Source organism: Microtus oregoni, unplaced genomic scaffold, assembly GCF_018167655.1.
Source record: "Microtus oregoni isolate MIOR12 unplaced genomic scaffold, Mior012 000019F_ref0000042, whole genome shotgun sequence".
NCBI lineage: Eukaryota > Metazoa > Chordata > Mammalia > Rodentia > Cricetidae > Microtus > Microtus oregoni.
The window spans coordinates 6,097,406-6,169,494 of record NW_024543078.1 but is presented as its reverse complement, the minus strand read 5'-3'; positions in this window follow the sequence as shown (position 1 = coordinate 6,169,494).

The window sequence follows — 72,089 nt, the reverse complement described above, 5'->3', positions numbered from 1 at the left end:
AATCACCTGGTTGTTCCATCATTACCATACCCAACTCTAATACAGCAGAGTAAAACGAATTTTCATCCCTGAGACATACAATTTTCTGTACTAATTTTGCTGGTGTGTGCAGATGACCAATAATACAATATTTTCCTACATGAAAGCTTAAAGTATGATCTTCATTAAAATATGATCATCATTTATATTATTTATAACTACTTAACTATACCCTCATGACTGTTTAAATGAGGAGTGTTTGGCTGCTTCTCACTGCCCGGCCTGGCTAGCTTATACCCCAAAATAACAACACACAAATTGTATTCATTTAAACACTGCCTGGCCCATTATATCTAGCCTCTTCTTGGCTAACTCTCACATCTTAATTAACCCATTTCTAATAATCTTTGTAGAACCATGTGACTGTGGCTTACCGGGATGAGCCTAACCTACATCCGTCTCGGAGAGGAGAGCCATGGCAGCTGCCTGACTCTACTTACTTTCTCCCAGACTTCTGTTGGGTCTACTCCACCTATTTAAGCTGCTGTGCTATCAAAAGGCCAAGGCAGTCTCTTTATTTAACCAATGAAAGCAACACATAGAAAGAAGAACCTCCTACAGCACATGACATGTATGCAATTGCTCTTTCATTTTTACATCAGTTATATGATCTATAAAATCTTTAGTGAGTTATTAAGTAGTTAATTCTTTTTGCATTTTATATTCTTATATTAGAAAGAGGCTTACAAATATAATGCTACCACATATTAGCGCAGTTATGTCCCACTCATCTTATTTACAAATAGTTGTATTTGGCTAGTTTGTGTTATGCATATAAAACTATATTTTCATTTTATTTTGCTTTAATTTAATTTTTAATTGTTTTATTATAGTGAAAGGCTATAACAATTAGGTATTCATAACTTGTTGTGCTTAAAGCATATCTCTTCTTCTAGAACAGTTTGCATAACTGAAAATCAAATAATTAGTGCTAAGGGAATAACAATATTTAATGAGTAATTTCTTCAAATGAGAAGATAATTATGTAGGAATACTTTTGCACTAATTCTACCTTTGGTTAGTATAAATTTTAATGCATCTGTGGGTTGGAAAGACCAATAGCATATCCAGCACTGAGGAGAACAAGTAATGGAGAAAGCAAAACTATTGGTTCTTGATAATGCTAGTTTACATAGCATGTAAGAACTCAAACTCTAAGTTGTATTTGTAGATTTTTAGACAATATTAATTAATAGGTGATCAATAAGAAATGTACAGGAAAACTCATTCTTTTTGTTCCAGTGGAACAAGGTACCATCCACTCAGCCACATTCTGCAGGTGGTAATGTCTTTAGTCAGATGTTGCTCAAGTTAAGGTCACATTGATAAAGAGTCTTGATTCAAACAGTCACCCTGGAAATGATGCCATCGTCCTCTAGTCATGTCATTTCATCCTACATCATTAATTTGCTCATGTTTCACCTGCCTGCCCATTGTGGGGTTGGTTCATGTGTAATTGCAGAGATTGTAATGCACAGTCTACACACATATTCAAAGCCACAAATACCCGTGCATGTACATAAATACCCATAAAGTCATACACACAAATACATCAGCACATACACACACATGCATACATAAAGATATGTGTGAAAATTCATGCATATACTCACATAAGCATGGACATACAGAAGCATACAAATGTATGTATATGATTCAGAAAAGAGGCATACTATTATTCATATGCATAAAGACGGGTACCTTCACTGGGTTACATGCCAAAATGAAATCATGTAAACATCATTGTCTTCATTTGTGCCCAGCAATGCTTAAGCATGCAGGGTCAGCTGTTTATGGTGGCTATCCAGTTGTTCCTATCCTGGGAAGTCCTAGATACTTGTGTTATTGACATACCCATATTCCATTGTCTTCTTTTATGCTGTCTATCCTATGTTTATTTGAGCCTTCCTCTTCACCTTATCCCATGCATTTCTCCACGGAGTGTTATTTTCTGGTATATGCTATCGTTCATTATTATAATATGGTCAAAGTATCTCAAGCACCCTTGCTGTATCCTGTGGTTTACTTTCTTCTGTAGCTGGAGATGTTTCTTAATGTCATCATTGCACAGCCTATCTCTTCGTGTGATGCCTAGAATTCTCCTGAGACACGCCATCTCAAACACATTCAGCTGCTGTTCTGAGGAGCATTTTATTTTCCAGGTTTTAGAGAGCAGCTCAAGACAGTGTCTCATATACTTGTAATTTGTTGTTGTCGTTATGTCTCTTGCTGACCAAATCTTTCCTAGTGCCTCTTGATGTCTTATATGTCTTTTACATCAAAGTCAGGAAGGCATTCAATAGCATTTAGAAGAAAGAACTTTGAGGTTATACAGGTACCCAGAGAAAATCATAACAATACCAGAAAATACCTATAAAGATACTTTTACATCAGTCAAAGTCTGTGAAAAACTAAGTGACCAGTTAAAGATCATCGTAGGAGTGTTGCAGAGATGCATCCTTTAACTGCAACCCTTTAATATATTTCTGGAACTAATAATAACACCCGCCCTAGAGGATGAGTAGACATGCAGATAGGTGGTATGCGAATCAATAACTTGTGTTTTGCTGGCGATGTAGCACTACTTGCTGAAAGTCCAAATGAGCTGTAGGTCATGGTAAATAAAGTGATAGAATTAAGTGAAAACCTTGGTATTAAAGTAAACATCAAGAAAATTGAGATACCTCACAGGGGAAGGGCACACAATGATTTTAACATTTTAATAAAGAAGCAGAGCCTCAAACAAACAATTAACTTTGTTTATCTGGGAAGAAACATCAGTTCAAAGGAGGGGGGGACCTAGCTAATTATATACATTATATACATATGCATACAGACAAATACATATATGCATACACAAAAGACAATGCATACATACACGGTCTACACTGTCCACACACATTTATGCATATATAAATATATACAAATACATGCACAAATACAAATACACACAAACACAAAAACACACATGCATACACATATACACAAATATATAGAACAAACACAAGTATGCAATTAAACATACATATACACGCACACACACACAAATGCACTTCTAAACACACATACACATGGTCACACATATAGATATAAATATATAAATGCGCACTTATATACAATACACACATACACATTCAAATACACAAAGACACTCCTAAACATACATACACATGTACACACATAGATATAAATATACACACAAATAAACGTTCTTAAACTATGCATGTATACAAATGCACAACTAAAGACATATACAAGTAAACAGACACATATAAACACATGTATACAAAGGCACACACATATCCACATATTTGCATGCACACATGCAAATGTACATCTACATTTGTTAGAATGAACTAGCTGATGAAGCTAGGCTGATAATCATGCCCTTATCCTATCTGACTTTGGAGCTTTATCTTTGTGATAGCTTATTTTCCTCCTCACTTAACTTTGAGTCTTTTCAATATTGTTTTCAGGGATGATATCTTCATATGATTTCAGAAGATGGGTTCTTGGCCACCAGTACATTCCTTGCTTTTTGGAGCCACAAAAATGCTTCTCAAGGCTAGCAGAATGATCAGTTTTTAGGGCTTCTTCTATATGAATACTATGTATTTATGTCCTTCAATCTTTGAGAGGGACTTACAGTCTAGTAACAGTAGGATTAATTCCTTATTCACTCTCTATATGACAGAACTATTGAAATGAGCTTTCTTTACTTTCTGTTTGTTAGAATGTGTGTAAGTGCTCATGAGAGATTATTAATACTGATACGCCTGGATGTTTTGCAGAGCAGGTTTAGCCCACAGACTGTTAAGAGTATAAAAGCTCTCTAAGAGTAGAGAGAACAGATGTTGGGGCTCATTTGCATGAGATGAGAGGATTCTGAGTAAAGAGAAGTGGTAATTAGGTCTGTGGAAAGGAATCAGCACAGTCATGGTGCCTCACAGCTTATGCTTGAACTTGCTGAGCACCTGGGCCCTTGTGGGTGCATCTTTTCCCTTTTTGTGGAAACTCCAAGTCTTCACAGCCTTTGGCTATCTGATGAAAATAAACAATATTTTCAGCTTTTGGGGACACAGGCTGTTCTCTGAAGAACAGACAGATATATTGATTAAGTCGTTGTTCTTTGCAAATAGTTATTTAAAGGCTTAAGGGGATATGAAAAATTAAACCTTTCTAATTGAAGTGAGCTTTGCTACCTATGCTAAAGTCTATGCTTTTTTTCTTCTCTCATTTTTTAATGAACATTCTTTCCTTTATTTTGCATACTGACCTCCCTTAAATTGTCCAATTATAATATGATGTTTTTTTGTTTTATCTTATTATATTTTATTCTGCTACATTTTGCTTTGCCAGTTCTTTTCAAAAGAGAGACAGGATGGCAGTGATCTGGGTAAGGGAGAAAGTGGGAAGGAATTAGAACAAGAAGAGGGAGGGGAAATTGTATTCAGATTATATTCTATGAGATAAAAACTATGTGTAATAAAGGGTAAACATAAATTTTAAAAAGAATATAAAGAAAATGTGGTATGAATCTGAGTAGGAGCAGGGTGTATGAACATTGGATAAATTTGAGTAAGGAGAGGAAGAGGGATAAAATTCTCGAAATAGCAAACCTATACAATAGATAATAATAATAATAATAATAATAATAATAATAATAATAAAAGAATGTATTTTAAATCTTCTCATTACCTCTGAAGGGATCGATTTTGTTTATGGAAGTTTGTACATAGTTGGTGTTGTGAGCTGTGAGTTCTGCCTTTCAGACATAGCAGATATCTCTCAGAATTTTACAATTTATAGCTAATACAATATACTTTGAAGGAGATCTGACCACTGAAGAGCTGTGATTCACTTTAGATGATCAATAATCACACAAGGAGGATCAGAGTCTTTTCCTTGAGGCATATCAAAACGAGTACTTTCTGGGTCACTCAGGTGGATGCAAGGGCATGGAGGCAGTGACTCTCTGTACGTCTGGATTTCCCAGGGCAGACTATATAGGCCAGGCTGGCCTCAGACTACTGGGCTCCTCCTGGATCTTCATCAGACTGATGGTTCTGAGACTGCATAATGTCTGGCTTTAAGACTGCACAATCTCTAGTTTAATGTTCAGTCTCTATCCTGATGTAAGCCATGAAAACATGGTTGAAGAAGCATGAAATGAGCAGCTTTAGTGATACAAGTGTGGTTTGCTTTTGGAAAGAGTTCAGAATCACTGACTTAGAGAGTTTGCTCCTATGGACACTTTCCTAAACAACACTGCAGTTTGTTTAGACCACTCTAGACAAAGCATGTCTGATTCCACTTTTTAGTTAATCATTCTTATAGCACTATTTTCTGTCTCAGGTCAATACCATATAAGGCAAAAATCTTCTGAAAAAGACAATAAGATACATACATGGTCATTCCACAACAGCTCTGCTGTCATGCTGTTCATCTGAGAGGGAATAAACACTCCCAACTGTAAATGAATTATTCAAGGGGGAAGGAACTGATCAGTGAAATGGGAACTGTCATATTGATAGCAGGAAAAATCATTAAGAAAACAAAAGCAGCTTAGACAAGAAAAATTGTATTTGGTCTATCAAACACAAAAACCTCCACGAAGTCTGTGGGTTTTTAGATTGATTGCTTTCCAATAGGATTAATTTACTGTAAACCTGCAGAGTAAAAGACTGAATTGAGTGGGGAAAGGTAGAACTTCAATTAGCCCAGCTCACCCCTTTGACTCAACTGACAATTACTGAAAGACAACAGCACCTCAATATACAGTTTGGTAAAAATTGCAGTAGGCTCTGTGAACTTTCTCTTGACTCACCAGACAGCTATTGGAAGTTTTAAAAAATAAGGAAAGGCAAAGAATAAAGAAGAGATGCATATATGTATTCAAAATTAGAATATCAATTTATGCTTTAATGAGAAAATTTTCATATACTAATAGAAAATGATAAAAATTCATATATAACTTGTCATAAGTAGAAGCTATTTATAAATGTACCACAAACTGAGAATATAAAAATGAACTAAAATAATCAATTAAGCATCAAAAAAATTGCCAAACTAAGGATTATTAAACATTTAGAAACAAAACAAATATTTAAATGTATAAGTATGAGAAATATATCCAAGAGCACATGCATTACATAATCTTTCTAAGTTTTTATAGATTGTAAGTTGGAAATGATTAAACAAAGAGCAGATGATAATAATTACAAGATGAAAGGAAAAAAAAAACTAGAAGAAACAAACTCAATAAGATGGAAAGCCTGCAGGCTACATCACTTCAGAATATTAAATGAACTTGAAGGCCAGAAAGGGCACAAGTGCACACAGGGTTCTAGTTGATGAGTGTTGCCCATAAGTAGGGTCTGATTTGTATCCCTGTCTTTGATGCTGCTTTAGTTTTGCCTGGTGCCCTCAGTAGTGTGCACCTCTACTGTGTAGCATGCACAGGTGGTGGTAAGAAAATCCTGTACACTGGGTGACTTGAGAGCAAACAATTATTGCTCCAGGATCTGGGGTTTTTTTCAGTCTAAGATCAAGGTACTTGCGAATATAGTGCCTGGTAGGTTCTGTTTTCTGCTATGAAGATTTCTTAAGTCTCTCAAACAGAGGTTGGGGGATCATGCTGTTTTCTTATTAGGGTATGATCTTCTCATGAAGACTCCAGACTCATGACCACAATAACTCCACAAAGGCCTGGACTTCGGTGGTGTCCTGTGAGTGAGCCCAGTTGTTGTGATTTCAAGATTCTAATAAGCATGGCAAGCCTGAAAGAAAGGGCTCCACAATAAACTATTTCAGCATATGATTTTGAGAGAATATAGTTCCATATCATAACAGTACAGTATCAAGGGCTACGAAAAAACTATTAAAAATAACCTCTATCTCTATAGTAAATGCCATGTTTTTAGTATGTATTTTAAAGTAAGTCTTGTGTGTCTGAGTACTGATGAGGTTAAAATATGAATTTTGTTATCCACTATGGAACACAGATATGAGAACTAATAGATGGATCAATATTAGCCTACAAGAAGGACACAGTTGGAAAGGGTTTCTCTAAGAAAGACAAAGGCCATGTTTAGCCCCTCAGCTTTCCTTTTTCCTCAGCAGCTTAAACAAAGACACAGGAGGAGAGCTCAGGGCTGCTACAGAGAGCCAAGGTCAAAGATTGCCTTGAAGGAGGCTATGAGAAAGAAAAGCTTCTACAAATGGGTTGAGGACATTCTAAGTTCTACAAACAGTATAGATGGATTGAAGATGTCCAAGAGTTGCTTGTTTTTTATGAGAAATGCTGGGTTTTAAGGTCAATAAGAATGTGAATTATCATGTCGAACAACTAATCAAAATGAAATAAAACTAACTTAAGAGGTTAATGACAGATAACTTCTAAACACTTTTGGTGCTTGGATGCCAGGAGACAGTGCCCAGTCCTTAAAAGGAAAGTATTTTTGGCACAGGATAACATGAATGAAACCTTGGGTCCTTAAGAATCAGCCAGTCATAAAAATAGAACGCTTAAAGGAAGAAGTGAAAAGAGCCTCATTTATTTCAACAGAAAATAGACTATTACTCATCCAGGTATAACAGATAGGGAAGAGAGAAGAGGTAATATAATCCGTAGGGAAATTCATATATTCTTTACCATATACAGAGTTTTGAAGGTAATGACGATGGTTACTCCTGATATGACCATTTTACTGCCATTGAATTGCACTTATAAAATTAGTAAAGTGTGAAATACGGCCATGCTCTGGAACAGTACTAGGCTAACAACTGGAGAGAGAACATGAATTACCTGAAGGCAGCAATGCCTTTGCACGACAGTGAGGTCTTCTGCCATGCCAACTGCATAGTTGCCTGCCTCATCACTGTGAATAAATAACCAACTAAAAGCAAATTAAGGAGAATAGAGACTATTCTGGTTCACAGAGGAAGGTTCCTACATGAAAGTAATGGTGACAGATAAGGTTGAAGTAGAAGTTGCCTCCACAATCAGGAAGCAGAAAGAGATGCATTGCATTGGTCAGCTTAGTATCCATGTTCTCTATGAGCAAGCACTCATGAATTGTGCTGCCCAAGGCCACCAGCCCATGATTGGTGCTGCTCAAATTACAGGCAGGTCTTCCCACCTCTGTTAACTCCTCCCAAGCATGCTGGAGACTGACCTACTTTAGATAACTCCTCCCAAGCATGTTAGAGACATACATATGCATTACATGTATGTCTAGTGCTTTCAAAGGCCAGATGAGGACATCATAGCTCTTGGGATTAGAGTTATGTGTCACTCACAGGGAGTGCTAGGAGCCAAGACTAAGTACTCTAAAAGAGTAGTAAATGGTCGTGATGACTGAGCCACTGTTGCATTTTATTTTATATAAATATGAACATTCTTTGCTGTGATTAAATATATTTTAAATGGAACTTAATGAATGTAACCACCTATGTTAACTTACTGGGCCAAGTTCACCTCATATTGCCTTAAGGAATGAAATCAGGCCAGGTTGGAGGGGTCACAGCTGTGCCAATTTTACTGAAAGAAATCAGACTTTTTATACAGTTATCAGAAACAGAATACAATGCCAATGGCCAGGATCAATACGATTGTTGTTGCAAAAATATAGAGAAGTTTGAAAGTCATACAGAGTAGTAAAGACTATTGTCAAGCCTCATGCTTCCTTGAGCACTAAGGAAACACAGAGAAACACAAAGTGGCCTGAATGCTTCACTGTCTGAGGGAGTGCATCTGTCTTTCAGGAACTGGATGGCACATAGTACCTCAGGAGTCATAGACTCTATGGTTAGCTGATGTGCGGGTGAGTTTTTTGGAGGCATCTGGTAAAGGACCAGAGAGAAACAAGTTGTAGAATCAGAAATCACTATCTTTTCAGAAAATATCTTCATTATATCTACATTATGCGCCTGAATATTATAACGAGTAAATCTTCTGTTTGTCAGCAGTAGGAGGCCATTTTAGGATTTCTGAGGTTGTAGTGAGGCAGGTGTGAACTACAAATCACAGATGCTTAGAAACACCAGGCAAAGCCTAGAAGCTCTAATGAAGATAAATACAAAAATCCAGGGATCATGACTGGAGATGGCTATGGTATATTTCCTTCCTGTATAATTTTACAAGACATCACTTGCCTATACTGTTGGGATTACACTGTTCAGCTTATTTCAGTATTTGGCCTTTCTTACATTTCTAGTGTAACCGTCCTTCTATTACTTTGTAGATTGACAGTTATTGATCTCTACATATTAATTGTAATTAAATCAATGGAATACTTGATGACGGAGATAACATTGCATATTATCTCATTGAAAGAAAACCATAATACCCTGAATTCCCTTCTGAATTTTCCCAGCAGCTGTCAAGACCTATCCTTCCTTAATTACTTTTACTAAACATCTGGAGTTTCCCAAATGAAAGCTGGGGTCAAGGTATCATATCTTTGGGACTAGTGGGCCATGTGAAAGAATCAATTGTTTATCCTACTTTCCAAGCATAGTGACCCCAGAACTGATTAAATGATTCCCAAATGTCTCCCACCCCTCTTCCTGTTTTATTAGTATTACTGTGATCCTGTGGGCATGGTAGCATATGCCAGTATTCTAGCCCTAAGGAGATTGAGGCAGGATAATTATGAGTTTAAGCTATCATGGCCTACAAAACAAGATACTGTCAAAACAAGTAAACAAAATTGAATAGGACCAGTATACAGAATATTTCCAAGAAAAGGATCTAATATATGATGGATATGCTTAGAAGAAATTAGGATCCTCCAATCATGTGTTTCAAACTTTCTATTTTTGTTTCTTGATTATTTTAAGTTAAGTTTGTGACTACTCTAGACCTGATAGACTCTATCCTACTCTGAGATTTCAATTTCTCTCTATTGCTCGTCAGTGAAGGCAGTGTCAGTTAAATCTAATTGAATGTGCTCTTATTCCTTGCTTTCCCAAACTAGTAATGCTCATCAGTCCTTCAATTATGTGTCCTTTCTAGACACAGCTAAGGCACCATCTGGTACCCAGATCACTGTCTACTGTCTGATCACTGTCTTTTGTCTGATCACTGTCTTCCTATCTGATCACTGTCTACCTGTCTGATCACTGTCTCCCTGTCTGATCACTGTCTACTGTCTGATCACTGTCTCCCTGTCTGATCACTGTCTTTTGTATGATCACTGTCGTCTACTGTCTGATCACTGTCTGTCTGTCTGTTCACTATCTATCTGTCTGATCACTGTCTCCCTGTATGATCACTGTGTACTGTCTGATCACTGTCTCCCTGTATGATCACTGTGTACTGTCTGATCACTGTCTCCCTGTCTGATCACTGTCTCCCTGTCTGATCACTGTGTACTATCTGATCACTGTGTACTGTCTGATCACTGTCTCCCTGTCTGATCACTGTGTACTGTCTGATCACTGTCGTCTACTGTCTGATCACTGTCTTTTGTATGATCACTGTGTACTGTCTGATCACTGTCGTCTACTGTCTGATCACTGTCTGTCTGTCTGATCACTATCTATCTGTTTGATCACTGTCTACCTGTCTTTCTGAGCACTCCCTTTCAGCAATCACCTGAGATTCCATATTCCCTGTTTCTCAGATTGAGGTAGTTTGGCAATCTCTGGTGTCTCATCTTCTGCCTTGAACTCACTCTTTTAATACTGAGTGTGTCTCTCCAGTGCTTGCACTACTGTTCAGTATGGCTCCAGTTATATGAATGGGAACATGTGATGGGAATCAAATCCAAGATACACACACACACACGTACATATAGAAGCAGAGTCTCACTGAGCTACATCCTTTATTTGTTTGTATGTTAATGCTTTACACAGGCAGTTTTGTTTTCTTGCCCAGGCTGAACTTGTGGTTGTGATACGTTTTTTGTAGCTTGGCTAGTGACTGGTAATACAGATGTGGGCTATTGCACACACCTCACTCAGGAAGGTTGTAATCAAAGATATTCATTATTCTCTCTTAAGCAACGTTTGTTTTACATGTTATTTTGGTCTATTGCTAATATATCAAGTATTATTATCAATAACTGTCCATACTTTGCTAATTGATATATCAATTTTAATACCAGAAATGCATGGCGATTAAAATGAAATGTGTTCCAGCCTTTTAGAATCAATAGCCCATTAAGTAGCAGTAATTATGTCTCCATAGAATAAGATTGATCCAAAGTTATTTAGAGGTGCATGATAATAGACTTGGGATCAACATAATAACTTCCCATGAACAATCTACTCACTAAGAACAGCTACTGAAACTTGAAAAGAAGTAAAAATTATGTTTAAGGACATAAGAGGATAAAAATATTTATTTGGCTGTTATTTCCAGGCAGACTTGAAGTCTCAAAATGCTCAGGTGTGGAAACACTTTTCCTACTTAAGTATTTTTCCAAATATATAAAAAAAGAAGTGGCTCCTGAGAGACTGAGAAGCTAAGCAGAAATCTTAAGTTAGAGAAAAAGCCTGTTCTTTCATTGCTCTCTGGAGACAGAATAAAACTTGGAGTTTCATTTCTGATATTTTAAATAGGATTGGTAATAAATGGTCAAGGTTTTCTATGAGAGTCTAAAATATTCCATCCAAGAAGGAAAAGTGGGAATATACAACTACCATTAAAGCTAACATGAAATTAAATGAATAGAAAATTCTCCTAACCTGTTTCTTGACAGAAAAGGAATCGCAATTAGCAGGCGTCTATAGAGGCATGAAGATGAAAGATCTAGTTTTTAAATCTACAACTTACTACAAACCGTAAGTAGTAACATGAAATGCTGTGTAGTGGGAGAGGGCATCCATGAACAACTTGTAAAGTAGCATCAGTTCTGAAGCCCTTTCTGAAAGCAAGCAAAGTATTAAGCCACAGAGCTAAGATGAGTCAATACAGAAGAAAAACTTCTTTGAGGTGTATTGAGGGTAGAAAATAGTGCCTGCTCACCTTCTGACTGCCATTGATTCTGTGTGAAAAAAAAACGAGCTTCTCCAAACAGTCCTCTGAGGAGAGAGAGAAAACTCAGCAATGTGCTTAGAACATAGGAAGGCAGAGACATGTGCATTTCTCAGACTCTATATTAGTTTGAACTTGATTTGTTCATTAACACTGATAAATTACCTACAGCTGATTAATAAAAGAGTTAATTATCATTCTCTAATGGGGGAAGTGGAGAAACACAGCTTGATCTTTCAGCCTCAGTCATGAATAAAGACTACATTTTTGAAAACTGGCCAACTAATTTTTAAGCCTTGGAATGAGAAATACCTGTCATTTTAGGACTAGGAAGAAGGCAAAATAAACAAACATACAAAGCTACACAGCACACTGGGACGATAAAGATTTTGTGATGAATTAGATAAAAACTAGATGCAGACTAATCTTTTGAGAAATTACAAAGAAGTTAAAGATTACTAATATTAGAAAGACAGTGGCCAGTATAATCTGGCAGATGTAGGAAGATGTATTTCAGAATGCAATATTCTAAGAGACATTTGAGTTATTGCAACATGCTAATACACGTGCAATCTAAGTTTCATGGAAAAAAAGAAAAGTAAACAAGAAAAGCTAAGTACAATTTTGAATCTTCAAATTTTCTAAAACCAATAGAAGGCTTTAATACAGAGAGTCAAGATGGTAAACAACCGACATACAAACAAAATTCTCCATGTAATAGTACAAGAGTGAAAACAGAGACAAAATGAAAACCTTCAGAGTATACACAGCAGAATAACACTACACACAAACAAGGAGCTGCCAGCTAATAAGTATATTTCAGCAATAACAGAGGCCAGAATAATATAGAATCATGAAAAGAAAAAAAATAAGTTAGTAAATAAGTGGACATTTAAAAAATCTGTCTGTTAAATTAAATACAATTCCATAGATAGAGAAATTTTCAAGCTTGTGTCAGATAAAATAGAAAATATGAGTCTTTATATATTATTTAAAATAAAATTGCATAAAATCTACCAACAAAAAACATCCCAGAATGATGTAATAGAATGATTCTAAATCATTCAAATAAAATTAATGTAAATATTTCACAAACTTTAAGTTATGGAAAATTTCCAAAATTTTCTCATTGTATCATAAGACCCTTTACTCCATTACTTGGAGAAGTCAGAATTACAAATAAGACTTCTCTTAAATATGTATATAAATGAATTTTTTTTAAAATGTCAAAAGTGGAACATGCTGGTTAAAAGAATAAACTAACGTTATGAGAAAAATTTCATTCCAAGTACAGAAACACAGCTTGTCCTCACATTAACTAATGCAAGTTAGACTGTCGATTTAAAGAAACATGATCACTTGAGCAGTCATGTGCAGAGCTAGTGAACAAACTAATCTTTTCTATACACTCTCAGCAGACTTGAACTTGAGGGAAACATTCCTCTGACAAGCACATTCATACACAAAGACCCCCCGGATCAGACTGAATCAAGAGATCCCAACATGTCTGACTGAAGCCGCAGATGCTGAGTGGCCCATTGCAAGCAAAGTGCTCATAGTTAAAAAACAGTGTGAATTTGAAGTACAAATGCCATCAGCACCATGTCTTCTCAGGAAGCAAAGAAAAGCAGAGAAAGGGGAAAGAAACCTGGAGAATTAAAGTTATGGATGGTGAAGCTGCTTCAGCAACAAAAGCAATAAAAAATTTAACAAGACGGCTTATAATAAGATCTCTTCAGAAAATTTTTTATCTGGTATGAGCAAAACAATAGCTATGCAAAGTATACAATATCACAGATTGGTTCATTTATTTTCATATACTTGAAAAACAAGTAGAAAAATAAAGTGGCTACAATGAACAAAAATGAGAAAAAGAATACAGAACAGATCAATGAGTGGAGCAACGAACCACGTGTAGAACAGAAAACTTAATTTTAAAATCAGGCCAGTAGACCTCAGTTGACTTTTATATAACTTATAGTCTCAGATAAGATCCTAAGAGATCAGATTTCAAGGTAATTAGAAGGTAGAGTCATTTGTACATAAAATCAAAGAGCAGCCTGTAAATAACATATCAAAGCTAAACGGTGTGTTGGTCCCTGACAATCAGTTGTGAAAATCACTGTAAGTGTAGTATATCCATGCCCTTGACCCAGTAATATTCCTGACAGATTGAGAAATTTAAAATACTAGAAATAAAATCGCTCACAAGGGAGAGAGAGGTACATCTTAAGCAGAAATAAATCTTCCACAGAGAAAGGCGGCATGGACTGGCTCTGCTAGGGAAGGGATTTGTGTTTTTCATAGAAGACTGAATAGTTTCTGATTTCAGAGCCTCGAGAACCCCTTTCTCTTGTCTCCAGTGGAGGGTGTGCTGTCACCTCTGTTGCCATGGTAACCACTCAGCTCTCCCACTGTTAGTTCACCTGGGAAAAAGAAACATTTTAACCTTTTCTGACACAAATTGGAGCTCCTGGTTGTTCTGTCTCAGTAGGAAGTCTGGTAAACCAGTAGGAACCATGTTGTAGGGCAATTAAAATCATATATGCTTACTGAACGTTCCTCCTATAATATTCTGCCTTCAGGGATGTGTGCTGACAGCTCCCAGTGTGGAATGTGAGCATCGCTGCAGTTCACTAGCATGGTCCTAATCAATAAGCACTTGTGTGGATATGGAAAAGTGATATACTGAAGTGTACAAATCATATCCAAATGAACTGACCTGAACACTCACCCAAGGAACATGTATGGCAATGGTGCCAGGGAATGTATGTATCCGCACAGCCAAACCAGTTGAGTTGGCAGTAAGGGCATCATCAGAAACAAACATGAGTTCCTAGTGAAAGTACAATTGAGGTGACCACTCCCATTATGACTACACTAAAATTCTGAACGTGCTGGACAGAGAAGTTGTAGGATATGGTCAAAACACCCTCTGACTTTCAGAGTAGCTGTGGACACGGTTAGTTGAAGTATAAACAGGAAAGACAGACAGAATTCCTTTAACTTTATTTCATATCCATACTACAGTGATATAATAATAATAATAATAATAATAATAATAATAATAATAATAATAATAATAATGGGTTAGGGCCAGTTGGGATGGCAGATAGATGTAATCCAGCACTTGAGATGAACATGCTCGTGCTGGTCTAAAAGCTATCTCAGATGATAGCACCAATCAATGTGGGCATGATTGATACATGGTGTTTGTTTTTCAGTTTTGTTGTTTTTGTTTTGTTTTTTTGTTTTGTTTTGTTTTTGCTTTGAGACAGAGTTTCTATGTGTTGCCTTGGAGGCTGTCCTGAAACTTGCTCTGCTGACAAAGCTGGCTTCAAACTCACAGATATCTGCTTGCTTCTGCCTCCTGAATGCAAGAATTAAAGGCATGCCATACCAACAAGTGTGAGTGTTTTAAAAGTCAACTTGTGTGTACTGAGAAATTATCTCAATCAGACTAGCCTGTGGGCCTGTCGAAGGGATTCCCTTGATCACTAGTTGACCTAGTTTATTCTTTATGGTATCATCCAACACAATGGGACCTAAACCATCTGAGAGTGAAGAAAACAACCGAGATCAAGCAAGCAGGCAGCATGGGAGCATGTGTTTCTCTCTGTCTTGATGGTGGGTGTGCTGACACTGGCTGCTTGCTTTCCTGCTGTGACTTACCTGAGGTGGTAGACTTGAGCCTGCACAGCTGATCCTGTTCAGTGTTTTATCACAGCAGCAGCACTGAAACTACGACAATGAGTCATGTTCCTTGCATAGTGTCGATGATGAGAAACTAGATGTGAGAGCAATAACTCTTGCTGATACTGATACTGGATTCTTTCTTTTCACTTTTTAATTATTTTTTAAAGAAAACACTATCTGTTTCCATTTTGCATGCCAATATCAGCTCCCACTTCCTCTCATTATCTCATCCTCTCCACCTAATGTTCCCTACCTCACCTGCCTCCCATCAACTCCTCAGAGAGGGCAAGGCACATTGCTTTGGGGAAGGTCCAAGACCCTTCCTACTATATCCAGGTTGAGCAAGGCATCCATCCAAAAAAGAATAGGCTCCCCAAAAGGCAGTACATGCAGTAGGGATAAATCCTGGTCCTGTTTCCAGTGGCCCTGTAGTCTGCCCTTGCCACACAAATGTCACCCCATTCAGAGGGGCTAGCTTGGACCTATGCTGTTTCCTTCCAGCAGCTAGAGTTGGTGAGCTCCCATTAGCTCAGGTAGATTGCTTCAGTGGGTGTCTCCATCATGGTCTGACCCATCGGCTCATATTCTCACTCCTCCCACTCTTCAGCTGGTCTCTGGGAGCTCAGTCCAGTGCTCTGATACAGGTCTCTGACTCTGTTTCCATCAGTTGCTGGATGGAGGTTCTATGGAGATTTAAGATATTCATCAGTCTGACTACAGGGCAAGGCCAGTTCAGGCACCCTCTCCTCTATTGCTTAGGGTCTTAGCTGTGGTCATCCTTGTGGACTCCTGAGAATCTCCCTAGTGCCAGGATTCTTGCTAGCCCTAAAATGGTTCCCTGAATCAAAATATCTCTTTATTTGCTTTCATGTCTGTCCTTCCTCCATCTCAACTATCCCATTCCCTCAGGTTCTCCTCCCTCCTCCCTTCTCCCTTTGTCTTCCCCTTCTGCCCTCCCTACTCTCCCTACCCCCATGCTCCCAATTTTGTCAGGCAATCTTGTCCATTTCCTTTTTCCAGGTGGATTTATGTATTTTTTTTTAGGGTTCACCTGTTACTTAGCTTCTCTAGGATCATGAACTATAGGCTCAATATCCTTTGCTTTATAGATAGTATCCACTTGTGAGAGAGTACATACATACATTGATATCTCTTAATATCAATGAACTTAATTCACCTATAAAAAGTCACAGACTAAGAGAATGGATACAAAAGCAGGATCCAGCTATCTGCTGTCTATATGAAACACATCTCAGCCTCAAAGACAGACATTACCACAGAATAAAGGGAAAAGATTTGCCAATCAAATGAACCTAAGAAACAAACAGGTGTAACTACCCTAATATCTAACAAAATAGACTTCAATAAAGTCAACCAAAAGAGATAGAGGACAGTTTATACTCATAACAATAACAATTCATCAAGATGAAGTCTCAATCCTGAACATCTACATCCTAATACTTAACAGAGAAATAAGAGAACTAACAGATATCATGATTCAAATGTTAAGATTCTTATACATATCCCCTCATGTATATACGTGTATACATTATAAAAATACATAAATGCATTACATTTTACAAGCTGTGCAGCCCGTACTTCATCTTTCACTGCTTCCTCCTCTAAGTATTGTGCTGATACACTGCCTTCAGCACTGTTTTCATGGGCATTTAGTCCAGCATTTCTTATATTTAGTTTGTGTGTTCTGATGTTTATCCCATTTCCCTTTCTTTGGTGAGCCCCACTTACCATCACCTCCTGCACTTCATGTCTGGATGGGATTATCCTGACTGTGGGAACTGGTTTATCTGGTAGTTATGTAACCTACCTGTGATCAATCTTTCACAAGGTTATGTGGGTATTTTACTAAAACTCACATAGTGTTGCACCATGGATCTGTTTGAAATCCCAAGCTCCTTAGTCTCTATTTATATAGACTAAGCTCTGAAGACTCCTATTTAAATGAAACCATACCTAAAAATAGTAAGATGTATAACAAAATGAAAATCTGGGTGAATTTGAAGTGAGGCTGGAAGTTCCTACCTCAGAGTGCTGTGCTGTGCCCCACGTCCCTGTTTCTGTCCTGAAATGTGAAGTGTCTCTGTGATTTCTAAGGACCTATGCAGCTGAGTTGGAAAATCTCACATTTGTAACAAAGATAGAATGTTCTGGGTTCTGTACTTTACATCATGAGAGAATGTTATTACTGTGTAACTGATTCCTTCTTTATGAGGCTCAAGGGGCTTGTGGGAGACTCAGGAAATGCACAAGGCCTGCGAGGAGCCTGCTTTATTAAGGGTTTATTAAGGGTTAAACTGCTGCTGAAGATAGAAGACTCTTCAGTGGAGCCACCTGCAAGCTGAAAAGGGTGGTGCACTTGAATGAAATGAGGACATGACTGCTCCTGGGTGTTTGAGAAGGTTTTTTAATTGTAGATATGAGGGAGAGTACAGCCAGAGGCATCTGTAAGAGTTCAGATCAGGGAGAGAGCAGTAGACTGAAATAGCCAGCAGACTGAACCAGGCCATGAGAGGAGAGGGAGATTGGAAAAATGAGAGAGGAAGAGAAGAGAGAGGGAGTAAAGAGAGGGACCAGGAGCCAAGAGCAGAGGAGCAAGAGAGAAAGAGAAGCAATAGGAGAAAGAGAATGCGTGGCTGAAATGGCAGGTTTTTACAGGAATCAGAACGGGGACATGAAGTTACAAAGCTCGAGAGATTTAAAGTAGGGGATAGGGCAGGGGACGGGGTGAGAAATGCTTAGATGAGTCAGGACTCTGTAACAGACACTTGTGATGCTTGGAGAGCCTGCCTGATAGTGTGCATTTTGGTATCTTTAATAGGCACCACATTTAGTCATTTTTGCTGAATTTGTTTGGGACATGACAGCAGTAATGCAGATTCTGTGAGTTACAAACATACTGTGGTAGCCTTTTCCGGATGCTGCTATCAAGGTCACCAAGCTCCCGCATATCTTCTGTAAATACATCAGTTTATGCTGTGGGATAAATCTTCTGTATGCTATGAATGAGTGTTGCTCTTCTTGGTTTATAATAAAAGCTGCTTTGGCCTATAGCAAGGCAGAATAAAGCCAGGCAGAAAAGCCAAACTGAGAGACAAAAAGAAGAAGGGCAAGTTGTGAGATGGATGCCAGTCAGACACGGGAGGACCAAGATGGAATAGTTAGAGCACATGGCAAAATTCAGATTAATAGAAGTGGGTCAATTTAAAAGAAAGAGCTAGTTAGTAATAAGCCTGAGCAGTTTGGCCAAATATTTTTTAATTAATATTAACTAATTGATATTAATTAAAATAAGTGATTATTTAGAAGAGGCTATGGGATGGGGTGGGAAAGAGACCCCTTCATTTACAGGTTCATCCAGCTTGACTCTGATAGAATGGTGTCTTTGGCCTGCCATTATCCCTTCATTCTGAGATGAATAGAATAGACTCCCTAGGAAAATAGTCATAGCACCTTTACTTTAAAGAAGGGGCATGAAGTAGTAGCATAGTTCTTTAAGCATGCCTTTGAACCCATATCCATCAGATCTTCCAAAGTCCCTGATAGTTAAGGATGCTGAAAAAGTCTTTGGGTGTTTCTCAGTCCTTGAGATTCTTCTGTGCAAATTTGTACCTCATTTTTTAATTGGATTCTTTGATATTTTGATGTCTAATTTCTTGATTTGTTTATATATTTTGAATATCAGCCCTCTGTTCGATGTGGGGTTGAAGATCTTTTCCCATCCTGTATGTTGCCTTTTCCCCTTATTTACAGTGTCCTTTGCCTTACAGAAGTTTTTTTTTTTTTAATTTCAGGAGGTCCCATTTATTAATTATCAAAATTAGTGTCTGTGCTACTGGTGTTATATTTAGCAAGTCGTCTTCTGTGCCAATGTATTCAAGGCTACTCTTCACTGTCTCCTCAACCAGGTTCAGTGTAACTGGATTTATGTTGAGGTCTTTGATCCTCCTGGACCTAAGTTTTGTGCAGGGCAATGAATATGGATCTATTTTCATTCTTCTACATGAGAACATCCAGTTATGGTAAAACCATTTGTTGGAGATGCTTTCTTTTATCCGTTGTATATTTTTGACGTCTTTGTTAAAAATCAGATATTCATAGGTGGGTGGATTTATACTAGGGTCTTTAATTTGATTGCATTGATCCACCTGTCTGTTTTTATGCCTGGTGCCAAGGAAGCTACCAGGAAACTACAAGGATGACTCCAGCTAAGACTCCTAGCAATAGTGGAGAAGGTGCCTGAACTGGTCTTATCCTGTATTCACATTGGTGAATACCCGGATTGTCATCAGAGATCAAGCTACTGATGGAAGCAGATGCAGAGATCAACAACCAAGCACTGGGCTAAGCTCCAGGAGTCCAATTGAAGAGAGGGAAAAGGGATTGTAAGAGCAAGGAGGTGAGTAAGATCATTAAGGGGGAATCCTCAGAAACAACTGACCTGAGCTGGTGGGAGCTCAAGGACTGTGGATGGACAGCTAGGAAGCCTGCATGGGACCGACCTACGTCCTCTGCTTGTCTATGACAGTTATATTAGCTTGGTCTGTTTGTGTGGTACCTAGCAATGGGATCAGGACCTATCCCTGGTACTGGAGATAGCTTTTTAGAATCATGCGAGGATGCTTGGCCCAGCCTTGGTAAAGTGGTAGGAGCCCAATCCTGCCTCTATTTGATATGCTAAGCTTTGTTGACTCCCATGGAAGTCCTGCCCCTTCTGAATGAAAGAGAATTGGATAGGGGAGGGGAAAATAGAAGGAAGGGGTAAGAAACTAGAAGAGAGGAGAAAGGGGAAAATGTGATTTGTATGTACAATAAATGAAAAAAATAATTAAAAATAAGAAAAATAATTTTAAAAACCAAACTAAACCAAAGCAGAAAACATTTTCCACAGGCAACTTGCAAAGATTTGAATTGAATTTTCAATAAATTAAAAGTGGATTAAAATTATACAACTTTTTGAAAATGTCATTTTCCTGTGAAATATTTTTTCATTCTTTTCTCTTCTCAAAAAATATTTTTGTGTTTAAATACAAGGAATTGAAATTTACATCCTAGAGACATGTGTGTTCAAAATCATCTGACTCTTTTGTGGCAGTTCTAGTTGCTAGAAACATCACTAGGAGTTCAACTTTTAATAAAATTGGAATTTTAATGTGTCATAAAAATATTTTAAAAACTTAGATTGGCATCTAAGAGGGAAGAAAGTCAGAGGAGAGCCTCCACTAGTCCTCACAACGGGGCAGCTATTTCCAGCTGTCAATCAAGGGTCAGTTCTCTGCTTCTCTGGGGAAGGGTTCAATCTCTATTGAAAGACTTCCCTGTCACTACAACTTCTCAGGAGAATATCCTTCCTCATTTATCCAAATCACCCGGTTTGTGACCCTGCTAAGGGTTTTTAGATACTTTGACTTTTGTCAAATAACATAAAACACCACAGCAACAAAGTCCCAATGATTTGATAGGTCCAGGTTGTCATCCAAAGGAGCAAATGCTGAAGGCCCTTATCAGCAGAGCAGGTGTCAGAGAAGACACCTAGAATTCTGTCTGCAACTGGGTGGGGAGGAGTTCCCATTGCTGCTGTGCTGACCGGTACCCGAGGAGGCTGAGGAACCCCAAGGTCAAGCAGCTTGGTCACATGCATTGGCTCATCTTTCATATCTTTTTTTGAGTGAAAGAAATAGATTTATCAATAAGAGAGGAATATTTTTTGTTCTCAGTAGAGAAAACGAACTTGCCAGAAAACATACAACTTTATATATTGCTAAATATTTGAAATAAATAACTACCTGGGGAGGAACTGATTTAAAATTATAAGGGAGCTTTGGAATTAAGTTTATTAAAACAAAAAAATGTATAAATGGCTAGTTAAACAACAAATGGGTTTGTTGGCTAGAAAACCATAACTCATTTTGATGTTATTTATTATACTGAAGAAAAACATAAGTAAACCATTACCTGAAAAAATATATGGATTATTGAAATTTTCTTATGTTGTAAAAAGATCTGTGGGCCACTTTCTGTGCCTGGCTCCTGGCTAGCTTTACCCAAAATAATTACATGAAAACTGTATTCATTTAACCACCACCTGATCCATTAGCTCTAGCCTCTTATTGGCTAACTCTCACATCTTGATTTCAACCCATTTCTAATAATTTGTAAGTCACCACGAGGTTGTGGCTTACCAGGAAAGATTCAGCATATCTGACTGGCAAATTCATTGCAGGGAGGGGGGCTCTCTGTTTCTGCCTCCTTTCTCCCAGCCTTCTGTTCTGTCTACTCTGCCTATCTAAGCTGCTGTCCTATCAAAAGCAAAGGCAGTCTCTTTATTTAACCAATGAAAGCAACACATAGAAAGAAGACCCTCCTACACCATTTCCCCTTTTTCTGTTTAAACAAAAAGGAAGGCTTTAACATTAACATAGTAAAATTACATATAACAAAACAGTTTTCAAGCAAGAATTATAATTACAATATTTAGATCTATTTTATCTTTTATCATAACTAAGGAAAACTGTAACTATCTATCTATTCTTCAACTCCATCAGAGACTCCTGAAGGATATAATATTACCTAATTAAACAAGAAATAAGCAACTTTCAAACTCTAGAAATGACAGAGACATCTCACTGCCTGTACAGTCACCCAAAGTTTCTCTATACCATTGGGGCATCCATCTTCAGTCTAAAGGCCATAGTATCCAGCAGATATTTCCATGAAGCAGGAATGTTTAAAGACAGTTCAGTCACTTTTTGCTGTGGTCTGTAGAATGTCTCGTAGACTCTTTCATATATCAGGAACTCCGAAAGACCATCTCACCTTTAGGCAAGTTCAGCAGTCCTCTCTCTGCAGGTTCTTTGTGTCCAATTTATGCAACAGTCGAGGCAAGAGCAATTTCTTGCCCAAATGGCTAACAAATTCCATAAGGAGCCTCTTTGACGTCCATCTTCCTCTTGAAGTAGATTGTTGCTGCCAGGAGCAGACGTGTCTCAATGTCATGAAAAGCCCTAAGTTATTAAAACATTAAATGCTACAATCTGTAGTCTTTGAAAGATATGAAGAATGCCTATCTGAAATATATCTATGCACATCTAGAAAGTCTAACTAACATGACTACAAACTTGACTATTATAGATGATTACCTATTAACCTATGTATCTTAATTATACATTACATTTTTAAACGAAGTACACAATCACAATAACTTAATCAAGATCAGAAATACATATACATATAACAAAAATGACCTTAAATTTATATCAATAAAGTAAAATTTATAACAATGTCAATTATTCATATCTATATCATATGTAAAAGAACATTTATAAACGATATTTGGGAATATGGGCACAGTTATTTCTCTCCAAACTTCTTTGTACTGTATAGGGGTGCTGTTAATCAGGTTTTGCATGGTATAACCTGTGTGCTATGTTCCTCTCAGTCAGCAGTTGAGCAAATTAATTTTTTGAGGGTGATCACAGTAACCTTTTAGGAGGGTGTGGTCTATCATACCATAGTGGAATAGAAGCAATCCACAGGGTCTCATCCTCTTTGAAAACAAAGAAGAACCTTTTTTCCAAAGCATCATATCCTTAGATCCAAATTCTGAAGTCAAGATAGCTTTATAAGACATATGTTGGATTAGCTTAACAGACCACACAATGAAATGTCTCTGTATTTAGCTCCTTCACAGTGAAAAATTGAAAGAAAATACAATAATATACAGAATTCAAACTCTCTGTGAATTTTTCATTTTTATGTGGCTTATTTTTATTCTATCACTTTACTTTATTCTGTCTCTTTAAAGACTTTACCCTTTTTTTAAGCCTGTATATACTTTTAACACATTGTAATCCATTTAGAGGTTTGTTTTTTTTTTAATCTCTCTTTCCTGTATATCTCTCTTTTTTTGACTACATGAGTCTTTAAAGAGAGGATTAAAGCCGTGGCTTTGATGGCTAGATCCAGCCCCTTCCTTAGTCTTTCAGCCTCATGGCAGAGGTACTGGCTGTAGCCATGTTTATTGTCCCAACTCTATGGAATTTTAAGGTCCTTGCCAGCAAGCAATTTGCAACACTCAAATGCTCTCTCTGTAGCTGACCTCCTGCCTCAAAGAGTCAGAGTTTGCACTGTCAGGATGGCCCAGAAAGCTGGTATTTTAAAATGGCACAGCTTTTTTCCTGCTACAGCTGAAAACCAAAAAACATGAGTTCAGATTTTCATCAACACCATTTAAGTGTTTCATGGAAGGACCTTTTAAAGAGCTGCAGGGTTTTGCAGCTAAATCTGAATCAGGAAGCCTCTCTTAAATGAGAGCATTTGCTTGCCTCTAGCAAGCAAAGCAGACCTGAGAAATTGATGCTACCAAGAAAACATGCTTTACTGTGTTCTTTCCCAAGCTTTCTCAGGCTTTCTGTGGATGCAGTTACCCACGTGGGCGCCATTCTGTAACATGAAAGTCTGGCTTGTTGGGTTTTATGTCCTGCCCAGTTCCCCACAGCTGGAAAGCCCCAAAGAAAATCACACAGAGATCCCCATATGTTATAAAACTGATTGGCCCATTAGCGCAGGCTACTTATTAGCTCTTGTAGCCTATTTTAACCCATTATTCTTATCTATGTCAGCCACATGGCTTGGTATCTTTCTCAGTGGAGCAGCTCACATCTTACTTCTTTGGTGGTCTGGGCAGCACTCTGGAGGGAGCTTCCTGATTCCCAGAATACTCCTGTTCTCATCGCCCAGCATCTAGTTCCTGTCTGGATGACCCACCTATACTTCCTGCCTGGCCAATCAGCATTTCTTTAAAACATGATTGACAGAATACAGACAATTCTTCTGCAACATTCTTACACCCACAGAAAATGACAAAGTCAACATAAATTTTATTTTATTCTTATAAAGTAGCTTGAAGTTTGATTTACAGAATGGGACTGGTGTTTTTTACTATTCCAGGTGCTGTATATGTTTTCCATATATCTGTTATTAATTTAAATGATACTAGCAGTTTAGACACTAAACATATGAACAACTATAAGCAGTTTGATATTTCTATGTGCTTATTTTTAATGAGATAAATAGAATGGTTTTGTGTCAGACATGACAGTGGATAAGAAGTAATTAAAACCAAGTGAGTGACTGTCATCTGTAATTAACATGAACTTGTACAAAATTTTAACATCTCAGTAATGGTCTCTGTTTAGAAATATGATATATGAAGAAAATAATATGACCTTTTCATTAGCAACAGTTCACTATTGCTGATTGATTGGTGGGAAAGAAGAATGGTGAGGAAAGATGAAAGAGAAAGAGAGAGACAGAGACAGACAGACAGACAGAGACAGACAGAGAGATAGAGAGATACAGACAGACAAAGAGAGAGAGAGAGCGAGAGAGACAGAGAGAGAGGAAAAGAAGAGAGAAAATTTTGGTTCAGGATATAAGTGAATCCTGTACTATCCATGTATATAAGAACTCAAACACATACTGGGAAAATCAGGACCTGTGACTTTTCCTCTGAACCATTGGTGTACATATATTTATTGTATTGAGATTATAGTTTGAGCTATGAGTAAACAACACTAGCAATGATGTACATGTTTGCTACCATCATGGGTATCTAAAAACTTGTAAAGTGGTTCTTTCCCTGGAGTAAGAGTTCTGTCTAAAGCATCTACTTAGACTTCCTCTGTCCACAAGGGTGTTCCTACTGAGCAATCTTCTTGCATCACATGGTAGTTCCAGCTGTATTTCTATTGGTTCAATTAATATTGAATTTGGGGACTTTTTTGCGGATTCTAGTGTTATATCCTGGAGATTTTAAATATTTCCTAGAGATTAAATACTCTGAGCATGTTTTCATATTAATGAATTTTTATCTATAAGTATTTTCATTTGCTGAGATTATTATGGTGCCTTTTATCTTTGTCAATACTTCTTACAAAAATAAATGTTGAACTAAATTTACAGATGTTAAAAGTTAAAAAAAAATTGGCACTACTTAGATATCATAAGGAAACCTGTAGGGATGGCTGGGGTGGAACACAGCACGGTATAGGTTTTATGTGTATGGGATAAACCCACAACCTTGTACTCTACATAAAATAATTATAGATAATAAAAGATTTTTCTCATGCTCCATTGGTTATCATCACACCCATGCCTACAAAAAGCACTGGTTCAACCTTGTACGCCACTAAGCAGAAACAAAAAGGTCTCAAGGGGGCTGGGTGCCCACTCCTGTGTAGCCATTTCCATCTCAAACGATAGACATTAAAGTACTAAGGGTCTCTGGGGTCTAGTCCCAACGTTCTTTTCAGGGTTCAGATCAAATGCTATAGAAGGTAAACAGAACTTCTTTTCTTGGATTATCTTAGGGCAAATGAATTCTCTCACACTCTGTTGTTCTAAATAAGTCTCTTTCTTTCTTTCTTTCTTTCTTTCTTTCTTTCTTTCTTTCTTTTTTTGCTTCTGTTCTAATTCTTCTGCCCTAATTCTAATTCCTCCTAGATTCTTCCCCTCTAGTCTAAAAATTGTCTTTCTTGCAAGAGACTTGAAGCAATAAAAACATTTTAATAGTTACCTCTCATTGGTCAAAAGCACTTTCCTAGGGTAAGCAATAAGGAGACAAGCCATTTACCATGAAAACAAGGATTTCAAGGTTTCAGGAGTAAGACTGTGTCCAGACAGGGGGCACAGAGCCTAAAGACAAACTTTAATACATAGGTATATTGTCAGCAAACTTGGCAAGTGGAAAATTGGCATGGTTTTCTTAGTGTGCTTTGTTTAGCAACCTTGGTTGGACACCTGTGACTCCGACCTTGTGCATAGCTGTAAAGTTTTAAACTTATGATCTATTTACAAAATGGCTTTAGTGTAGTTTGAACTTGCTCTGAGATAAAAGTGAGCAAAAGAGGCTTTTAAGTGTTTATTGTTCTCATGAGACAAATAGTTCTACTTATGAAGCATATCTTAGTATATATTCTGTATATCAAAACTACACAGATAAATGAAAAGTCATCTTCCTGACCATTCACAGATGTATATGTGCCCAGTAGATGGAATGTTTCCATGAGATAAACACACAAGCAGTGGGAATATATGCAAGGCTATTCTTAGGGAAGAAATGAAGAGGCACATGATAGGAATTACAGACAGAGATAAACCGATTTTAGCGTTAGTAGTCCTGATAGCCTTACTAAAGAGTATTATCTCCATCAGTGTCTGGTGGGTTGAAAACTTAAGTGTCCATTGCCATACGCTGTACAGTTAGACATTAAAGGGGTAGAGATGATAATGCAATGGCTTGACTGTTGGGGCTTTTAACAACATGTGAGTTAATAGAGTTACCATGTGACCATTCAGAGTTATTCTGTCAAGAAAATAGTCACTCTATTTACTCTATATAATTAAAGCTCAATTAAGCTATCAGTAACATTTTACATTTTTAGGTGGTTTTTGGTGGTTTAAAATGGCAAAGTTTATTCCCAAGTTTATCTCATTTCCCTCAGTTCTCCTGAGCAGTATGTTACGACCTCACTTTCTTTGATGTTAGGATGTCTTTATGAAGAGTTATTTTTGCTAAATTCCCTCCCTGGTTTTAGTTTGGAGTATTTGTTATAACAGGTGGGTGATGATTTCTTGGGTTCATTTGGCTTACATTCGTTATAACTTCATTGATTTCTGACGAGTTATTTTCTGTATTTTAAAAACATCTGTGTACTTCCTCAAATAGCTCCTTGCCCTCCCCACCCCGCTATTCCTTTGCTTTCTCTTAGGACAAGCCAATGCCTCGAGAACACCCCTCCCATCTGACTGTAGTTCTTTAGTAGGTTTTTGCATATTTTCACATCCCATTTGTTTGCTATTTGTCTTCAGTTGACTTATTTAATAATGCATTGTCTTACTCTTTTACTGAATGCTCTGTTTAAACACTTAATATGTTTTTTATTTAATATGCTCATTATATGTTTTTAAGGTATGACTATATTTATTAAGAAGTCACTTCTATTCTCATAGGAAATCTTAAATTTTACCATTTGTTTTTCTTCAAATTTTACCTCTGGTATTTTAATGTTCATTTCTGAAAACTGCAGAGACTGGTTCATGTGTGGGTAGGTTTTAATTACTTTTTTTCTCTTTTCATTCAACTTATTCTGGTTGTGTCTGGAAGTTATTGATTAAGAAGAAAATAGTATTCATAAATACGGAATACTGAATAAGGAAGATGACTCAGTGGATAAAATGCTTGCCATGCCTGTATGAGACCCTGAGTTCAAATCCCTAGATCCCATATAAAGTCAGTATACGATGGGAGTCAGAGACAGGAGAATCTCAGAAGCTTTGAGCCAGTGAGCCTGGTGTCCTAACATAATCATCAATGTAATTTAGGTAATTCTTATCATACTGAAAGAATGAAATTTCCCAATCAGTATTCACTTTGAAATAGGATAACTTTGTTAATTTCTTATTTACATATGTTTCTATATCTAAGTATCCATATACACTTAAAGATCCCAACTCTGTATGTATATACATTTGACATTAAATTATTTTTCTGATTGATAGCACCTGATCTTCTAAAGGAGTCATTTCTAGCCACAAGTCATCACAACATATGAAAAAGCAATATATTTTAGTCACCTAGTAACCTCGGAAGACTGGAGCTGGTGATTTAATAGCCCTTTTCCATGGTTTGCTATTGTGTCTAGTGAATTAGACTATTGAGTTGGAACTACAAATCTTGAAAGGAACAAGTGATGTCTGGAAATTCTTCGTTGCTCATCAACAATGTAGGGTTTGATACCCCAGCACATCAAAAGCTGGAAGTATAATTTTAATGAAAGATATTCATTCTACATGGGATTGTATCTCTTTAAAATTAGAGCACACTTAAATATTTGAGATGTGTTTATGAAAGTTTAAATACACGTAAAAAGCAAATTTTAATAGTATAAAAAATAAATTATTTTGTGGTTGTTTATTTTGTTTCCATTTAATTATAAAATTTTGGTTACATTGGATGGAGAAAATAGGATTGTACCATGTGGGAAAATAAATGCCATTAATTAAAATAAGATTTCTGCATTAACTGGAAAAAATCTCCTTCTAGGCAATGAAGTAAAGGACTTGCATACATAATTTTACTTTGACCTCACAATTATCCTGATGTACGACTTATTATATGTCTCCTTAGAGTTCCAGATATGAAAGCAAGGAGTTTGCAAGTTCAATAAAAAATAATTTGCTCATAATTGCAGTATTTTGTTTTTACTGATGGAATGGTTTTTCAAGACAGGATCTCATGAAGGTGAGGTTGGCTTTACACTCTAGATTCTCCTCTCTCTGTTCCCTAAGTGCTGTCGATCATGGGGTGTACCAACTTGCCTGGCTGCTTATTATTAAAAATAGCCAGATTTACAAATTAGATATCAACAGGCCAGTCTTAGCCTGTCTTTTAACTTGACTATACGTAAGACAACGTCTTCTAGCTGTGGCTGCTGGCTTCCCAAGCCGATGGGAAACAGAACATATCACACTTTCTTTATGAAACCTGTAGGTGTAACCCCTTCTCTGCCCTTGTGACACACATGGTCATTATTTTCCCCTCTCAGGAAGTTTCACACTTAGAGCTTTCTTCCTCAAGGCACAGCATCCTCCCGTGTGAGCCAGGCTGTGAAAGTGAATCAAACAGAAGATGATGCTTCTGGAGTCTCAGTGAGAAGTGAGCGGTCGACGGGTATATGCTGTAATTTGTGTTTTGAAGGTAAATGTAATGTAAGAAATTAGAACGGGAGGTGAAATTATGTTTTTGTTTTCCTTCAAGTCATAGACAAACATTTGCTTCTACATTGTACTATGAAGAGCAGTGTGTACGTGTGTTTGGGGGTGTGTGTTAGTGTGTGGGTATTCCAAACTCTCAAACATACTGTGGAAGTCTAGATTCTCACTAACACATTTTCTCTTTCTTGCAACCATCTAACTCCAAGCACATACATATGCACACTCACATACACACTCACACATGAAGTAGCTAGCAGATAATGATATATAAAATTTTGCACATTTGCCCAGAGAGATGGCTCAGCAGTAATGAATTCATGGTGTTTTCCCAGAGGACCCAAGTTTTGTTATCAGAACCCACCCTTGTCAATTGGATCATAATTGCTGCTTTCCAGTTCCAGAGGATCAAATGCCTCTTTGGGGAACTTACACTCACCTTCATAGATACACACATACACGCAGCTAAAATGAAAACTAAAAATGAGCTCTTTAACATATATATGCAAGTATATATGATAAGAATTCTTTCCCATACTTGCATTATTCCCCTAACACATACCCACAAATACACATTAAACCAGAATTTATTATTACCGAATATTGTTCACTGTGGACCAATTTTCAGAAGAATAGGGACATTTCTAATTGGTGTCAGAGTTAAGAAACCAAAGCACTGTGAAGCTGTTGGACTCTTCAAGGTCGGTTAGCAACCGTCGCAGGGAAGACATGAAAACTCACTGGCTGAGTTTCCACTAAGCTCTTCCACTTCTTCTGCATCATCTTTACAGCGTGTCTGCCAATCCTCTACCACAATGCAGACTCTGAGAACGTGTTTGTCCCACTCTTGACTTGGTGCCTGTGCCTCTTTCACTTCCACAGTTGCTATTTAGGACTATTTCAAATGTTCAAGCAACACAAAACATAGCAGACCCTTTTGATCAGTGAAGAGTGAGCTGGATTCTTGTTACAACAGAATAAACGTCATCTGGAAGGAAGGGAAAGGAGAGTCTGCAAGGGTTTGGCCACTGCTGACCCCTCCACAGTGCAGCAGAACAAGAAGGCATATGCTGCTCTTGTGACTGAGTCTTCAAGAAAAACTATCCTAAGTTTGCAGTTACAGTGTTCTAGCCTGGAGGCACCAAAGTAAACAACTCTAATAGCAAACCTTAATTCAGTTGTTGACCGCTCTCATGATCCCCTGTGTATGCAAGTGACTTGACAGAAGAGAATTGGAAATGTTGAGAAAAAAAGTCAAAACAGCAGTCAGAAATAATATTCCCCAGCATTTATGGTTGAGTAAAGTGAGTAGATAAACACAAAATCCCGCGACAGTCTGAGTGTTTACAGCTTTTGATTAGCTTTGGGATGCAGAGGCCTGGCTTCAGTGCTAATGGGAGGAGAAAGAAGGGTTTCAGTGGCGGTAATGTAGGATGTGATTGTGGATGTGATTGCAAATGCCACAGATGGGGTATTTAGAAATCAAGCATTTCTACAGTTCTGGGGCCTGGGGATTCCAGAATGGAGGAACTGGCAGACTTGGAGCGCGGTGAGGGCAAACTTTCCTGTTTGGGTATTCCTGTCCACTTATGTTCTCACAGGACAAAACAATGGCATCTGCCATGGTTCTTGGTATAGGGTCTCTAATCCCCTGACAAAGTGACTGAACTAACTTTGTGACCTGGTTACCTCTCACCCTTCCCCCAACTCACTTCAGCTTGGGATACCAAGGAGTCTTTTGTGAGCACTTAAAGACTCAACCTATCCAGCAGAGCCATTGTACACTCTACAGTGATAAGAATATCTTTGCTATAACGGTATCTTTACAGGGAAACATTTTTCAGTAACTGTATAGTTAAATGATATTTATTTAAAGAAAAAAGACTAGACCAGGCATGTGAATGAGTGAGGCTAAGTGCTGCCTCGGGAAGAAGAATGCAGAAAGAGGTCTAACATTCTGTGACCTGAGCTCTCCTCCTGCTGGTGGGAGGCTCTAGAGAAATACACCGTTTTACAACCAAAGATCCTGATATAATACACAACATAAAAATTCACTGAGAAATTGGTCCCTCAAGATATTTAAGTTTTGCATTACAACTTAAAGCATTTAAATGGGGCTAAAAATTCAAGTGGGACACTAAATTAGATAATCTCTGCAGCCTCTTTTTAATTTAGAAAGTACTAAAAAAATTCTTCAGCAATTTGAAGATTTTTACTTGCCCCCCCCCCCGCAGCTGAGGAATGAATTGTAGAAATCACCCTATAATGCTTTTTAGAGTGACCAATCTCTGCGTGCTATAATCCTTATAAAATATCACATCCTGGCCCAGATCCCTGAAGGAATACATGTTTGTCATTTCTTCAGGTACATAGTCTGTCATTTTTGTGTCATACAAGAACAAATAATGTAGGGGATATCATCATTCATATTTTACTGTTTATCATAAAATGCCATGTTTTCATCTAAAAATCCAGGGCAAAGCTAACTTTGTGAGACAGATTTAGTGGTGGTAGGGAAAAGGTAAGTTCAAGGATCTGACAGATAGATGTCAATCTAGTGAAATAACAAAGCTCCTGTGCTTCATGTTCCCATATTGGAATAAGTTACCTGGGTTTCCACAACTACCCCGGCATAAAGCACAGGCATTAATTCTACGAGTGTCTTTGGTGTTCAAAACAGCAAGAATGTGCATCTTGCAGAGGAAAGGATTCCAACAGCTTCAGGTATGATGACAGACTGAATCTAATTTTTTATGATGGCTATTTCTTGTCTGGTACTGTGTTTCTTTTAGTATATGTTTAGTTACTGGTTCCAGGGAGTGTTGCAGACATCTCTTCTCAATCTCTGCAATACTTGATTACTTTAGATTTCTAAGATCGAGGCTGCTTTCTTATTCTTCAAGCACTTGTAGACAGTCTCAATATCTTTTATGTAGTATTTACAAAGAACAACACAAAGTATGGAATCCAATTCCAGAAACCCATCTAAAGGTATACAATAAGTTAGGTGATAGCTTCCATCACTTTCTCTTGAAGGAAGTATCCTGCTCTCTGAAGTACATATCTTTTATACTGCAAATAAAGAGATAAAGCATTTTGTCTCTGTCAACTAATGTATTTTTCATCAGATCACAGTAAAAATCTGGAGTGCATCCTAGATCTCAGGAACCTTCACTTGGATAAGTTAACCAAGGTACCTAAATCACACCCTGTAATATTTTTAAGGAAATGAAAACCTCCACAACAATTGCTTCCAAGGATAATCCCATGCCCTCATTCCTGATGTCTCTACACTATCATTCTGAGCAGAATATGATTTATCTAGTGTGTACTCAAAGACTTTTTTTTCCTAATTTGTCTCAAAAGTCACATGTTTTATATTAGGTGGTACACTAAAATACGTAAAATACTGCAAACTAAATTCATAGGTCAACTTTTCCTTCAATATTTTTTATAAAATTTGGTCATGAGTTATTGTTGTCCTGTACTATAACAATTCACTAGGACATAGAGGAGATCACAGGTCAGAGTTGGAGCAGAAATGGTTAAACACGAGCCTTTGTTTGGCTATATATTTAGAATAATGTAATCACAGAGAGGAGAAAGTGGCTACAGAAAGGTGAATAGGAGTGTGTTCAAACAGGCTTCTAGAAGAGGAAGAAAGCTTTTAACTGGAGATGTGAAATGCAATGCAGCATGGCATTCAGAGAAAAGTAACATCAACAACATAAATGCAAATACGAAGTTATAGTCAATTTGCATCCTATGCCATGAAGACTGTTTAAATTGTACCCTTCAAGGGGGCATTTAGTATCTTAAAATCATGGCTAGTTTAGTGTATTGGCACAGATGGTCATATGATTTGACACACAAGCTTTCACCTGCTTGTTGGTATAAACAGATAAAGATTCAGCAGCAACCAGACTTCAGATTCTAATTTTTTTCCCAGCTAACAATTCTCATTCAGTAGAACCCCGTGTCTTGTTGAAGCCAAAATTAACACTCATTCAAGGACAATTATGTCTTCGTTTGGATAAGAGTTGACTCCCTGAAGTTACGCTGAGCTCGGTCACCCAAATCGCAAAACAATGGCATTAAATGGTGAAAAGTTATTATAAATGTGACATTCAGAGGTGATGCATTGGAAAATTAATGAGAACAGATCATTAGGTTGGGGACTAGTCATTAAGTCATGGTGGACTGACAGAGGAAAAAGGACAGATCCATGAGTGTTCTTCATTGATGTAAGCCTGCACTGTGGAATACTCTCCAGATTCCCAGTCACGCCATAGATTAGCTTCCAGATTACAAAACTGTAAAGCAAATAAACTTCTTTTCAGATAAGTTGTCCCAATTTTGGTAGTAGGTTATGGTAATGAAAGCACACTGCCAACAACATCCTCCCATATTGCTAAGTGGTGATGTTAAGGGAATTAGATACATGTTTCTTGTTCTTCCCATTCATAGTCAACAGACACCTGCACTCCCATTTCACTGCAGTACTGTTCTCGGTAGCCCAGAAAAGAAAGTAATCCATGTGTGCATCTATTAATAAGTGAATGTAAATATTGTGGTATACACTATGAAATACTACTCACCATGAAAGGAGGACAGTCCTGTCATTTGCATCATCATGGCCATCTGGAGATCTTGTAAGAGAAATAGGTGAGGCACACACAGGGGAGAGTCAGGTGCTCTAACTTATATGTGGGATCTAAAAGTGATGGCTGGGATCAAATTATGATAATATAGAATTCAAACTCATTGGTGTGCTTGTAGGGATAGCCCAACCCCCTTAGGGGGCATGTTCGCCTCAGGCTAATGTTTACTTATAAATCTGGCGAGTGTGAGCCCGCTGCCCCTTCTGTTTTCCTTTCTCTGCGGGAACCTGTGGTTCTGTAAGTCTATTTCCCCATTAAAGCTGTATATATTATTACAATCTGTCTGCATTCATTTACGCTGATACATGTGCCCTTGCACAGGACATGAAGAGAGTTAATAATCAAAAAGTTAGAATAAAGGAATTTGAAAGTTTTCACCATAAAGGAGTGACAGATGTTCAAGGAGAAATGTTTGAGATCTCAGGTAAACAGTATACAGTGTGTTGCATACCATAGCATTTCCTGGGACCAGTTCCAACCTCTTCTTTTTTGCTATAACAAATATTCCTACCAATAGCAGTATAGAGGAGGAAAAGGACATCATTTTTGGGGGATACATGAAGGCAGGATTTTGAAACAAAAGATCATACTACATCCACAGTAAAGAACAGAGAAAAGCAAATACACCCTTGCCACTTGCTTCCTTGCTCACTGAGCTTTCTTTACTACTTATACAGCTCCAGGGCCTAGAGAATGCTACCACTAAGAGTAGGATGGGTCAAGTACAAATCAAGGCAATTTCCCACAGACTTGTCCACAACTAATAGGATATAAAAAATTTACTCAGTTGAGACTCTTTTCCTAGATAATTACAGGTTGTTTCAAGTTGAAATTTATAGCCAACCACCAAAATACACTACTAGTATATAAAATTTTGTGTTTATATCCATCATGTTAAAATTAACCTTGCAGTGACAATTAGTTTTTATCTTCCAAAAGTGTTCCACAGAATAGGCATTATGCCAACATAGATATATTTCTTTCAGTCAGATATTACTGTCTTAGTTAGATATTTATTTACTGGGACAGACAACTAAGAGGAAAATCTTAAAGAGAGTGTGGTTTTAGATTGAGTTTAATATTTGAGGATAATGATCTGAGGAAATGGTCCTGTGTTTTGGGGACTATGTTATGCGATGCATTGAATCAGAGTTCTGTGGTAAAATAAGCTACTCAGCTCATGTCCACAAGTAAGATGAGAAACAGATATGAGGGGGATGGAGGGAGGCTAGGAAGGAGGCTAGAGAGAGAAAGAGTGTGACTGAAAAGGTCCCTGCAGGGCAAATCCCCAGTGACCCACTTCCTCCAACTAGATAGAGCTTCTATGTTTGCAGCACTTGCTATAAATTATCTGTTCCCCACCTGAGCCTGTTAGGCAAATCTCATATTCAAACTGTAATAAGCTTCTTGGGAAAACTTAAGGCTACATCATGGGTGGTAAATGAAATTATTAAAATTTTTGTAAGCTCAGAAGGAAAATTTAATTTAACACTTTGGTGTTAAATTAAGGAGATTCAAGGCTGTTACAGAATCCACAGTAACTAAGGAAACAGAAGTTATATCTGCTCAAGGCTATTTGTTATTATTATTAATTCACTGATTTCCAGGTATTACATGGCAAATCTTCCATTTCTCCTTAAATTACTGTTTTAAGGAATTCTCTTTGTTACATTTGTTACTCTGACTACTACTGAGACAAAAAATTCAAATCAATTTTAGATCTAATGATAAAAGTCAATATTACCAGTTCTCCTAAAATGTTAGATAGATAAAACCTCTACTATGTCCTGTACTATGTTTCTCAGCTGTTTTATGAATCACACATGCTAATGGTCATGATGGTAGAACTCAGAAAGGCAGCATCTAAGATTGATGTTTGTAGTTGGGACAACATAAGATTACTAGTCCCAGTGAGAAATATTAAATGTGGAGAAACTATACTTATTTTCATTTTCATCAGATCTATACCTACTACTTATCTCTCTGATCATTCTAAGTGGAATATGCCTTCCAGACTCCCATTTCTTTTGCCAGATGTGTTCTTCAATTTGAAGGATAGTGTCAGTTTTGCGACTGTTTCCAGAGAAGACTGAAAAGTTGCAAAAGATTCTGCACATAAAGATTCTGAGCATAAGAGCCTCCATTGTCACCAGAACATCTGTGACTATTTCAAGAGACCTCCGTGGTTGGGCTTGTTGAGTGTGGAACTTCCATTATAGGGCAACAACATGCAAAGGTCATTGGTCCCTCCCCTGGTATTCTTCCTTCTGCACCTCCTGGTCATTTGTCAATATGCCCAGATTTCATGTGACCTCATGATCTTAGAAGGTGTTGGATATAAGAAATGGAAGAGTTACCAGGAAGGGTCTTGGTCTATGCAGCTATGGGAAAGTCATTATCCGTGCTGGGGTAATGCTGGTCATTGTTATTGCTGCCTTGGTGTTGACAAATTTCTGTAAGTAATATCTTGCCCTTGATTTGCAAGTAAACCAAATCAGCTTATTATCTGCCTAGGTTGGACTTTTCTAGAATTATACTTGGGTCTGTTGCTGGAGCCCTATAAGGAGTGGCTGCTATGTTTCCCCAGAGTTCAAAATCCTTAAACACCTGGACACTGGATTTCTCCTTTTATCTTTTAAAATAAGTAGATATAAAGTAGGACATTAGTTTTTTATTATTATTATTTTTTTGGTTTTCATTCTTTATATCTAAAATAGATAGTCCATAAGAGTTTCTCGAGTTTCTCTCTGAAATTTTCTGTGTACCTAAAGTACAGTATTCTATTGGGTTGCCATAGCTGGAGAAAATGTTTGCTATTAATTTGTTTAACTTTAAGCTATGCACAGGAAGAAGTCTGAACATTGTATGAAGAATAAATTTCTCAGTCATATGACCCAACCTTCAGCTAGAAAGAAACTACACGTATTTTAAGAGAGAATTTCCCTGACTTTAAGGATTTAATTTTAGTACATAAAAAATGAGTCAGCCATTTGGATTAGGGGAAAACTTTTCAAGGCCAGTCTCTACTGGAGAAAATGAGCGAAGAGATAGGAGCTGTCAACACTAGAGCAGAGTATGTGAATAATGTGGAGGAAGGGCCTTCAATGATGACTTATTGTATGGAACATCAATGTGTGATTGTATTATCCTTTTGAGGTGACAGAAACGTATTAAAGAAAATAATATATAATCTCAAGCATAGTGGAACTCTTGTTAACAGCAGAAATGCAAGGCAGTATTGCAAGGAATCACTTGTTCATCCTGGCCACCCAGAATCGAAATTTTATTAATTAAATCACTGCTTGGTCCATTAGCTCTAGCTTCTTATTGGTTAACTCTCACAACTTAATTTAACCCATTTCTATTAATCTGTATATCAACACGAGGTCGTGGCCTACCAACAAAGTTTCATCACTCTTATCTAGGGAGGCGGATTCATGCTGTCCCCTGACTCCACCCTCCTTTCTCACAGCATTCAGTCCAGTCCTCCCCGCCTATCTAAGTTCTGCCCTATCAACAGACCAAGGCAATTTCTTTATCCATAAATGGTAATCACAGCACATAGAGGGGAATCCCACATCAAGGCAGTCAGTACACTGCTGAGAAAGAGATTTCATAGTTTCCCTCCTACACGAATCTGGTCACTAAGTGAAGTGCAGAATGTAACACTTCAAAATGTTTGGAAGAAAAGCTAACACTAGACCTCAACTATTTGATATGTTCTGCTTACATGCCAGGAATGAAATACGTTGAAGGGTTTCAAATTGGATTTCACCAAATACTGAGGACTTTTACATCCCCAGCTTTACTCTAAGTGTTAAAGCAACAGATGTAAAGAAAACTCAGCAAGCTTTGATTCATTAAGTCATTATTTCTCCTTTATTATTAGGACAGAAAGCAAGTATAGAGAAATACAACATGACATTTGACCAGTTGATGAACTGGTATGAATATGGAAAAGATGCCAATAATGATGATGTGACTAGAGATGGTCAGAAGCACCACCCATTGTCCTTTCCCCTTCTTTGTGTTAGATCAGCATGGGATGGGTTCTTAACCGATAGTGATGCCATGCTAGAATGTCCTTTTCACAACTTTATAGACCTAAGGAAGAAACATATTAAATCTGTACTTTTATGAGGAAAATAGCTTCAAATCTTACTACTGAGGAAAATCCATATGTGATAATAATATTAATACTATATTTTTCATCTTGTGTTCTAATATACCCTTCTGCTATAAATGAAATTAAGAAAGATAACAAAAGTGCTGGAGTTGTCAAGACGATAAAATATGCCTCAGAAACTTAGAACTCAGAAGGTTGGGCCTATGTTTTGTACCATCCTTTTGAAACAGCTCATCCCACTCCCTGTGGTAGAAGGCTTTCAGAATTCTTGCTCCCTGTGTTCTCCATTGTATTTCTGTTGCCTGTATTATCGTAGGCTCAGCTTTCCTCACTTTAATCTTCTTGCTCATCTTTAACTTTCACCAATGATGAGCCTTTGTTTTCAGCTAAGGCTTGCACTCCTGCCATTATCTTTCCTGTATTTTCAGGAAGAAATATTTTTCTTTTCTGTAATAACAGAGACATTATACATCTGCAGTTTGAAAGAGCCACAATTCTAATTTTACTTGTATGTGATTATTTGTTTAAATTAGATTGTAAATTACACATAAAGAGAAGAAAATATCTTTGTCTCTGTAGAGTATTCATCTGTGGTTTTATTCCCCAAACAGCATTTATTCCCACGTCTTTACAATCGGTTTCTTTGTTTAAATATAATTCCTTATTACACAGGGAGTTGAAATACATAAGTTAAATAGATTGGATTCATTATGATCTTTTCTGTTGTAATGTTTAGATCATAATTGTCAGCCTGAAATATATTACACAGTCAGAATTTGAAAAATGGCAAGATTTAGAAATTCTCTAAATGTGTATTAGCATCTGTAGACTCCGAGGATGTTCATATTTCCCTGCCATTACAAAACCCAGCATATAAAGAATGTATAATTCAAGTCTGCTGAGCAATAAAGTTGACTCATATATTTCTTTTTCAATAGTCACTGTAACCTTTGTTTCCCTCAGGGGACAGTTTTGTTCAAAATACTTGTGCAAAGACATTAACAGCATCTTGACTCATTCTGGTATGTGAATTAGGACCAGAGGATGGTCAGTCTGCAGAGGTATCACCTGTGTGGAACACATGTCTACAGTCTGCATATCAGCTATGGCCGTGGTTAGAATCCAGAACACCCTAACTGTTACCTTCTTGGAGTAGCATTCAATTTCCCACTTTAACCTAAACTGCCATAAGGAGACTGAATTGCAGACATGAGAAGTTAACAAACAAATATTTGCCGATGATAGTTCCTCATTAGGACATGTATATCAGTTATTGTTCTGAATCTAACAAAACCTGTCCAAAGTGACTTTAAAAAGAAGCATTTATTTTGCTTTCTAGATACAATGAGGATGTAGCATGTTATGTTAGGGCAGTCCTGACAGGAACAGGAAAAAGCATCCAGAGTGAGACCACCATGAAAGATGAATCCTGGTGCTTGGTTTTCTTTGTCTTTTCCATTCACTTCTGTACTTCCAACAACAAGATACTCCTACCAACAGTTAATGTGGCTCTTCCCACCTCAAGCACACCAATTTAGAAAAGCCCCTTGTTTGTGCCCCGAGGTTCTTCCCATAGCTGATTCTAGATCCTGTCAAATTAGCCATGACGTCATATTAATTACTGCAGTGTATGCAATGTGTGGTAATGAGCCCTGCAAACTGAGTCCTGTCTGAAATGACAGTGCTGCTTAGAGTGAGCTAATCTTTAAAACCTTTTCACCCATCCAGCTTCATCTGTTTCCAAGCATGCTAATCACCAATGTGGCCCCAAGCTGGTTACTCAGCCTAGGTAGAATAAAACAGTACATTATTATATCTAATCTTGGTTGCAGTTTCTTATTACGTTGGTGCAGAAGTTGCCTGCCTTTTCCTCCATCTTTTGAATCTTCTTGGATACAGCTATGAAACTACTCTGAATATTATCCTGGGGTCTGCTTGGACATCCTGTGCAAAGTAAAATACTCCATGGGCAAAAGCAGAGCCTCAGAGCAACAGCAGAAAGGGTCGGTGGAGTCAGTGACTAGAGCTCACTGGAAGCCAGAATTCAGGAAAGAAGTTTCAAATCATTATCCACCTTTACTGACTGTAGAAGACAGGCAGAAACCTCATGAAGAATGTGAGAAATACTAAATAATAATTAAAACCACCCAAAAGGAAATCAGCATGAGCCTCTACCAACGGTCCAACTTTCTAAAATTGGAAACTCAGACTAGCTTATGGCTTATGTGACTATTCTTATTAGTACTTTAACTGTATTACTGAGTCTTTTAGTTTTGAAATAATAAATTCAGTGGACATTTTGGTCTCCATATTCCCTGACAATATGTTGTAAACTAATAGCCAAATTGAGCTGATGATGTTGTAGGTGGAAGCCATGAAGTTAATATATTTCTCAAAGACCAGAAAGGTGTGCTATGACAATTTGGTCTCATGAGGGTCCAGCTACGTGGAGCCCTCTGACATTGAACAAAAAAGAAAAGAGCTGTATTGTTCATAAGCTGTTTGGTGTTTGACAGTTTATCTCAGCAGCTTGAAGAGACTAAGGTAGGTATTATGACATTGCATATTTAATTTAAATTGCTAGTTTAACTTGACTCAGGGCAGTAGCAAAGACAACTGCATTAGAGTCCAAGAGCACAAGAAGATATAAAAATAGAGCCTGTGCCTGAATTTGGTCACCTCCCACTGTTGGACTTGACAATTGATACTGCAAATATCTCACACAGATAAAAATTTTGGGGATGAATAGGATTAGTAAACAAATGCCAATTCTTTTTTTTTTTTTGTCTTAAAATTTTGTATTAAAGTAACATGATGCTTAGGTATTTATTTCACCTTTACAGTGTTTTTATTGAGGCATCATAATTTGTTTTTTCTTTTTTTATTGAAAATAGAATTTTTCATATAATATATTCTGGGATTTTTCCAAATACTAACTTCTCCCTACTTCTCCACTTACCCAAATCCACACCTCTTCTTGTTCTCTCTCATTAGGAAATGAACGGGCATATAAGAGACAGAGGTGTGGGGAAGACAAAAAAAAACCTGAATAGAACAAAATAAACTAATAAACAGAAGAAAATAGAGCCAAAGAAAAAGCACAAGAAATACATGTAAATGCAGAGATACATGAATTTGCACATATAAAAATCCCATACAAATAAAAAACCAGAAATTTATAATAAAAAATAGAAAAAAACCCATACAAAACACTATAAAACAAAAAATTAAAATAAAATACCCTCCAAAAAAACTACTGAGTTTATTTTGTGTTGGACATCTACTTCAGGGCATGGGACACACTCTTATGTGTAGTTTGTATACCAAATGAGACTCTATGAGCAATAACTAATTTTTCTTTGTGAGCAAATAGCACTTGGAGACAGTATCTGGGTTGGGATGGGCTTGTGCCCATTTCCTCTAACAGTCCTGGGTTCCCATCTGGGTTAGACTTGTTCAGGACCTGTGCATTCATATCTGCATCAGTCCTGTTCTGTCTACAAGGTCTTATTCCCTCAGTGTCCTCCATTCCCAATGGTTCTTACAATCTTTTCACCTCTTCTTCCTCAGTTTTCCTCAAGGAGGAAAGAGATTTTATGTAGTCATCACATTTAGGATTAAGTTTTCCAAAGTCTCTCACTCTCTGCATATTGTCCAGCTGTGAATCTTCATATTAGTTCCAATCTACTGCAGGAAGGAGCTTCTCTGATGATGGCTAAATAGGGCACGGACCTATTATTATAGCAGAATGTATCAGATGTCATTTTATTGCTACAGATCTTTGGTGGAACAACATTTGGTTTTCCATAGACCTATCTAGTCTTAACGTCCAATAGTTTTGAGGTGTTGAAAAGGTGGACATTTATAAATTCATAAATAAAGGAGAAACATGATAGTATTCTCTCTGATGCCTGAATAACATCAGGTTTTTATGAAACACATACAGGTGCACTCAACTTTCTCTGAGCTGGTTTTTTAAATAGAATCTGAGGACTGAATTGAGTTATCATTGGGTATTCTATAAAATCTTATAATACATTTTTTCTAAGATCTACTGAACTTAGAATAATAATGTAAAATCTTCATTAGAAAAGTAGTGAAAACTTTCCAATACTTAACTTAACATATTCTATTTATTGAAAGGCAGTATTATGATCTTCCTTAAAGATAAGATGGTATATTAGTAAACTAACAAATTGATTTTCTTGAAAAATTATTTAAAGATTTTCTCTGTCGTAAACGGTAATTGTTCTTCCATTTCCAGAAACTTTGGGAAATGTTGTTTCCTCCATGTGAAAACTGCTTATAATTGAACTCAGAAATTACAATCAGCCTGATATAGATCTGGAGAGAAGCAGATATGAAATATATATTTTGAACATTGCCGTCCCATGGGAAGACTATTTGTTAGGTCATAACTGCACTTGAATTTGGATGACAGTCTGAACGGAGTCAATGACACTGACATTAGGGAATTTTCAGATTGATTTATATTGTACAAAAATACAAATAAATATGTATTTTAACTTACCACTGTGATGGTATGACACACTCTTTTCCACTAAAATTGCTTGTTGTTTATATAACAACCCAGTTTATTACTGTAAACACTAGACTGAGTTAGTATTCTTGTAAATATATCTGAATCTGGCACACACATTCTCACGTGTATTCATTTAATTTTTAATTTTAGAAATATGTATAGCTGTGAGAAAAGTTTCTTAATTTGATGCCATTAATGTAATTTTCACATGTCAAACCATTCAGTTCCATTTCACCTATTTTAATTGAATCCTGTGGGTTTGTAAAGGCAATTTTTGTTCTTTCCTCTGTGACCAGCTGCATTAGAAGAAGATATTAAATTAAAGGTGTTAAGAGACTACCCTGCTTCTTTAATCATGTACACTTTGCTTATGGATGTGTTCTTGGCATTAAGGGGCCTCCTATGAACTTATGTCAATCAATAGCTCTATTTCCAAAGCTTATATAAAGCTGGTATTAATAAAATTAAATCATTTCAGAATAATGGTATGTGAAGAGGTATATTTTATGAGTTAAATTTTTCACATGGTTTTTGTTCATTCATTTCATTCTTGAAATTCATTTAATATGAAAATACAGATACTGTTTTTGGTGGGCCACTTGCTCATTTTCTTTAGAGAACATTTTAAAGCTCAATTAGCCCTTTGCTAAAATTTGATATTTCTTTTGTAGATTCTAAAATCACACATAAAGAATGTAATCACACTGGAATGAAGCCTACTTTACCATGTGTATGATCCTTTTGCTGTGCTCTTGGATTTGGTTTGCAAGCATTTTATTGTGTGTTTTTACACCAGTGTTCTTGAGGGAAATAGATTTTGCGGCAGGGTGTCCTGTGTTCCACTCGTCCCCGCCCTGTCCCCCAAGTTCTCCCTTTTGTCCGCGGGTCATTGGACAACCAGGCGTCCATGTTTAGCTGCTGAGGAGTTCCATCTGAACAGGTGAGTGTGTGCTATCCAGGGGCGGATTGTCCCAGAAGAGAGCACAAACACCCTCCCCCAGCTCCTTCTGCAGGGCTGTCTTTCTTATGCACAACCCAGCCCCCCAGCACCCCCCACAACCCTGCCCTGCTGTATGCTAGGACCAGTGCTCAAGAACAGTTTTAAGCTCCTACACTAAGGCTACCCACCCAGAGTGGTGAGTGCCTGCCTACCGGGCAGGCCTCAAGGTACCCCTGTAAGGGAGCCCGGGCACCTTCAGCTTGTGCTCCAGTGGTGCCTGAGATCTCCTGGATCTCGCCCTGCCTGCCCCATTTTTCCTATTGTCCCCAGATCATTGGGCTATCAGGCGTCCCAGTTTAGGTGCTATGGAGTTCCATCTGGATGGCCTGTGATTTCTGCTAGGTCCTTTGCTCAGGAACAGTTTTCTGCTACGACACTAAGGCTACCCACCCAGAGAGGTGAGTGCTTGCCTACCGGGAAGGCCTCAAGGACCCCCAAAAGGGAACAGGCGCACCTTCATCTTTTGCGGCAGGGTGTCCTGTGTTCTACTCGTCCCCGCCCTGCCCCCCATGTTCTCCCTTTTGTCCGCCGGTCATTGGACTACCAGGCATCTATGTTTTGGTGCTGAGGAGTTCCATCTGGACGAGACGGTTCCTGCTTCTACACTGAAGAGATACACCCAGAGCGTCAGTCACAGCAAAGACTGAACCAAGACACGAGGCCTCTCCTGGCTCCATTTGAAGGAAGAGATGGGAAGGCGCCAATGCAAGAATTCCTCCAACAACTTGAAAGGCAACATGACATCACCAGAATCCAGGGATCCTGAAATAAGAAGAATTGTACACCCTACTCTAGAAGAATTAGAAGAAATCGACTCAAAAGTGAATTATATGAAAATAATAGAAGACCTTAAACAGGAGGTGAAAAACTGCCATAAACAATTAGAGATCACAAACAAAAAGGTATAGGAAATGAATAAATCACGCAAAGATACCCAAGAAAACCAAGAGAAACAAGAAAAAGCAATCAAACAGGTAAGGGAAGGGTTCAAGACTTGAAGAATGCAATGGAAGTAATGAAGAAAACACAAACCGAGGGAAGGATGGAGATGGAAAATCTGGGTAAATGAACAGGAACTACAGAGACAAGTACTACCAACAGATTACAAGAGATAGAAGAAAGAATTTCAGACACTGAAGATACCATAGAGAAAACAAACACACTGATCAAAGAAAATAGCAAAACCAACAAATTCTCATCATAAAACATTCAGGAAATCTGGGACACAATAAAAAGACCAAACCTAAGAATTATTGGGAAAGAAGAAGGAGAAGAAGTACAGCTCAACGGTCTAGAAAATATATTTAATAAAATTATAGAAGAGAACTTTCCCAACCTAAAGTAAGATATTCCTTTGAAGGTTCAAGAAGCATACAGAACACCAAATAGACTGGATAAAAAAAAATCTCCTCGCCATATAATAATCAAAATACAAAACATACAGAATAAAGAAAGAATATTAAGAGATGCAAAGGAAAAGGGCCAGGTTACTTATAAAGGTAAACCCATCAGACTTACACCTGATTTCTCTATGGAAACCATGAAAGCCAGAAGGTCCTGGATAGATGTACTGCAGAAACTAAGAGACCATGGATGCAAGCCCAGACTACTATACCCAGCCAACCTTTCATTCAATATAAATGGAAAAAACAAAATTTTCCAGGATAAAAACAAATTTAAACAATACTTAGCCACAAATCCAGCATTACAGAAAATAATAGAAGGAAAATCACTAACCAAGGAGTCCAACAATGACCACAATAACTCAAACATCTAGAGACCCTTCACCAGCACAACTCAAATAAGGGAAACACATACACTATACTACTAAAAAAATGACCAGAGTTAACAGCCACTGGTCATTAATATCACTTAATGTCAATGGACTCAACTCACCTATAAAAAGGGACAGGGTAAGAGATTGGATACGAAAAAAGGATCCAACATTTTGCTGTTTACAAGAAACACAACTTAACCACAAAGAAAGGGACCTACTCAGAGTAAAGGGATGGAAAAAGGTTTATCAAGCAAATGGACCTAAGAAACAAGCAGGAGTGACCATACTAATTTCTAACAAAGTTGACTTCAAACTTAAATCAATCAGAAGAGATGGAGAGGGACATTTATTCTCATAACAGGAACTATTCATCAGGATGAAGTCTCAATCCTGAATATCTATGCCCCTAATATAAAAGCACCCAAGTATGTAAAAGAAACATTACTAAAACTCAAGGCTGCCATCAAACCGCACACACTAATAGTAGGAAACTTCAACACTCCTCTCTCACCAATGGACAGGTCAATCAGACAGAAACCTAACAGAGAAATAAGACAATTAATGGAGGTAATGTGTCAAATATACTTAACAGACATCTATAGAACATTCCACTCAAAGAGGAAAGAATATACCTTCTTCTCTGCAGCTCATGGAACCTTCTCGAAAATTGACCACATACTCGGTAACAAAGCAAACATCCACAGTTACAAAAAAATATTCGTAACCTCCTGTGTCTTATCAGATCACCATGGATTAAAGTTAGAATTCAACAACAATGCTACCCCCAGAAAGCCTACAAACTTATGGAAACTGAACAGTCAACTACTGAACCACACATGGATCAAGGAAGAAATAAAGAAAGAAATTATAGTATTTCTTGAATTCAATGAAAATAAAGAAACAACCTACTCAAACTTATGGGACACTATGAAAGCAGTCCTCAGACGAAAGTTCATAGCACTAAGTACCCACTTAAAAAAAACAGAGAAAGCACACATTGGAGACTTAACTGCCCACGTGAAAGCTCTAGAAAAAAGGAAGCAGACTCACCTAGTAGGAGGAGAAGACTGGATATAATTAAACTGAGGGCGGAAATCAACAAAATAGAAACGCAGAAAAACAATGCAAAGAATAAATGAAACAAAAAGCTGGTTCCTGGAGAAAATCAACAAGATTGATAAACCCCTATCCAAACTAATCAAATGGCAGAGAGAGAATATGCAAATTAATAGGATCAGAATTGAAAAGCGGGATATAACCACAGACACAGAGGAAATTCAGAGAATCGTTAGATTTTACTACAAAAGCCTGTATGCCACAAAACTGGAAAATGTAAAATAAATGGACATTTTATTAGATAAATACCATATACCAATGTTAAACCAGGACCAAATGAACAATCTGAATAGACCTGTTAGTCGTGAAGAATTAGAAGCTGTTATCAAAAATCTCCCTACCAAAAAAAGCCCAGGACCACATGGTTTCAAAGCGGAATTCTACCAGAACTTCCAAGAAGAGCTAATACCTATACTCCTTAATGTATTTCACAATATAGAAACAGAAGAATCATTACCAAATTCCTTTTATGAAGCTACACTTACCCTGATACCAAAACCACACAAAGACTCAACCAAGAAAGAGAATTACAGGCCAATCTCACTCATGAATATCGACGCAAAAATCCTTAACAAAATACTGGCAAACCATATCCAAGAACACATTAAAAAAATTATTCATTATGATCAAGTAGGGTTCATCCCAGAGATGCAGGGCTGGTCAACATACGAAAATCTATCAATGTAATCCCATCATATAAATAAACTGAAAGAAAAAAAAGCATATGATCATTTTACTAGATGCTGAAAAAGCATTTGACAAAATACAACATCCCTTGATGATAAAAGTATTGGAGAGATTAGGGATACAATGGTCATACCTAAATATAATAAAAGCTATATACAGCAAGCCGACAGCTAACATCAATTTAAACGGAGAGAAACTCAAAGCCATCCCACTAAACTCAGGAACACGACAAGGCTGTCCACTCTCTCCATACCTCTTCAATATCGTGCTTGAAGTTCTAGCAATAGGAATAAGACAACATAATGGGATCAAGGGGATTCGAATAGGAAAGGAAGAAGTGAAACTTTCGTTATTTGCAGATGATATGATAGTGTACATAAGCGACCCTCAAAACTCCACCAAAGAACTTTTACAGCTGATAAACAGCTTTAGCCATGTGGCAGGATACAAGATCAACTCGAAAATAACAGTCGCCCTCATATACACAAAGGATATGGAAGCAGAGAGGGAAATCAGAGAAGCTTCACCTTTCACGATAGCCACAACCAGCATAAAATATTTTGGGGCAACTCTAACCAAGGAAGTGAAAGATCTATTTGACAAGAACTTTAAGGCATTGAAGAAAGAAACTGAGGAGTATACCAGAAAATGGAAGGACCTCACTTGCTCTTGGATTGGGAGGATCAACATAGTAAAAATGGCAATTCTACCAAAGGCAATTTATCGATTCAATGCAATCCCCATCAAGATCCCATCAAAATTCTTCACAGAGCTTGAGAGGACAATAATCAACTTTATATGGAAAAACAAAAAACCCAGGATAGCCAAAACAATCCTATAAAATAAAGGATCTGCTGGAGGCATTACCATCCCTGACTTCAAACTCTATTACAGAGCTACAGTAATGAAAACAGTGTGGTACTGGCATAAAAACAGAGAAGTCGACCAATGGAATCGTATAGAAGACCCGGATTTTAACCCACAAACCTAAGATCAACTCATTTTCGACAAAGGAGCTAAAACTATACAATGGAAGAGTGAAAGCATCTTCAACAAATGGTGCTGGCACAACTGGATGTAAACCTGTAGAAGAATGAAAATAGACCCATATCTATCACCATGCACAAAACTCAAGTCCAAAAGGATTAAAGACCTCAATATCAGTCCGTACACACTGAACCTGACAGAAGAGAAAGTGGGAAGTACCCTATAACAGATGGGCACAGATGATCGCTTCCTAGGTATAACCCCAGCAGCACAGACATTCAGGGCAACATTGAATAAATGGGACCTACTAAAACTGAGAAGCTTCTGTAAAGCAAAGGACACTGTCACTAAGACACAAAGCAACCTACTGACTGGGAGAAGATCTTCACCAACCCCGCAACAGACAAAGGCCTGATCTCCAAAATATATAGAGAACTCAAGAAACTAGACTTTAAAATGCTAATTAACCCACTTAAAAAATGGGGCACTGAACTGAACAGAGAATTTTCAACAGAAGAAGTTCAAATGGCCAAAAGACACTTAAGGTCATGCTCAACCTCCTTAGTGATCTATTGATTACTATAAACCCAATGAAGGTATGTTTCTTGAAAACCTCATCTGTATTGGAATGAATGGTATGTCTCTCAGAAACTTTTTCTAAAGTTGTCTCTTCCATACATTGTGTTCTACAATCACTTAAAAGTTTTTCTTGCCAACATGGACTCAGGGAGGTCGGCAGTCCACCATGAACTGGGTGTGAATCATGAGACCAGAGTGAGTGCAAAGACTGGGAGGAGCACTTCTCAGCTTCAGGTTTCACTACACCCTTCAGTTCCTATCTCTGGCTATGGTTTAACTGAACATTCAAAACCAATATCTAGGAAAACTAAATAGTAACTTTGCACATTGATGTCCATAACTTGTTTAGTTTCAGGCATTTATTCTGAACTAGGTGAGGTATTAAAAATGAAACTTTAGGGATGACAAACAGTGAGTCTTGCATGAGGAAGAACCAAACTAGCCTATACACTATACTTCAGCCTGACACACACTCAGCAAGACCCTCACATTGGGCTGACAAGTACTGACAAAATATAAATACAGGGCTCAGAAATATGCCATGTAAAAGGAGATTTTAGTTTTTTAGGCTGTCCAGACTTGAATGATAACAAAAGCCATGTTAATTACAATGTTGTTTGGCCAATAGTTTAGGTGTTTTCTTAGTTAGCTCTTATATTTTAAATTAGCCCATTTATATTAACCTATGTATCACCATGAGGCTGTGGCCTACTGATAAGGTTCTGATGTCTTTCTCCTTTGGCAGCTACATGGCATCTCTCTGACCCTACCTTTTACCCCCTGCAATCAATTTAGATTTCCTCCCTAGCTCTATTCTGCCATACCATAGGCCAAAGTATCTTCTTTATTAACCATTGGTAATAAAACATATTTACAGTATGAAGAGGTGAATCCCACATCATCTCTTCTTTTCTGTCTAAATTAAAAGGAAGGTTTTAACTTTAACATAGTAAAATTACATGTAACAAATCTGGTATCAACCAAGAATTATACTTTCAATATTTAGTCTATTTGCATCTGGAAATTTTCATATCTAATTTATATTTTATCATAACTAATGAAAACTATAACTTTAACTGTCTTCAGCTCCATCAAAGAGCACAGAAGGATATGATATTACCAAAATAAATAGGAAGTTTATTGTAAGTAGCTTCCAAAACTCTAGAATTGACAGACACATTTTACTTTCTGGGCAGTCACTCAAAGTTCTTCTGTCATGTAGGGAATCCATCTTCAGCCTACAGACCTATAGTATCTCATGGACATTTTCATGGAGCAGGAAATTTGAAAGGCTGTTTTATCTATATTGCCAGTTTATCAGTCACTTTCTTTTATGTCCTGCACAATGTCTGGCAAACTCTTTCGTGAAGCAGGAGTATCTCATCTTTTTTTTTTTTTTTTTTTTTTTTGGCAAGTTAAGCCTTTATTTTTCTGTAAGCCCTGCGTATCCAAAATATACAACGTACCATCAAGTAGTCCAGACAAGAGCAGTTTTTTGCCCAAATGGCTAGCCTTGTCACATAGAAGGCAAATTCCATAATGAGTTTCTTCAATGTCCATCAATCCCTCTGAATTAATTGGTGCTGCCAGAAGCAGACATGTCTCACTGCCGAGAAAAGTCTAAGTTCTTATACCATTTTAAATATCATATTCTGTAGGTCTTTGAAAGGACTGAAGAATACTTATCCATCTAAAATATATCTCTGTATATCTAGGAAACCTAACTAATATGACTACAAGCTTGACTATTTTAGATAACTATCTATTAATCCAACAATTTTAATTGTATATTACATTTTTAAATGAGCTGTATAAACATAATACCTTAAACAAGAATAGAAATATACATATAACAAAATTGACCTTCAATTTGTTTCAATCCATCAAAGTCCATACCAACGTAAAGTATTCATTTCTATATCATATCCCCCTTTAAATGAAAGCAGGTATTTATAAATAATCAGTTTGGAAATTTGGGTATTGTTTTCTCCAAACTGATTCCTGCTGTTTGTTGGGTGACGTATTTTTAGAGTTAACAGAGACCTTTCAGGGGATCTTGATCCATCAAACCAAATTTGCCTGGAAGGAATTCACAGGTTCTCATCTTCTGTGGAAACAAAAGCAGAACCTCTTTTCCAAAGTAACATATCCTTAGACTCAAATTTTGAAGTCAATATACCTTTGTGTTTGTTTAGCTTTGCAGACCCAGAATCAAATGTCTCTCTGCAGTTAGCTCATTAACATTAAGAAATTCAAAGAAAACACAATAATTTACATAATTCAGAATTTTTCTATATTTTCCATTTTGATACAGCTTATTTTTTACTTTATTACTTTTTAACATTTTTATTATATTTACTCATTTAATCTATGACTATTTGTACTATTTTATATTATATTACTTTTACTGTTTCTTTAATGACTGTTTAATTTATTTTTAAAATTATTCTATAACTGCCTATATCCACTTTCTTTTCTGTTTTCTTAAGCCGATGTACATTTTTAAAACAGATTCTGAACTGTTTCAGGTTTTATTTTTTCTGACACTGTAATCATTTTCCGACCAGGAGCACTTCTTTTGTAATGCTAAGAGGGCATGGCTAGGACTAAGGCTGCAGCTTTGCCTGTTGGCTCCACTTTATCCAACATGGAGGAGGTATGTTCAACACCTCTGTGAGCCATGCTCACCGCCCCAGCTCCAGGGATATAGCAGGTCTATTTCATGATTAACAACTTGTAAGTCTCTGTTCACAAACCCTAAGTGCTCTGTAGAAGGACCTCCTAAAAAAGCCAGAGCTCTCCATGGTGCCAGTATGAACCAGGAAGCTGGTTCTTAAAGGAGCCGTGCCTCTGCTTGCTGCCTGCAAACAGAGCCTGTCTGAAAGAAATATGACAAACAAGAAGCTGCACTTGGCTCTCATTTTTGTAGGTCTAGAATCCCTCTTTTTTTTGAGTTTTTTTTTTGGAGGATCTATGCTAGATGGTGGGCACCACTTGTAAAAGGAGAGTGCACTTTAGTTTCCTTGCTGCCCAGACCCAAATAATCACAGAAAAACTATATTAATTACAACACTGTTTGGCCAATGGCTTAGGTGTGTTCCTGGTTCTTACATCTTATATTAATCCATTTCTTATTAATCTATGCATCACCATGAGGATGTGGCCTACTGGTAAGATTCCGGTATCTTTCTCTATTAGCAGCTACATGGCAGCTCTCTGACTCTGCCTACTTTTTCCCTACATTCAGTTTAGATTTCCCACCTAGTTCTATTCTGCCTTGTCATAGGCCAAAGCAACTTCTTTATTAACCATCGGTAATAAAATGCATTCACAGCATACAGACAGAAATCCCACCTCAATGCCAAATAAATTTCTGTGCTTTATAAATTGCCTAGTCACTAGAAATTTGAACTAAGACAGAAATGAAACTGGTAAATAATGTTATTTCAGCAACAACTGCTACAGAGATGAAGACTGATAAAAATGAACACAACAAACCTATAGCAAGACCCATAAAACTTATTACATATCAATTTACTTTTATGACCTTCCTACCTAATTGCATGGGACCATAATGCCATCCATTTTTCTATTTTGTAAACTTTCTACCTTGACCTCTTTATTTATCTTATGGTACCATTTATCTTTCAGTTCTTAATATCTAATACAGACATTGAATTTACCTCCTTTATAGGTATTTTTAGGGAATGCCACTTTATTATCTATTGACAATTTCATTATTTCTCAACACCTGGAGGCCTCATTTTCCCTTCTTTACATCATTTTTTTTCTAGTTCTATTTTATAAAAAGTGCCTTACCACTTTAATTGAATTTGCTTCCATGGTCCACTTATATCTTTTATTGCCATTTAACTTGGGCAAGGATGATTTATTGAATTATCATTCATAAAAGCCAGATACTGTGCAAGTGCATGTGTATGTGTGCATGTGTATTTCCATACAGGAAATTTGGTATTAGTTTCTAGGGTAGATGTGATTAGATTTGAGATACACAAGGAAGCCCTAATCACCTCTAAGGAATGTTGCTCATGACCACGACACACTTGTGATTAGCATGTGGCATCCTCCTTACACTTCCTTGTACATGTGTGCAGGCTACTGGCCTTTTATGCTGTGTCTTTCCCTCTCACTCAGATACCAGCAAAGTGAGCACAGCCAGTGTCCACTCTCATTACTGAGTTAATGCAGTATTTCTGTCCCCTGTTCCCAGCCCTTGTCTACAGGTCAGCTTCACTGGATGCTCAATAATTACTGTGGTCAGTGATAAGCCAAGTGCTGCTGCCATTGCTGTCTCAGAATTTATGTATGTGTCTCTGAAGAGCAAACTGCCTTGACCTCTAGCCTTGATTATTAACTGCTATTTGTGTTTCATTTTCTTCATGTTCATTAAAAAAAGATCCATCCCATTTTAGGAAGAGAAGTAAAGTCAGTAGATTCAGTGGAGAATGGAAGGGAGACAGACCAGTAATGAATATACCTCCATGGTGATTTTCATAAAATATGATATATCACAATTTACTCTAATCAAGTTAAAGTACATTCCTCATGCAAGTTAAATGAAGTGAAGAACAGCTAAGTACCTTGCAGCACTTTACATAAGGATCAGACTTGAGGTCAGGAGCTACAGAAGATATCTCTGTGTAGATGAGACTTGTCCAGGGATTCTGCAGATCAGCTCAGGGAGTGAAAGAATGAGCCGAGGGAACAGTTGTCCTTTGCCCCCTTTGTATGTCCCCCAACACACAGTGATGGGGACAAGATGAGAATCTGCAGAATGTGTGCTTACACTAGTGATAATCGGAGATACCAGAAGTCTCAGATTTGGTTTGCTTTTCAAAATACAGCACTTGAAATTCTTTAACAGACCTCTGCTGGGAAAGATTTCTGAAAGATTTGTCTTCATTTTGATTATCCCATGCCTTTTTTTCCTACACAATTATCTGGTTTCTATAAGGACGAAAACATTTCTAAGGTGAAGCTGTTTCTGCCTGTACTAATCTTGGAGTCAAAGACATTTTTAAAATCTTGGACTTGGACTATAACTGTCTTGTTTGATGATACAGTGCAGATACAATCTCTTGAAAATCTGTGTTTTAGAAATCACGTGGTTTTCTCCACTCAGTAAAACACAAATTCACAAATCCAATTGAGTCTTTGATAAAGGTAATTTAAGACATCTTTCTTAAAGTCCTCAGTCCTATCATTTAAGGGAAAATAAAACGAGATATAATATTTATGAGCCTTAGATGGAGTCATTTTCACTTGTGGCACCGCATAAATCTAAGGTGGTCCAGGTCATTGTGAAGATGTGTTCTTTTCATACAGTATATTAGAACCATTTTCATGATTGCATTCTACATACTATTTTAGATTAAAAGTTATTCAGTTTTGACATGAACAAGAAGATAATTGTTTTAAATCACTAAACATCTGACACATTTTTAATTATCATCTATCTTAGTAACTGATTTTCAGCTTTGTTGTAGATAATAAGAATTTCATAAACATTTTCAATAGGTTGCATATCTGGTCTGTTGTTAATAAGGAGGATAGGTGTCTTTTTGAAATCCTTATTTCCCTCCATTGAATGTTTTTGATACATGAATTTCTAGAAAAATGAGTCTGGAAAGATCACACAGTAGTTAAGAGTACATGCTTTTCCCTCAGGAGGATTAGAGTTTAGATCCTAGTGCCATCCAAACAATCAAACTATCATTCCAGCGCTAAGGGATGCTGGCACAAGAGCACCTGAGGCTTGCTCACTTTCAGGCTAACTGAGAAAATACTCATCTATTAAGGGAAAGACCCTGTTTAAGAGAAGCAAGTGGACTGTGGTGGAAGAAAATACTAGGAGCCCGATTCTGGCTTCTGCCTACAGACAGAAGCATAGAAAACACAAGAACACACACTCACACAGACATACACATGAATAAGCAAATGACTCTTTAGAAGAGAATTGCTAAATAACAGTATGAGTAACAATGTAAAGTTTGAGGAAACTCCACATTGCTTTTGCTACGGTTTTGCTAATTAACATTGGCAGCAACAGTCTAAAACACTTCTGTTTCGAGATTCTTCAACCAAAAGAGATATGATTTTTTAAATCTTTGATTGGATCAATGGTAGTCATTTTGCTTTGCACACACTGTGACTCATTGTGGATTTTGTTTAAAGAGACTGAATATGTAAAATTTGATGTCATGCGTTTCCTGTATAAATATTGTCTAGGCAAGTCATTTGTCTACATTTTGAAATGGATTTCTAAGGATTTTTTGCTAATTGATTATTGCAGTTTTTAAAATTACTTCATGCTAACCATTCAACAGATTTGTAAATTGTAAATATTTCCTTCTGTTTTGAAGTCTGTCTCCTGTGCCTGTTACTGTCCCTTGAGCTATGCAAATGTTTTATTTAATTATAATCTTATTTGTCAGGAATTTCCATTTCTGGTCTAGAATTTCTAGTTTTTATTACAAATCTTACTTTTTAGACAAATATGGATCATTTTTTTTTTCTAAATCATGCTGCAATAGATGGGTAGTAGAGGGAGAAGACGGGAAGTTTCCTTTGGTCAGTAAAATGTTACAGCCAGAAGGATTAAGTTTGTTCTTTGGGTGCAGACTGCTACAGCTAAGACATCAAGACACAACTGTGCAATTCAAAATATCCAAGACAGGGGTTCCTTTAAATTTTTATTGATTTTAATTGTGTGTGTATGTGTATGTATAGATGTATGTGAGTACAGGTACCCTCTGGGTGTAGAAGAGGATATTAAATCCTGTAGACCTTGGCTTTCAGGCATCTGTGAGCTACCCAATGTGGGTTTTGGAAATCAGGTCATCTGGAAGAGCATCAAACCCGTTAACCACTGATCCATCCTCTAGCTCCACACAGTAGGTTGTAGACATTTGAAAACAAAGAAATGATAAACTGAAGTGAAAAACATAGTAAGTAATCTGGTTTTTCTCCTTACATGGCACATATGCATATGCAAACCGCATACTGTATTCCACAAATATATACATGTCAATTAAAATTAGATTCATTTAAGAAGAAATACTTGGTGAATTACCAAGAAAGTCCATGACCAACCCTTCTGTTCTTGGGTGTTTCAATGATTTAGAGTTCATTTTTGTTGTTAAAATTAAAACATGTTTAGACCTGTTTGAGAAAACTTGATCTCAGAGAGAAATTGTATGCTCCAATTTTGAAGTTTCTATTGTAGATTTCACTTTCATACTATGACTCAGGCTTGGGATTTTTTCCTCTAAGAAATTTATTTACAACATGTAATAATTGCATTGGTTTGATATTCCTGTAGTAACATTTTTTTTTGAAAATCAATATTATTTTCATAGTTCTTATGTAAAAGGCCATTACTATTAAGGGTTGAAATAGTAAAACTGAAAATGGTCCATTCACCTCAATTAATTTCTTTTTTTTTAATTTTTTATTGAGAAAAAGAAAAAAAATTTCCGCCTCCTCCCAGCCTCCCATTTCCCTCCCCCTCCTCCCGCCCTCCTTCCCCTCCCCCCACTCCTTTCCTCTTCCCTCTCCAGTCTGAAGAGCAGTCAGGGTTCCCTGCCCTGTGGAAAGTCCAAGGTCCTCCCCTCTCCATCCATGTCTAGGAAGGTGAGCATCCAAACTGGCTAGGCTCCCACAAAGCCAGAAGATGAAGTAGGATCAAAACCCCATGCCATTGTCCTTGGATTCTCATCAGCCCTCATCATCCAGTGTTGCTGCATTTTTATTTAAAATCATAACATTTCAGTGCTAGTTGGGGTTTGAAATTTTACCCTCTCAGGCACCTGTGCCTTGATCATGAAGATGGAAACATCTTTTCTCTTGGAGGTATTGGGAAGGAGACTCAGTCTACCTCTTCCCTCCAGTTGGGCTGGTGATTGCTGTCTCTGGGGATATGGTTCTAGAGCAACATAGGATCCATCTTTTGCCTTCATCCTGCTAATCACTCTCCTAAAGTCTATGAATACTATCACCAGGTTTTCTCACAGAAAATCTGGACATCTCCCTTTTCTTAGGAGTAAAAGGGCAAGATGTCCAAAGTTCATTTTGTCCCTCAGTCATGACATTTCTTTCTTTTTTTCTTTTTCCTTATTTTTTTTTTCTGAGACAGGATTTCCCTGTAACAGCTGGAGCAGTTCTAGAACTGCTCTTGTAGATCAGGCTGGCCTCGAACTCATAGAGATCTGCCTGACCCTACCTCCCAAGTGCTGGGTTAAAAGGCATGCACCACCACTGCCCAGTAGTCATGCCATTTCTGTAGCTCAGTTACAACAGCAAACATTGGTCTGTCCTCCACCAATCTCAAATTGTCATCTCCTAAAATTCTCACAGAATTCTTCTAAGAATCAAAAATTTTCCCCATATTCCCTTTTCATACATGTCTAGCATTCACTTTCAAAGGCTGTTGTCTTAGTAGCATTTTATAGGAATCCAGAGAGTTTGGGAGTACAGCTGTTAAATGGCTTTAAAGGAGTCAGACACAAAGGGGTGAAGTAGTCCACTGGTCCACAATGGTGATACATAGCAAAGCAGAGATCAAAGTCTAGATCTGGCAATGTAAGACCACGGTGCAGGAAATCTGAAGACTCATAAAGTGCATTTGGGTAATTTAACTGAAGAGATGGCGCATTAACTATGGGAAATGAACAAATAGCCTTAATTCCACAGGTCGAGCCTGTCAAGGCTTTGACATTTGTGCCATTACCGAGATCTCATTGCCTCGAGGGACCCAAGGGCTCTGCATCTCCCTAGACCAAGGACACCCATGCAAATGACCCACTTAAAATGAGGCAGGAAACTTTCCCCCACGTGTTCACAGAAACTTTGCAGAGCTTAAAGAATCAGTGTGTGCATAATGAGAGCTTTGGCTGTCTGAGCAGCTAAGAGTCCTTCACAGCTGTAATGAGTTTTTGTTATTTGCCTGGCTTGTTCTATATTAGCAGCTCTTTAGCCAATATTATAGAGGCCAGGAAATGGTAGGGTGAAAGTCCCATTAATTCTGGTAAATGTGTTTCTGGAATGAGTTCAATGACTCGATCAGGCTTCCATGTTATTCTACCTGCCATAATAATCAAGACGGTTCTTAACACATTTTTAGGAGAGAAATTAGGTCAAAGTGAAACACTGATAGACATGGGTTTTATCTTGAATCCATAGAATAAAAAGGATTAATAATGATTTTCTCTTTTGCAAAAACAATTGTAATTAATATATGAAGTAAAGAAAGTCATAGAAAAATTAGTAGGCTATAGATATCCAGAAGTGCGCACAAAGGTAATGTTATTAGGATTGATTAACTAGACAAAGCCACATTTGTTTCATTTTGCCTAGAACCCCATGTTATTCATTGCTGAAGGATTACAGATAGGCAGTCATCAAGGTAGCTGTGCAGAGCTAAGTAGATGTGTCAGAGAACAATGTTTAAAAGCAAGTTGATTTGGACCTTGAGATTTCTGTCCGGTGCTCCGGTTGTGGGGACGAGGCAGAAATCCTTAATAAATAAATAAATTAAAAAAAAAAGCAAGTTGAAAGCCTGACTCAGTTGTAGAAAAATTATTTCTAAGTACTGCTGTTGTTGGAGGGTATGGAGTACTTTGAATGAGAAATATCAACCGTAGCCTCAGGCGTATGAACAGAGTCCCCAGCTGTTGGCACTGCTTTTGGAGGTCTAGGTGGTGTAGGTTAGCTGGAGGGAGAATGCCAGTGGCAAAGGGCTTTGAGATTAGAAGCCTTGCATCTCCCCTCAGTTCACTCTCTCTGCTACATATTTTCAGTCCAAGATGTGATTTCAGCTTCCTTTTCCTGCTGTGATGCCTGTTGCTCTTGCTGCCATGTTTCCCTGCAAGGATGAACTCACCCTCTGGAACCTTAAGTCAAAATTAACTTTTTCTTTTATACCTTGTTTATTTGTGGTGTTTTACCACACAAAAGAAAAGTGGCAAATACGGTGTGTGTGTGTGTGTGTGTGTGTGTGTGTGTGTGTGTGTGTTTAGTCTTCTGGGGGATATATCAGCTGTCATATTGGCAGAGACACAATGAAGTCAGGTAGGTAAAGACCAAATGGTAAAGTGTGAGATAAAGGTGCCACTGGAACTCGTGAAATGAGCTAAATCCCTAAAGGTCAGGTTAAAACTGTTAGCTGTACCTTAGAGAGCACAAAACCTTAGACATGGGCTATCATTTCATGTCTTTCTGCTTGTCTCCATTCACTGCCACCCAAACCTGATCCTCTACTCATCACTGTGCTGTGTTTCCCCACCCATCCTCTTCATCACTGTCTTGTGCCAATCAACGCTGGGCTAGGCTATGCCCAGTATCAGCAGGATTTCTGGACCTGGGAAGCCTGAAGCATGTAGTTCCATGTTTTTTGTTAAAATAAAATCTTTAAAAATATTAACATTTGGGGCTGGAGAGATGACTCAGAGGTTAAGAGCATTGCCTGCTCTTCCAAAAATCCTGAGTTCAATTCCCAGCAACCACATGGTGGCTCACAACCATCTGTAATGAGGTCTGGTGCCCTCTTCTGGCCCGCAGGCATACACCACAGACAGAATATTGTATACGTAATAAATAAATATTAAAAAATAATAACATTTTCTCTGGTGAATATGAAAAGGATTAAGAGGATTTTGAATTTGAATGAGACTTCATAAGAAGTAGCTGGATAGAAGAAATCAGCCATTGTAGAATACTGGAGACACCCCACCCCCAAATCATAATCAGTGCCCTTAGTTACAGAAACTTCATGCAACTCAATTGTTCTCTTACCTCCCCGGTACACACTGCAGGAGGCTGGAAAAAATATTCTATTCCAGAGACAGTGAAGGGTTTCATCCCAACTACCACTTTGACTTTGACCTTAAAAGACTAAATACTCAGAAGGGGGTGCATGCTTTTAATCCTAGTACTCAGGTGGCAGAAGGAGGCACATCTTTGTGAGTCAGAGGCTAACCTGGCCTACAGAGTGAGTTCCAGGACAGTCTTCGAAGCTACAGAGAAACCCTGTCTTAGAAAAAAGGGAAAACTAGATACCCTTGGTATGTTGACTGATCATCCCTTAGGACTTGTTTTAATCTACCAGGGCTGTGACAATTGCACAGAAACACTGTACTAGGCTGTGCTGCAGGATGAAAAGTGTGAACTGGTTCTCCATGTATCTGTACCATTCCTCTGATAATGTCTGAGAGTCTGGGTTGCTGGGTGTCCTCAGCATGGCTTGGTGGAGCTTTCGGTCACTCTTTTCCTGTCTATTGGTTTGTTTGAAAATAGTGTTCTTTGTAAGGAGGAGACAGATGAGGCCATATTCTTGAGCTTCTTATTTTTTTCTGACAAGATATTAATTAATCCCTTCTCCATTTATTCTTGGTATCTAAGAAATAAGCAATCTCCAATAGGAACATTGTAGCAGGGTCAACATTTATGACAACCGATGGGACAAAGCAATAAAGGAGAACATGATATCAGTCTGAGAAAAGACACTTGCTCTTCAACAGAGGAATGGACAGGAAGTGCTGGTACTTGGGAAGAAGTGGACAGCAGTCACTGGGAATATGTTTGTAACAGATGGGAGCAGCTTTCTGCAAGCTCATGATGTACCTAGCAGTGACTGTGGGAACAAGTAAGAGTCCCCAGAGTGAAGCAAGATGAAAGGATAAAGTTCTGATATTAATGGACTATGATTACAGAAATGTGAACTTCAAGTTAATGAATCCACATCATCATAAATCAATTCACTCAAGAGTTTGTCATTGAAAATTGTAAATCAGGTGCCAACATGATAGTCTGTCAACTAAAACATGAGCAAAAGACTTTTAAAAATGTACAGAATTATCTTCTTATTCTTGAAAATAAAAGAAATACATTTAAATATTCCTCATTTTCTTTTTTATTTATTTTTTATGTATTTTGTTTTATTTATTTACTTTTTTATTGTATTTTTTTTATTTAATTGAGAAAAGGAAAAAAAGTTTCAGCCTCCTCCCAGCCTCCCATTTCCCCCCCCACCCTTCTTCCCCTCCCCCCACTCCTCTCCCCCTCCCTCTTCAGTCCAAAGAGCAATCAGGGTTCCCTGCCCTGTGGAAAGTCCAAGGTCCTCCCCCCTCCGTCCATGTCTAGGAAGGTGAACATCCAAATTGGCTAGGCTCCCACAAAGCCAGAACATAAAGTAGGAACAAAACCCCGTGCCATTGTCCTTGGCTTCTCATCAGCCCTCATTGTTCGCCATGGTCAGAGAGTCCGGTTTTATCCCATGCTTTTTCAGTCATAGTCCAACTGGCCTTGGTGAGCTCCCAATAGATCAGCCCCACTGTCTCAGTGGGTGGGTGCACCCCTCGTGGTCCTGACTTCCTTGCTACAATTGGTGAACCTAAAAAAGCTAAATAAGAAGGTGAACCCAAGGAAAAACATATAATTATCCTCTTGGCTATGGGAAGTAGACAAAATTGCCGGGGAGAAAATTGGGATCTTGGGGGTGGGGTCGGATGGGGGTAAGGGGATATGGGGAGAGAAAAGTGAGAAGGGGAGGATGGGGGGAACTTGGGGAAACAGGATGATTGGGATAAAGGAAGGCTGGATAGGGGAGCACGGAACCACAATTCTTAGTTAAGGGAGCCACCTTAGGGTTGGCAAGAGACTTGAACCTAGAGTGGCTCCCAGGAGCCCAAGGCGATGTCCCCAGTTAGTTCCTTGGGCAGCTGAGGATAGGGAACCTGAAATGACCCTATCCTAGATCAATACTGACGAATATCTTGCATATCACCATAGAACCTTCATCTGGTGATGGACGGAAATAGAGACAGAGGCCCACACTGGAGCACCGGACTGAGCTCCCAAGGTCCCAATGAGGAGCGGAAGGAGGGAGAAGATTCCTCATTTTCTTTACAGGAATATTGTTGAATGCAGAAAGAAGTGTTCTGCATCAGAGCAATTTGAAAACATTGTGGAAGTTTTGGGGGTGTCCAAGAATCTAGACAATTACAACAGAGCTTTATGCTAGAGCATGTTTGAAGCTGCTTGGGTTGCAGCATACACAAAGACTGGGGATTATCATGTTCTGAGTTAGTGCTGAACAGTTGTATGTAGCTGGTCTGAATGTAAGATCCTGGAAGGGGTTCTTGCCTAGATTATCTGACACTAATACATTACATATCAGACTCATTTCCCAGCAGCTATTGGTGTGCATGTGTGTGTGTGTGTGTGTGTGGTGTTTATACAAGTAGAGGCCAGAAGAGCATACCATATCCCATGGAGTTGTAGCTAATGGGTGTTGGGATACTAATCTTGCTCCTCTGGAAAACCAGCATGTGCTCTTGAATGCTGAGCAATCATTCTAAACCAAGATGTTTAAACTTAAGCATTTGATTTGGTAAATTTTAATTTGTACATAATTCTAAATCAATATAAACCAGTGATTAATTTATATATTGTATCCATTACCCCTGCCCATCTCCAGACAGCCTGTGTTGATATCCACTCCATGCTAGCTCTACATATTTCCAAACTTCCTTTTGAATATGCAATTTATGAATGAAAGCAGGGCAGGTATATCTAATAATCTTGGGATGAAACAGAATAATGGTTAACACATTTTTAGATAAGAAATTGTAAAATGTCAAGTTAGAATAAATACAAAAGCAAAAAAAATGGAAATAATCTAAATTGCAGAATCCCAGGTTATCACCTCTCTCTCCAGAACTCCAGAAAAGAAGTCTGTGGTATCTTAGAGTTAAGGACTGTTAGTTAATTCTTCAGTTATCGACTATTGCATAGATTGTCTACAAGTGCTCCAAACTATTGATGTATCTTTATTATGCATTAAACAAATAAAAATGTTATTAGAAATGAAGAAAATAATGCCCAGGTTAGCAATTTAGAATGTGGAGAAGATGGAAGCTGCAGAAGACAAAAGAAAATTCTTTTTTCTAAGAACCCATCAAATCTAAGGGATATAGAGATAGCTCAGTAGAGACTCACTTTCTGATCCTGCAGATGACCTAAGTTGATTTTCCAGAACTAATTGCAAGTAACTTTTAAAAGCCTGTATCTCCAGCTCTGTGGGATCTGATGTCCTCTTTTATTGTCAGTGGGCACCTACACTCATGTGCACATAGGAGGACAGAGACGTACACATATGTATATATCTTTTTAAAGAAGAACTAAACAAATCAATGGTTTTGGGGAAGGACCTTTGTAAGTCTTGGAATTTCTAAGAAGAGTTTCCAGCTATCTTCTGTGTAAGGCTTGTATTTTTAAGCCAATGTCCGGCTATATAAGCGGTTGATGTCTTACCAGTGTGTGAATTAGACTTACACTCACACTTTTACTGGTACTTCTCATTTGACTTTATGTTATACATACAGATTTTACTTAGTTGCTCATTCCTGCCCTACATTTCACAACGATAACCTTATTACCTTGAGAAAAGTACATTGAGGCTGGAAATTGCTCTACCTGGAATTTTAGCCAGTGTCTGCCCAACATGTACTAAGGGAATTCTCATCAAATATGCTAGACAGAGGCAGACGGTGTGAAATAAATTACTACTTACCACAGCTTCACTAGTTGCTCAGTAAACTGGAAATGCTATCACCAACACTATTGGGTTTGCGGTTACTGACATCACACATGACTCACATAAAGTGAATGTAAATACTGAAGAAGAATTTATCAAGGGCTCTTCCATGAGTTCATTTATTTTTACATGCCAAGACAGGAGGTATAACATTAATTTAAGCCATCAAAAGAGAAGCTCACAATTTGACACATATTATCCCAGTTTGTTTTCTGTTTCTGTGATAAAGCACTGAGAAGAAATGTGGGAAGGAAATGGTTTATTGACATTATTGAGGGAAGCCAGTGCAGAAACTTAAGCAAGAATCTGGAGGCAGAAGCTAAAGGAGGGACCATTGAGAAATGTTGGTTAATACCTTGCTTCCCATTGCCCTACTCAACTAACTCTCTTTGACATCATAGACCCAATTAGTGTGGAATACTAGTTTAAGATGTGTTGTGTTCACTTATACTGTGCAACATTTGTTTAATGATGCAAAGATGTGTTGCATTCTTACATGTTGCATTGTTTTATGTTGCATTTGTTTAACTCTATCAAACTGTGTTACTTTGCCTGCCTATAACACCTAATTGGTCTAATAATGATCTGAACAGTCAACGGTTAGGCAGGAGAAATAATAAATGGAACTGGCATGCAAAGAGACTAAATAAGAAAAAGATCTAGGGAAGAGAGTAAGAAGTGAGAAAAGGAGAAGGAGAGGAGATTTCAGGGGCCAGCATCCCAGCCACACAGCCAGCCACAGAGTAAGAAGAAAAGAAAGATATATAGAATGAAGAAAGGTAATAAGTCCAAGAAACAAAACGTAGTTAAAGAGAAATGGAATAATTTAAATTAGAAAAGCTGGCTAGAAACAAGCCAAGCTAAGGCTAGGCATTCATAAGTAAGACTAGTTCTCTGTATACTTATTTGAAAACTGAGTTGCAGGCCCCCCAAAGAGTAAAAACAAAACAAAAAATATAAACTCCTCCCCCAAAATACCCTAAAACATAACTATAATCAACTGCCCAGGGATAGTACCCGTGACAGAGGGCTGGACCCTCTTTTATCAATCAGCAAATAAGAAAATGCCTCATGAATGTGATATAGTTTTCCCCTTTTCTTTTTTGCTTTCCTTCCTTCCTTCTTTTCTTCTTCCCTTACTCCCTCCCCCCACTTCTCTCTTTTTTCTTTCTTCTCTCTCTTCTCTCCCTTCCAACTTTCTTTCTTTCTTTTTCTGAACACAATTAGAGAGCTAAACAAGAGCCAGTATAATATACAATATTATCACTTTATGTAAAGGGGACATTTCTTGTGTTGGCAACAGTAGACTTCCTGCTGACAGAATTCTAGATGGTTGACAAATTGTGTCAACTTTTCTCGGTGTATAAGGTCTCTTTCTCTGAAAAATGTACAGGAGAAATTAAGAGAACACATCCAGAAAGAGGGAAAGGAGAGGAATTGTGTTCAGGAGACATTCCCCAGGGTGCCTGTGCCTAGGACTTAGCACTTCAGCGAATGACAGCTGAAATGCTGGCCTGTCACACATATAATTTTAAATGTTCATTTTCAAGAAAAATTCACTAGTTATTGTATGAAAGTGTTTCATGATTTTAATTATTGATTATTTTTATGAATAAAATAGTTTCTATATAATTTTCTAAGTTAAAAAGGCAGTATGTCTTTCATTTACTTTTCCTCTTCATTGCATTAACTGCAGCCATAGCTACACATATACATAAGTCAAATAAACAGGGACATCTTTTTTGCCTTGTTCCCAATCTCAGTAAGAAATAATTGTTATTATTTTTTAGTTGAAAATAAATTCTTCTTCCATACAATACAACCCCACCAGTTTCCCCTCCCTTCACTCCTTCCAACCTTAAGTCCCTTCTTCCCCAAATCCACTACCTCCCTTTCCTCTTCAGAAACGGACAGATCTCCAAGAGAGGACAAACAAACAGGACAAACAAAATACACTAAGGCAAGTTGAAAGTCTTCATATCCATGCAGAACAAGACAAGCCAGTAGGAGGAAAACAGTTCCAAGAACAAGCAGAAGAGTCAGAGAAAAATCTGCTGTCACTTTTAGGTGTCCTTCAAAAATGCCAGGCTAATAACCATAATATATACCAAGTGGACCCGGTATAGAACATGCAGGCCCCGAAGCTTGCTGCTTCAGTCTCTGTGAATCCATGTGAGCCCTGTTTAGTTATTCAGTGGTGCATGTTCTCCTTGTTTACCTCCATTCCTCTGACTCCTATAATTATTCCTCCTCATCTTCCATGGAGTTCCCTAATCTTCTAGGGGAGGGACCACACAGAGACCTCCAATTTAAACTCTCACTAGGTATGTTGGTCAGTAATATTCTGCCTTTTGTAGCCAGAGACAAGGCTTACTGTGGTGGCACTATTTTGTATTTAGTTAAATTTTGGCCAAGGGGATCCTGTGGTGATCCCTAAATAGCCATGGTTGATGTCAGAATAGAAGGTTATTCTCCAAATTCTCAGAGTGGGAACCCATTGCCAAGGACAACATCCATGTAGTGTTGTACGTCTATATTCTAGTCTCTTTGGTGCAGGAAGATACTCCTCATAAGATATTCTTGAAAGTACTCTTGAAGGAGATACTTAGAATGTACTCTTCAGGTTTCAAGATGAACCTGGATATCAATCCAGGCACAAAATACTCAACCTACCATCTGTCCTGACTGCAAGAATTTTTGGGGCAATGGTGGTGCATAACTTGTGGGAGTGTCCAACCAATGTTTATTTAACTAGATGTTCATTTGGTGAGAGGGAGCCCATGCCCAACACTGCTTTGATGACCAGAAATCTAATACTGGATAACCCAGAGACCTAAAAGAGAACACAAGATGAGTGGCAAATAAAATTCGTGATGATGCTCTGCCATACTCATATATAAGTACCCTGTCCAGTAGTCATCAAAGAGGCTTCATTCTGCAGCAGATGTATTGCTTATTTAAAAAAAAGCCTTATTTTAAAAAATAATCTACAAGAAGAGTTTGTTAGGACTTAAACTAAAACCCCCTATTATTCTTAATTTGTCTAAGATTTAATTAGGAAATTGTAGTATAGAGGAGTCCTGCCCAGATCATCGAAGAAGCAGAATGTGACCTGCCCTGCTGAAAAAGGTACTGAGCCATGTGGCTAACATAGATAAGAATAACGGGTTAATATAAGCTACAAGAGCGAATAGGAAGCCTGAGCTAATGGGCCAATCAGTTTATCATTAATATAGAATTTCTGTGTAATTTTTTGGGAGCTTTCTGGCTGAGGGAACCAGGCAGGACAGAAACCTCAACATGCTCAGCCCTCATGTTATAGAATGGCACCCAACAAACATGACCTAATGTTACATAATCGCACCCACATGGACAACTGCATCCACATAAAACCTGAAAGCACTTGGGAAGTAATTCTAGACAGAATAGAATAGAGTAAAGCATGGTTTTTTGGTAGCAGTAATTTCTCGAGTCTGCTCTGCTTGCTAGACTCTATTTAAGAGAGGCTTTCTCACTCAGCTTTAGCTACATAACCTTGCAGCTCTTTTAAGAGGTCCTGCCATGAAACACTTACATAGTGTTGATGAAAAGTCAACCACATGCTTTTTGGTTTTCAGCCGTAGTAGAAAAAAAGCTGTGCCATTTAAAAATGCCAGCTTTCTGGGCTGTCCTGCCAGTGCTGACTCTTTGAGGAAGGAGGTTCTGCTACAGAGAGAGCATTTGAGTGTTGTTTGGGAAACACTGTTGCAGCTTGCTTGCTGACAAGGACCTTGAAACGCCACAGAGTTGTGGCAATAAACATGGTTCTGGCAGCACCTCAGCCATGAGGCTGAAATCTCAGAAAGCTAAGAAATGGGCTGGATCTAGCTGTCAAAGCCATGACTTTATTCCTACCCATAGTGCTTAGCAAATTAAAGACCCATGTAGTCAGAAAAAGAGAGATATACAGTAAAGAAAGATTCAAAGATGAAAAAACCTCCAAATGGTTTACAGTGTGTTAAAAATATATGCAGGCTTGGGAAAAAAAGATTAAAGCCTTAAAATAAAAAAGAAAGTGAGTTGTTGAGTGTGGTGGTACATACCTTTAATCCCAACACTTGGGAAGCAGAGATAGACTGACCTCTGTGACTTCAAGGTGTGGTAGCATACACCTCTAATCCCAATGCCTAGAAGGCAAAGACAGACTGATCTCTGTGAGTTCAAAGACAGTCTGGTTTACAGAGGGAGTTCCAGGACAGAGATACACAGAAACCCTGTCTCAGAAAGCCAAAAATTGTAAATAAAAGAAATAAAGTTTAAAAAAAGCTACATAAAGAAGGAAAACACACAGAGAATCTGGATACTGTATGTTATGCTCTCTTTGAGTTGTTTGAATGTTGAGGAAAGAGCAATAGTTGCTAAAAGACTTTTGTTTATAAATGCTGCTGAATTAACCCAAGTAAGGTATTTTGAAAATACCTTGACTCAAAATTGAAGTCAGAATGTATGTTACTTTGGAGAAAAGATTTGCTTTTGTTTCCACAGGAAATCAGAGACTGTGAATTCATTATCAGTTAAGAAAAATCAGGTTCGATCAAGGAAGACCACCTGAGAAAACACTGGTAGGAACAGATGGCCTGGATGTCTGAGTTCTACATCCAGAACAGATTTAAGACTGTTGCCTGAGATGATCAAGACTCACAGGATACACCAGTTAGGACTTGATCATAATTCTAAAATGTCTTTAGGTCCCCATAAGATTATCAGCACCCCCAACCAGCCAGAATTAGCCTGGAAAACTATGCCCACATTCCCAAAAAATGGACTATGGATGTTCTTGTTTTCAAAAAAAAAAAAAAAAAAAAAAGAGGGAGAAGTGGTACAAGAGAATTGTCTGTATTCTGTCAATCATGTTTTAAATAAACAGATTGGCCAGACAGGAAGTATAGGCATGTCAACCAGACAGGAAGTAGAGGTGGGGTGATGAGAATAAGAGAATTCTAGGAAGGAGGAAGCCCATTCCTTCCAGTCCTCTCCAGACCATGGAAGAAGCAAGATATGACCTACCCTGCTGAAAAAGGTACCGGCCATGTGGCTAATATAGATAAGAATATTGGATTAATATAAGCTACAAGAGTTAATAAGAAGTCTGAGCTAATGGGCTAATCAGTTTATAAGTAATGCAGACTGTGTGATTTCTTTGGGGCTGAATGGCTGTGGGAACTGGGCAGGACAGAAACCCCAACAAGCAGGCCCTCATGTTAGAGGAAATGATCATAAATTCAGTCAAAATTGATTTTACATATCAGTGTGATTATATTTTGCTCCTTTATGTCTACTAATATAAGTAATATAGCAAGATAAGATTTTTGCTTGTGTGTATATTTGATTGAGACAGAATCTTGTTTGCGGAGTCCACTCATTAGTTTCCCAACTTCCCTGACTTGAATATCACACAGAAACTATATCATTTAAATCACTGCTTGGCCAATCACTTAAGTGTATTGCTAGCTAGCTCTTATGTCTTAAGTTAACCCATTTCTATTAATCTGTGTATCACCATGTGGTTGTGGCTTACTAGGTAAAGTTCTGTCTCTCTCTGGCCTACTCTCTCAATATATCTCTTTCAGCCTGACTTCACTCTGTGATGCCATTGGCTAAAAGAAGCTTCTTTCTTAACCAGTGGCAATAAAACATACTTACAGCATACATCACCTCCCATATCAGAATCTCACTGTGTAGCCATGGTTGACCTAGAACTTGCAGAGATCTACCTGCATCTTCCTCCTAAGTGTTGGGATTAAAGCTTCCTTTGGTTTACAGCATCCTGAACACTCTTCTCTCACCACCTATGGTCCATACTGTCCACAGGGAATCTTCACTCCCTACTTCTCTCAAAAGTAAGAATAACATAGACTTTATTCTATCTACACTCTGAAACAAGCTGGCTATTTGTGGAACTTGTGATATTTGTTAGTTTTGCTTGCTTTTATGGACTTTTAAGTCAGTTGAGTGTAATATCACACATTTCTACTTGTGCTGACAACATACCCAATTATCCTATTGAAAGTTCTTCAAATAATTTGATTTTTATATAGTGGGAAGCCCTTTAAAAATAAATGCTCATTATCACCAATGATGTAAGTGTCACAATCCAGGCATTGTGCAAAATGCCATCCTTTGAAAATATTATATACATACATAGACCATCAAGAATAAAAATATTTAACAAGAGGATGCTATTATAGTCTACTTTCCACAAATATTTAATAACTTTTTATAAAATATGAAAAGTCCCATCATTGCATATTGTCCTGCTTAATCTAGTTTGAATGCTTATTGCTTCCTTTTTTTGATGCTGTGGGCGTAAAGACATTTACTGAGATCCACAATAGGGAATAGAAATAGTGATAAGCCTTTTAAACCAGGAATTTAATAAGTCACAAATGATACAGAACTCAAAATGGAAAGTTACAAGGCAGAACAATTAAGATTCTAAGGGAGCATAGCACTATTAGACAACTAGTGCACAAAACTCATAACAACTAGTTATGCTTGAAAAATTAGTACAATTTCATTTTTAAAAAGTGCTTTTATGGGTCAAGGGTTGTTTCCTGTTAAGAGTGCAAGTTTCCTTAAAGTGAAGTGAAGTGAGCTAGCTCCTTACAAAAAGATTATCCAGAATAAAAAATAGGAGACCAGGAGTTTTAGAATATTTAAAGAATGGATAACAATTCAATGTTGCTTGTATATAAGTTTTCAGAAGAAGTGCCATAGATGGGATGAAAAGTTAGATGAAATCAATGTCCTGAATCAGCCTGTATATCATTGTAATGACAATGACACTGCATGGTGATTTTTTAGACAAGCGTCCAGATACAATTGGTTTTGTTAGTTTGACTGTTTTATTCATTCTTTTTAAAAACTGAATAATTTTCTATTGAAGGCAAAATTCTAATTAATCTTCATTTAATTGTTTTTTCTAAAAACAATTTTCCTTCTTGGATCTTGGATTGACAATATAATATGTGGTCAGAGAGACACTTCCTTCTCCTGACAACCATGGCTAACTCAGGAATATGTTTTACCTATGATCCATTCATATAGTCAAAAACATTGAATGAAGTAAGACTGAAACTACAATCTAACCCAAAGATGGAAGTGTATCAAGTAGACAACCAGGGAAGCAGTAATTAACCTTACTATATTTTCTTTTTCTTTGATTTAATCTTCTCTCATGTGTTATATCCCAAACACAGTTTCTTCTCCATCCACTCCTTCCATTTGTTACCCCGTACCTACCCTCTACACCAGAACCACGCCTCCTCTACTTCTCTTCAGAAAACAGCAAACCTTCCAAGGATATCAAATGAACATGTCATTGATTTGCAATAAGACTAAGCACAAACACTCATATCAAGGCTGGAAGAGGCAACCCAGTAGAAGGACAGGTCCTGAGAGCAGGTCAAAGAGTATGAAAACACTCTTACTCTGACTGTTGAGTCCCACAAGAACACCAAGCTACATAACCATAACATAATGCAGAGGACCTACCTCAGACCCATACAGGGTTCTGCAATTGTTGCTTCAGTTTCTGTGAGCTCTTATATGCCCTGCATAGTTGATTCTGTGGGTGATTTTCTTGTGGTATCCTTGAACACCTGGCTTCTACAATCTTTTCTTCCACAGGATTCACAAGGCCTACAAAATGTTTATCTGTAGGTCTCTGCAATAGTTCCTATCAATTTCTGGATAAAGCCTCTCTGGTAATGATGGGGCTAGTCACTGATCTATCAGTATAGTTGAATATCATTACGAATTATTTCATTGACTTTTTATTTGATGGATCTAGTCATTTTTACCCATTCTGTATGGTGCAATCCGTGTTCTTTGGGCTATCTGTCCATCTGGTTACTGTCCATCCAGGTAGCATCAGGCATGATCTCTCTCTCTCTCTCTCTCTCTCTCTCTCTCTCTTTCTCTCTCTAAATAGGCTTCATTTTGGCCCAGTAATTGACTGGCCATTCCCACAAGTTCTATGCCACCATTATCCCTACACATTGAGTAGTCAGGAAAAAATGTAGTTTAAAGGTTTTGTGACCATGTTGATGTTCTGCTCCCACCACTGGAAAACTTGCCTGGTTATAAGAGATGACCAGTTCATGATCCTAATACCCTAGTACTAGAAGTCTTTGTTACAGTAACCTTCACTGATGCCAAAAATTTTTTTTTTACTGTAATAGGTTTCCACATTGCTCCCCAATGGATGCCAATTCCAGTTGTATCTGCCAGTACGATCTCTCTCCATCTCCCCTGACATGATCCTTCCTGTTCTTAAACCCACCTGCTCCCAATCTACCTACAAAATCTATTCTACTTTTACTTTCCAGGAAGATCTATGTGTCCCACTTTGAAACCTGTTACTTATACTCTTCAAGTCTGTGAATTGTCACATAATTATCCTTTACTTAATAGTTAATGTCTATTTATAAATGAGTATATACTATGTTT